Source organism: Medicago sativa, chromosome 1 (genome assembly GCF_051527215.1).
Source record: "Medicago sativa cultivar Bolivia chromosome 1, Bolivia_mono, whole genome shotgun sequence".
In the NCBI taxonomy this organism is placed as follows: domain Eukaryota; kingdom Viridiplantae; phylum Streptophyta; class Magnoliopsida; order Fabales; family Fabaceae; genus Medicago; species Medicago sativa.
Window position 1 is genome coordinate 37603531 of NC_140749.1, and position 72089 is coordinate 37675619.

The window sequence follows — 72089 nt, forward strand, 5'->3', positions numbered from 1 at the left end:
TTGTTCTCTGAGGGTATCGGCCTAACCCCCCCCCCCCCCCCCCCCCCCCAACCTCTTTTGTACATATTTTTCTTCTTTTTTTAATAATATTACGTATTGGGAATGCGGTAGAGGATTGGAGTTTATATTGGGTGCCAACCTAGTTGGGATCCTTCAGTCTCGCCCGAATACCTAACCTTTCTCTTGGCCTATAAAAAAAATATAGTTTTACAGGCGTCAAAATCGATTCAAGAGACAATATATTGGGCCCGTTTGTTTTAGATTTTTAAAAAATGGATTTTCCTGTGTATTTTTAAAAATGGATTTTTTTGAAATTTACTCAAAAATAGTAAAAGTCATTTCAAACTCATTTGATATAAGTTAAAAAAGAGATTTTAACATTCACTAACTTAAATATTCATTGTTCGAGATTTCAACATGATGTCTTTCAAAAATGATTTTTATGAAAAGCTATTTGAAATAGCTTTTTTTAGAGATGTTTTCAAATTTTAGTATCCAAAAAAAAAAAATCATAATCAAATAATGAAATACTTAGAATGACATTTTAAGATAAACTATTCAAACAGTTCGGCTATGCTTGGTTGTTTCTACGTATAATTGATTTTGCCTCTCTATAACTGATTGTATTTAAAATCAGGAATTGAAGTTTTTTTATTCTAAAATTGATTTTAACATTCAAGTTTATTGTTTAACGCGCTTTTACATAAATATATTCAAGCATAAATCATTTACATTCAACTTACTTTTTGTTATAATTAATTTTACATAATTAATTAAGACAAATCAATTTTTGGGAATTTCTAATGATTTTTTTTCCAAGTAGCCTAGTGGTTGGAGCTCACACATTTTAAATGTGGAGAAGTGAGGTGTCAGAAGTTCGAATCTCTGCCCCTGCATAAATTATACATTGTCTCTACCAACTGAGCTACGCTCACAGGAAATTCCTTTTACAAATATTTGCAAATATCGCCGAGAAAAAAAAATTATACAAAAAAATGCATTATTGTAAAATAATTGAAACAAACACAAATTGTTTTAGATTTTTTTTTAAAATCTCTAGATTTTCTAACACAAAATCTATTTTTTTTAAAGCTAAAACAAGGTATTCTATATATTAAAGATAAAATTCTATTTTTTAATAAGATCATATACAAATTCCTAAATGCATTGATTACTCTTTTCGAAATATACCTCTTATTAATAGTACCAATTTTTCGAAATATATATTTAATTAAGGGTAATCTAGTAATAGTCACACACATTTGTGACAACTTTATTACGTCAACAACCTTCCTTAATACACGTGATTTTTGTAAACTACTCCTATAAAAAAATGACGGAGGGAATATGTATTTTGATTGGGTCTTGATAACAAGTGTTTTTACCCCAAAAGCACTTGTTAAGGATTCAACGTAAATAATTGATAACTTCCATGAGAAAAAAATTTGTTTTTTGATGTTTCAATTAAACAAATAAAAAAACATTTATACTTTAAACTTTTTATGTTAGAATTTCCCTTTCATTATATAATGACTTGCTCTTTTCTCTAAAGTCTAAATAACAATGCAACTAAATTAAGATGAGTTGTTGTGTTATACTAATTGGACATTATAATTTTGATGAAGTTCCAGTTTTGGCTAGCCAATTTGCTCATCATAAATGACTACCCATATACTTGCCCCTAAATAGTCGCAATTTTTTCATTACGTGTCTAGCTTGGCTCAATGCATTTTTAGGAAATCTCTGCTATATATTAACTTTTTTAACATACAGTTAAAACTCTATAAATTAATAATGTCAGGACCGGGGAAATTTATTAATTTAGAGAGTTATTAATTTATCGATAAATTAATAATTATTAATTTAAAGAGTTTTTTAAGTAATTATACTGTACATACCAAACAAAAAGACAAATTAGTCTATGCCTCTTAGAATTACGTTGCAGCGAACTTTGAGACTCAACGTAAATTAGTAACTACTGTGTTCATATGCATTGGAAATCAATAATGACTTCCAAACAGACTTGAACTTTAAAGGAAAACAGACAACTATTGAATCATATTTCAATAGAGTGTAATATATTTTTTTTCAGTTTCTATGAATTATTAATTTATGATTTTCTTGGGACCGAAAATTATAAAGGGATCTCCCGAAAAATTATTATCTTATTATTTTATCGAGTTTTTCAATTTTTTACATTGACCCAAGTCGGGACCGGACAAATTTATTATTTTAGAGAGTTTATTAATTTACCGAGTATCAATTTAAAGTGTTTCTACTGTAGTTGGAATTAAGCTCATTTGAATTGTCTACTTCCTCTCCTTTCATGCCAAAGAGATGTGATATTGTGAGTGTTTTCAATAATGTAGTATAGTATGTATGTTAAATGGTAATAGATTCATTCATAATATGTAGTGGAGTGAGAGTAGAGGCATGGCAACGTCATTATATACTCCAAAAGCTAGCTAGCTAGCATCCATCAATTTCCTTTTCATTTCTTGGGAACATTTTCATTGTTCTGTCCCTTACAATCTCCTGTTCCCCCAGCTTCATCATTCTGAATTTGAAGCTTTTTGCATTGATTGACTAATTGGATGGCCAATCATACCGTAATTGTGACCAAAATGAGGCAATTTTTCATAGAGTAATTCAACGTAAAACACGTATCTGTAACGTTCCATCATAACTTCATCAAATATGCGTTTGGAGAGGTCAAGTTCAACAAAAACGTCTGGACCAAACATGCGGTTCTTGGTGGCATTTTCAAGAAGTAGTGTACCGGCGCTTGATGTTATGTCAAATAACATTTTTGGCCTGCAAGGTCAAGAATATGAATCCATATCTATGCATGGGACTGCCTCTGAGTATAAGTGTTGAAATCCAGAGACCACTTGGTTAATCGCAACAACCCTGGTCATATCTTCAAAAGGAAGAAAATGAATCTCAAAGAAACCTTTCCAAAGGGGGAACAAGCTTCATCTTTCCAATGTGTTTCTATATATAGACAGAAGCATTGAATAAAGATTGCGAGAAGTTAGGGGATTTCACTTTTGTTCATGAGTAATCTTCCATGGAGGTTAAACTTGCAGCTTTCAATTTCTTTATCATATTCGTCTTGTGATATCTTGATAGACAGAACATCGCCTTTGGTGTGTGAAGGTGCAGAATGTAGCGCGGTTAATGTTGGGCGGAACTTGCGGAGAAGCTAAAAACGACCATGGCACAATTACTGCCATGGTAGCTTCCTCTTCAAGAAATCAAGAAACAACTATCACCATGAGTGCATCGATTGTTCTCTGACCAAAAATAATTTACCTTCACTATTCAAAGAAAATTGCTAAATGAAAGTAAGAATAAAAACACTAGCACAACATGATGAAAAACTGAATTCAACATTGCACTTATCAATCAACAACCTTTACAGCTGGTTCACACAAACAATTCAAATCAAATTGATGATGGCTGAAAGTTATGTTTAAATTTTTTATTTATTTTGTTACTGGCCACTCCTAGTGGCCAACAAATAATTAAATAAACATATATCGGGAGTGAGAAATATTGGTCACCCAAGTTCAAATTTTTTTATTTATTTTTATATAAAATGTCTTCATAGTCAAATTATTAGATGTAATAACGAGGATATGTCGGAACTTCTACGGTACACTCGCTTATTGAGGTGTACCGGGTACTCCTGTTCCTTTTTTTGCAATAAATAACTATTTGTCAACATTTATTTTTGTAGAAAATATCGTTTCACAATAAAAAAAACATAATTTCATTGTTTATAAGAATAATACTAAATTTTTACATTTTATAGTAAAAAATAATCAATATTCTCTATTATGAGTAATAAAAATTTCAAAAAATTAAATTTTGTTTTGTTGATGTTTTTGGTAAATAATATTTAATTATTATAATTATAAATGATAGAAAATAATATTTTTTTCTTTAAGAAACAACTTATTTAACTATTAATATAAGTATTTGGTGCACCGGTACACACAAATTATTGAGTGTACCATAGAATTTGCCTATTACTAAAAGGTGAATTATGAAGAGTAGCTTTAACAAGTCAATAAGATTAGTTTGACGAAAAATATGGTTTAATGAATTGTTTAACAAGTCAACGAGAATTGTTAGAAAACTGTAAAAACTTTGTACAAAAACTATTTTAACCTTTTTTTCTTTGAGGGAAAAAAGTATTTTTAACCTTTGTTTTGTGGATTATGGTAAGAATTTAAGGATATTTATGAATTTAAGCATAGTTCGGTGAATTATGTTGAGTAGCTTAAATGTATTTATGTTTTTTGCTAATAAAAGAGTAGCTTTAATAAGTCAATGAAAATTGTTTACCACAAATAGATGTAAATTTATTGAATTCTAGTCGTGTGGAAATAAATGGGTTAAGAATGAATTTTATGAAGGAAAGGTTGCTTATCCATATGTGGTATCGAGCCTTGTACCTTGAACAACCTCCCAAAACCATTGAATATTCTGTATTTGCTCTCAAGTCATCCACTGAAATAAAATGCACAACTCGTAAACACAGCAGGCAGAGGGTGAGAAAACAAACAGTAAAGACATCAATAAAAGGAATGGAAAACAATGTAAGTCTTACAATCAATATCAGGAAGCCCACTCATCAATAATTCAAACTCCCTGGGAACCCTTCCAAGAAAGCATTTATTTGAGGTCGAATAGCAGTTGTCAACCGATGCTCAGCAACCAAATCAACATACTGATGCTTGTTCTCTTTCCGTCCACCGGGAATTAACTCATAATCAGTCACCTAGACATGTTCGTCAAGATTAGACTAAAGATGCACTATCCAATATTCGGTAGCCCGGGAATTGTGCAGTCTAGGGCCCGAATTTGGCTGTGTTTTTCAGCCTTTTCTTTACGTGAAAAAAATTTGGTGGCCAAAGTGCAAAAATCGGGGCCTGAATTTTGAAACAGAAAATAAAACAGAATCAAATTTTGGGCTGAGATTTGTTACAGTTTCTTGAGGGAACTTGTATCAGATGAAACCTTGAGAGTTTAGAGAGCTGAAAACAAGGGTTTAGAAGCCAACACAAAAACTAGGGTTTGTAGAGTTTACTCTTGGCAAAAAACACTATGTTGGGGTTGATTCACCTTGGAAAATACTATTAGGATTGAGTCTCTTGATCATAGGAAGATATTGGGACTTTGGGTAGAATTATGTATGTTTGAAGACTTATTATTGTAACCCTTTGATATCTCTTTTGTAAAGTTACTCATCATTATAGTGGAACGGAGGGTTGCTCTATTCCCCAGACTAGGTCAGTATTAGACCGAACTGGGTAAACAAATTTCGTGTGTTCTCTCTTTATTTCTCTCGTTGTTTTCTACTTTTGAATGTGTTTATAACTGCTCCCACGTTAATATTGGTTGCTTGATTATTTTGCTCCACACATCAAGTATTTTATTGGTGTGATTTTTCAACGAATTCACAGCATTAACAATTAACAAAATGTGGTGACAATAATGAAACAAGGGGGTTCTATGTAAATTGTAACTTGAATAAGATAAATGTTTTGTTTGATAAACAGAGTAGGGTTTGGTTGAAATTAACACTGATGCAACATTTTCCGCAAGAAATTAACACTTTAATGAGTCATTTTATTCTAGGACATCATAGCAATTATAGTAATGTATAGTGATGCTAAGAGGCTAAGGAATGAACAAAGTACCAATAACAGCAACAACGCTTCTGTCATGTTTAAGTTTTTTTATCCGCCCCTGAATGCAACTCATAATAAACAATATATAATAAACAAGAATGATTAAAATTGACAAAAGAAACAAAATTAAGTGTGCTAGACAAGAAAAGTGGGTTTATTAAAGTATCATTTACAATTCTGCCAAATTTCAGGGTATAAAAAAAATATTTTTATTTAAGATGGGGTCGCCAAGGCTCCCCCTTGCCACCCCCTAGTTCCGCCATTGTCTTAGAACGCACGCACGTGCGCTAACGCGAGCGTGCGCGCGCGCGCACATATATATCTTTCTATATCAAAGTTGCAAAAAAAAAAAAACATAGCAAGCATTATAGTTTAGTGGAAGATAATCAAGTCAATGTGTTTGGAGTTCACAAGTTTGATTCTCATTAATTTTAATTATTTTTACAAGTAAATTTATTTATGTATGTTGTTTATATTATCATGAAAAAATTATCAAAAAAACGCAAGAGTTAAGAGTTATGTCATGTCATGTTTTGAAATAGAACATATATATTATTACAAACTACAATATTTTGAAGAACTAAAATTACCATTAATATATTTTGAAACAGAACCAATGACCAAACCATAACCATAGAAGAAAGAGAACCATATTATTGCCTAAAATCAAAGGCTAAAGTCTAAACACTTAGGCTCCTGATGAGCCTTGGAGGAGATCCTTGAGCTGCGCTCCTGATGAGTCGTGGAGGGGATCCATGAGCTGCTGTTTCCTCACATTTCTTTTTGAGTTTTTGTTTGTTTTTGAGATAACATTTGGCCAAAAGCCAAATTGTTATCCCAAAAACAAACAAACTCAGGAAGGATAACCATACAAGCACGCCTATAGAGAAACTAGAGTTCCTACGTGCAGAATGAGGGGAAGAAGGAGGAGGAGGAGGATGTGGGAGAGGAGGAGGAGGGGAGGAGGAATTCAGATAGATGAACGGGAATAGAAGTGTGTTTTGAGTGTTGGTTGTGTTTTTAACTCAAAGCTTATCTTTTCAACAACTCCACTAAAGATGAATTCCCTATGGTTAAATAGTAACTCTAGAATCCAATTTAGACTATCTAATTTCAATGGCTTTCAAGCATCCAATTTATTCACTAGTGTACAATATTTTTAGAGGAATGGTATTTTGACATCAATTTTCAACAAATTTTAGGGACAACTCTATTTCATACTCTCATTATACTTTTATTTTCTCTCTTCCTTTTTCTCTCTCTATTGTCATTGTCCAATAAGAATAGAGGAAAAATGTTTTCCCAAAAAGTTGTTGAAAATTGGATGTCAAAATATCATTCCTCATGTTTTTAATGTTTTAGTTGAGCATTAAATTTAGACTATCTAATTTCAATTAAACATGACATAATTAAAATCAGTGAGAATCAAACTTGTGAACTCTAAATACATTGACTTGATTATCTTCCACTAAGCTGTAATGCTTGTTATGTTATTTTTTGACAACTTTGATACATAACGATATATATGTATGTGAGCGCACGCGCGCGCGTTAGCGCACATGCGTGCACTCTAAGATATATAAATATAAAGGAGAAGGATAGAGATGCGCAGCAGTGTCATTCTCTGTTTTCTTTTAGTTGTGTTCTTTAAGCCCAAAAGGCTTCATTACTTTTTCCCCTAATCATGTGGCCTTGTCTTATTATCTTACAGTCTAACAGTAGATATACAGTCTAACAGTAGATATACAGTATAAGCTAAAAATTTGGTAGCTCCAGAGCAATCCCAACTACAGTAAGAGGAAAATTTTCCCACTTGTTGCTCTTTCTTTCTCTCTTTCACAAACTCAATACAAACTCTCCCTACTTCCCTTATTCAAAACGCGTTCAGACTTCAGACCATTATTATCTAATAAATACAAAACCATACTTTAGCCAAAAATGGCAATGCAAATATAAGGAATCATTTTCCTCAAACAGATAGATAAAAGATGATCAAATAAACACTGTAGCAAAGAATAAATATTATTATGAGTCAAGTGTGTGTCTTTTATTTATAATGTGTTTATTAAGCCTAAGTGTCTTCTTTAATTTATTTATTTTTTTTGAAAAGTGTGTTCTCTTTAAATTTTTTTAGGCATAAATATGTTTTTAGTTCCTACATTTTTTTCACTTTTAGTCCCTATATTTGCATATTAATAATTATTTCTTTAACTAGCTTCAACTTTCATTAAAAAAAAAAAATACAAGATGCAGATTTTTTTTAGTTTCTTATCAACTATTTTTTTCTTTCAAGTTTATTATTAACTAATGTGAAGTTTCTTTAACGAATCAATAAAAATGTTTATATCAATCTTTGTGACTTTAGCTTAATTGATAGAGACAATACTTTAGCTTAACAATCCCTATTTTTTCTAGCAAAGAAAGTGGTAAAGTAGAGTAAAGGACCACTAAAAATAGGGATTGTTTTGTTGTAATTTCTTTTTTTTTTTTTTTTTTTAAAAAAATTGTATAAGAACCTTTAAAATTACCATTTCTAGTAAAATAGGGATTTTTTTCTCAATTATGTAATGCAAGTGGCCTAATTAAAGTGTTTTTCAAAGTGGTTTTAATGAAGGCAGGTGAATATGGTCTTCATGCATTCAATGGCCTAGTAGGTATACTACCTTATTTCACACAGTTACCTTTTTCTCCTTACATTTGTATTAATTTTATCCATGCTTTTTCTTAGTGTTTTAATTACGGAAAATGGGATGGGATGCATGCAAATGGTGAGAGGGGAATATAATTTCAAGGAATATCATTTGTATTCATTTTTTTTATATTTTTTCTGAATTAAAGAATTTTTAAAAACATTCATGTGAAACACATGAGTAGGAAGTGAGAAGGGAATATCATTTCAAGAAATATAATTTCAAACCATGAAACAAACACACCTTTCGTTTTAAATAGAACATGTTTTAGACTTTTTTTTTTGTCATGAGTTTTAGACTTACTAATGGTGTTGTTTATGTAATGGGTAGATGGGCTATCAGTGAGCCTAATTCAATTTCGATTAACACCCCTCTTCTGTCATTGTATGTAAGCCATATATTTTAAAATATAATTTCTAAGTGCGTGTTTAATATAGATCTCTTAAGTGTGGCTGAAACCATGAGAGAGAGATCATAGGGATAGAGAGGATAATGTGATAGATGTGATAAATTGTTGATGTGATAAAAATAAAGAGATAGATTGAAAATGAGTTTTTTTTTTTTTTTGACAAGAGATTGAAAATAAGTTGTTGAGTGGTTGGAAATATGAATTATCATTCCTCATGTTTTTAATGTCAAAATGTTTTCCCAAAAGGTTGTTGAAAATTGGATGTCAAAATATCATTCCTCATGTTTTTAATGTTTTAGTTGAGCATTAAATTTAGACTATCTAATTTCAATTAAACATGACATAATTAAAATCAGTGAGAATCAAACTTGTGAACTCTAAATACATTGACTTGATTATCTTCCACTAAGCTGTAATGCTTGTTATGTTATTTTTTGACAACTTTGATACATAACGATATATATGTATGTGAGCGCACGCGCGCGCGTTAGCGCACGTGCGTGCACTCTAAGATATATAAATATAAAGGAGAAGGATAGAGATGCGCAGCAGTGTCATTCTCTGCTTTCTTTTAGTTGTGTTCTTTAAGCCCAAAAGGCTTCATTACTTTTTCCCTAATCATGTGGCCTTGTCTTATTATCTTACAGTCTAACAGTAGATATACAGTATAAGCTAAAAATTTGGTAGCTCCAGAGCAATCCCAACTACAGTAAGAGGAAAATTTTCCCACTTGTTGCTCTTTCTTTCTCTCTTTCACAAACTCAATACAAACTCTCCCTACTTCCCTTATTCAAAACGCGTTCAGACTTCAGACCATTATTATCTAATAAATACAAAACCATACTTTAGCCAAAAATGGCAATGCAAATATAAGGAATCATTTTCCTCAAACAGATAGATAAAAGATGATCAAATAAACACTGTAGCAAAGAATAAATATTATTATGAGTCAAGTGTGTGTCTTTTATTTATAATGTGTTTATTAAGCCTAAGTGTCTTCTTTAATTTATTTATTTTTTTTGAAAAGTGTGTTCTCTTTAAATTTTTTTAGGCATAAATATGTTTTTAGTTCCTACATTTTTTTTCACTTTTAGTCCCTATATTTGCATATTAATAATTATTTCTTTAACTAGCTTCAACTTTCATTAAAAAAAAAAAAATACAAGATGCAGATTTTTTTTAGTTTCTTATCTACTATTTTTTTCTTTCAAGTTTATTATTAACTAATGTGAAGTTTCTTTAACGAATCAATAAAAATGTTTATATCAATCTTTGTGACTTTAGCTTAATTGATAGAGACAATACTTTAGCTTAACAATCCCTATTTTTTCTAGCAAAGAAAGTGGTAAAGTAGAGTAAAGGACCACTAAAAATAGGGATTGTTTTGTTGTAATTTCTTGTTTTTTTTTATTTTTTTAAAAAAATTGTATAAGAACCTTTAAAATTACCATTTCTAGTAAAATAGGGATTTTTTTCTCAATTATGTAATGCAAGTGGCCTAATTAAAGTGTTTTTCAAAGTGGTTTTAATGAAGGCAGGTGAATATGGTCTTCATGCATTCAATGGCCTAGTAGGTATACTACCTTATTTCACACAGTTACCTTTTTCTCCTTACATTTGTATTAATTTTATCCATGCTTTTTCTTAGTGTTTTAATTACGGAAAATGGGATGGGATGCATGCAAATGGTGAGAGGGGAATATCATTTCAAGGAATATCATTTGTATTCATTTTTTTATATTTTTTTTAAATTAAAGAATTTTTAAAAACATTCATGTGAAACACATGAGTAGGAAGTGAGAAGGGAATATCATTTCAAGAAATATAATTTCAAACCATGAAACAAACACACCTTTCGTTTTAAATAGAACATGTTTTAGACTTTTTTTTTGTCATGAGTTTTAGACTTACTAATGGTGTTGTTTATGTAATGGGTAGATGGGCTATCAGTGAGCCTAATTCAATTTCGATTAACACCCCTCTTCTGTCATTGTATGTAAGCCATATATTTTAAAATATAATTTCTAAGTGCGTGTTTAATATAGATCTCTTAAGTGTGGCTGAAACCATGAGAGAGAGATCATAGGGATAGAGAGGATAATGTGATAGATGTGATAAATTGTTGATGTGATAAAAATAAAGAGATAGATTGAAAATGAGTTTTTTTTTTTTTTTTGACAAGAGATTGAAAATAAGTTGTTGAGTGGTTGGAAATATGAATTATCTACATATAAATGCTCTTAAAAAAAAGTATACATAGCTAGAAAGAGATAAAAAAAAAATTATTATGAATATGTGTAAACATAATTAGTTTTGAAAAACTAAACAAATGACTTACGCTTTTAATCCTTTTCCGATAACTCAATAGTATATGAATAAAATTTTACTAAACCTGAAGGTATTGAAGTCAAGGAAAAAGAAAGATTATGTGTGCAAATAAACCCCTTTATGGCTTAAAGCAAACACATAGAAAATGGAATATGAGGTTAGATGATTTCATGGCATGCCTAGCATTTCAAAGAAGTAAGTTTGATCATTGTGTGTATTTCAAATTTGTCCTTAGAAATTCATTTGTAACCCTACCGTTGTATTTTGATGACATTTTGTTAACAAGTAAAGGTTGAGCTTAATAGGGAGTTTGAAATGAAAGATTTAGGGACTACAAAAAGGATTTTAGGAATTGAAATTAAGAGAGACATAAGAAGAAAGTTGTTGTTATTGTCTAAAGAAGTGTATTTCAAAAGAGTCATTGGTAGGTTTAGAATGTCAAATGCAAAAACTTGTGATCACACCTATGTCTTAACAATTTAAGCTTAGTGTTAGTCAGTTTCCTAAGGTAGAAAAGAAAAGGATCTATATGATGAACAACATCCCTTATGCAATTGTTGTTGGATCCTTTATGTACGCAATTGTGCGTACTCGTCTAGACATTACATATGTAGTAAGTTTGGTCAGTAGATTCATGTCAAATCCTGGAAGATCGCATTGGAAGGATTTGAAACGAATTCTAAGATATATCGAAGGATCACTTGGAAGAATTAATGTTGGTTTATGGTGGAGCCAAAGATGAAACACACTGATATGAAGTTGCATTTTGTATGAGAACTCATCGAGAAAGGATCGATTATTGTCAAGAAAGAGCCAACTGATCATAATGCTTCTTATATGATCACAAAAGCTCTCCCTAGTTGCAAATTTTATCATTGTTTGGAGCTGATTAGTTTAAAAAGGGATTAAGCCTTGTTATAACTGCTGTTTTTTTTACATATCTCTCTAAAAGGAATTGTTACTGTACCAAAGCAAAAAAATGTAGAGTTGATTGGTCTAGATAAAAATAAAATTCTCTTAATAGATCTAATGATTTTCACAACTGATGCAGGGGGATCCAATTCTCTTTATTTGAGGATAGGTTTTTTATTTTCAAATTTTGATGGAATATGGGTATTTTCATCAAATCACATGTAATTTCCCGCTGAATTTGTAATAAATTGTCGTATCAATTACATGCTAGAACATAAAATAATTGTTAAAGGGGTTAATTATTTATTGAGAAATGAGACATTAGTCTATGAATATCTCGCTCATTATTCCAATGAACTCGAAGAATTTAATAGTTACGTATTAACAGAGGGTAATTGTGTCTTTTCACTTGAGGGGCATTTTGGTCATTTGGCACTTAAGATTTTTTTAAAAAAGTTGGAGATTTTTCCCACTTAACCTACCTACCTCTTTTACTCTCCAACTCTAGAATTTTCTTGCCTCTTCTCACCCTCACCCTCACCCGCTCAATTTTTCATCAATTTTTTTAAGAAATCATGCAAGAAATTATGTATATGAGTAGTATGATCACCTTTTCATGGAAATTTTTTTTAGTTTAAGCTGTGATGTATGTTGAATGTGTAATTGAAGATGATTATGTGTAGTAAAGGTATTTAGAAACATGTTATGAAGAATGATTATAAGCTAGGAGCATTGGTGTGAGAATTTAGGACTTAAAGTGTGTAAGTTGTTTCTATAAACTATTACAAGTGATTATTGAGCATAGCATGATGGAATTTCGTAGAAATGGGTTGTGAGATACGTATACATGTTTACTTTGATTCTGGAAAATTTGAATAGAAATTGAATTGTTTAGAGGGCATAAGCTGTCAGTTAAGCTGTTTTGAGCAAAATGCCTTAAATGACTAAGTTGTGGTTTAAGCTGCTGTATAAGTGATTTATAGGGCTGATTATTCAAGTTGGAACTGTTGTGTCAAAGTTTGGATCGAAATTATATGATAAAAGTCATAAGTTGCGAGTTAAACCCTTTGGATAATAGCTTAAATTGGAATTTAAGTTGTGTCAGGTATTACCTTGCGATGAACAGTTTAGGAGAGATATGTTGAATTGGTATATGAGCAATGGAAAAAGAATAAGGTGTTCTAATTATGGTAAAGGTGCTTAAATGGTAATTAAGCTATTTTGAAAGTGCTTAAATAGCCAAACGGTGAACTTCGGGTGCAGGGACTGGAATGGAAATGGAAATTTTTGTATATGCTGGTTGATGAAGTAAGAGTGTGTCACAATGAGTTGAGTTGTTTCGGAAAGAGCAAGACCTATAAGCCAAGACATAAGCTATTTTGGAAAATGGATTAGGGAGTTTTGGAGCTAGCAAAAGCTGAAAATTTTGGATAAGCTGCTTGCAATTTCAGGACTAATGCCAAGGTGAGTTCCTTTAGCTTAGAACCCACTTTTGGGGATCGATTATGATTATGTTAGATTATTGAGATAACATGAATTTAAAGAATTTAAAGTGATAAATATGAACTCTTAATTATGTGATTTGTACTGTAGCAAATGGAGGACAGTTTTCACTTGTTTTTTTTGTTGTCCAACAGCAGTTAATATATGGCGCGCAAGTAGACTTTGGAATATTATTGATCCGCTAATTCAGTAACTTAATAGTGTGGAGGATGTTATGTTCGCAGTTATGCAGCAAGCTAATAACAATCAGGCAGCATGCATAACTACTATGATCAGGAGCATATAGAAAAGTAGGAATCTCAGAAATTGGCAGCAGATAACAGAAACAAACAGCAGCATTTTGGAGTGTGCGAATTCACTTGTTGGAGGATTGGCAGGAAGCTTGGGCATCTACTGGTTCAGCAAATAATAATATCATAAACAACATGACAGCAGCACAGCAAGCGCAAGGAATCACAGAGCAACGGTGGCAGAAGCCGGCAAGAGGAAGGTTAGAGTGTAACGTCGATGCTTCACTCTCAAACTCCGTAACAAAGTGGGTATAGGAATATGTATAATTAAATGGATGATTCTATTATGGGAGGATAGTATGCTTTATTGATACGTTTTAGTATCATATTATGGGAGGTTAAAGGTTATTTTTGGATGATTCTATAGTAAATTATGCATAAAGTTGTCATATCAATGTTTTGATTTTTAATGATAGAAAAGAATAACCTGAAAAAAGTTTGCATTCATTGGCCAGGTGGAAGTAAATGGAATTACAAGGATTACAAATTTATTGTTCGCATAATACAAATTTAAAAGTGTTCGACACATACAATAAATTGGCAAATTCGAATGATTTACTTTGCTATCACTAATGTCGTCCACCACTAGTTTGCAATCTAGCTCAATTGACACTCTTGATAGTCCCAGTTCACCAAGCCAAATAATAGCTTCTCTCAAACCAATTGCTTCCTATGAATTTCTGATACACATACCGACACCGAACCGCCTTTGATCGCTGAAAATTGTAGCGTCTACATTGCACTTCACGTAGCCTTCTTCCGATGGTCTCCAATTTGTGTTGCTGTCTGTTGAATGTACATCTGTTTGCATATTCTGTCCACGTGCAGTCAGCCATTCTCTCATAGTGTCTCGCGTGTGGTAGATAGATAACCGTGGATCCTTCACCTCATCGTTCCAGACCTTGTCATTTCTTCTTCGCCATAAACACCAAAGAGTCATGGAGATATCTGCTACAAATGACGCGGACAACCTGCACAAAACAGTAAAGAACATATTTGTAAAACCTGCAGCACCATCAAAAAAGCAACTTATTGTGTTCCATAACCCCGCCTCTGTCCATATTTGCCTCGCTTTTTCGCATCCAATAAAGATATGCCACCGTCTTTTTTTTGTAGTGGTTTTCACAGTGTGGACTGTGATAGGTCCGCAAGTGCACGGAAATATCGGTTTTAGTATAAAAGATGTCGAATCCCACAGAGACCAATGTCAAGTACCGTTTTCTATTGTCACGTTGTTTATCTAAGGCAATGCTAATTAGTTTATATATTAATTAACTATAACATCCCACTACCATTCACATTCATTTGTATTCATTTTTTTTATATATATTTTTTTTTTCAAATTAAACAATTTTTAAAAACATTCCCATGAAACACATGAGTAGGAAGTGAGAAGGGAATATCATTTCAAATAATATAATTTCAAGCCTTGAAACACATGTTTTAGACTTTTTTTTGGTCATGAGTTTTAGACTTACTAAGGGTGTTGTTTATGTAATGGGTAGATGGGCTGTTAGTGAGCCTAATTCAATTCCGATTAACACCTCTCTCCTATCATTGCACGTAAGCCATATATTTTAAAAGATAACTTCTAAGTGCGTGTTTAATATAGATCTGTTAAGTGTGGTTCAAACCACTGATCTAGACCATAAGAGAGATCATAGAGATAGAGAGGATAATGTGATAGATGTGATAAATTGTTGATGTGATAAAAATAGAGATATATTGAAAATGAGTTTTTTTTTTTACAAAAGATTGAAAATGAGTTGAGTGAGTGGTTGGAAATAAGGAAAATGAAGATTATGTGTGCAAATAAACCCCTTTATGGCTTGAAGCAATCACCTAGACAATGGAATATGAGGTTAGATTATTTCATGGCATGCCTAGGATTTCAAAGAAGTAAGTTTGATCATTTGTACATAGAAATTCATTTGTAACTCTACTGTTGTATTTTGATGACATTTTGTTAACAAGTAAAGGTTGAGCTTAATAGGGAGTTTGAAATGAAAGATTTAGGGACTATAAAAAGGATTTTAGGAATTGAAATTAAGAGAGGCAAAAGAAGAAAGTTGTTTTTATTGTCTAAAGAAGTGTATTTCAAAAGAGTCATTGGTAGGTTTAGAATGTCAAATGCAAAACATTAAGCTTAGTGTTAGTCAGTTTCCTAAGGTAGAAAACTAAAGGATATATATGATGAACAACATCCCTTATGCAATTGTTGTTGGATCCTTTATGTACGCAATTGTGTGTACTCGTCTAGACTTTACTTATGCAGTAAGTTTGGTCAGTAGATTCATGTCAAACCCTGGAAGATCACATTCGAAGGATTTGAAACGGATTCTAAGATATATCAAAGGATTACTTGGAAGAATGTTGGTTTATGGTGGAGCCAAGAATGAAACACATTGACATAAAGCTGCATTTTGTATGAGAAGTCATCGAGAAATGATCGATTATTGTCAAGAAAGAGCCAACTGATCATAATGCTTCTTATATGATCACAAAAGCTCTCCCTAGTTGCAAATTTTATCATTGTTTGGAGCTGATTAGTTTAAAAGGGGATTAAGCCTTGTTATAAGTGTTATTTTTTACATAGCTCTCTAAAAGGAATTGTTACTGTACCAAGTCGAAAAATTGTAGACTCGATTGGTCTAGAACTTATCCCTTTATTAAAGCCAGGGCCTATCCAAGATTAAGGCTACTAAAATTGAAAGTTGTGAGCACCTTGCTCAAGCTAAAGTAATTATTACATTTGTGTTTCTTTTTTTTTTTTTCCCCTGTTCCTCAATTTTCTTTCAATCGATCCTCAAGATACAAATTTTGGTGGTATTTTTCCATGAACATTCTTAACAAGGATCTTGGATTGTTATAGGACTAGCCTACTAGGGTGTTTAATTCTTATTTTAGTTATGTGGCTAACCACAAGCAGTTTTTATGCCTATATGTGCAGGCGAGGACTAGGGTTTTGTTGCATCATGGCGTACCTTCAAGTATTTTTCTAGTATATGACATATATATGCTGACCTTGCAACCATGGTAGTTGCATTTGTGTTGGATCCATTTTTTCTTGACAAAATTGAGCTTTTGTTTCTTTTAATAGCTCATTGTCTCATTATTTTTCTTGCATTTGTGACACTAATGGTTATTTTACAAATGAAGCTGATAAAGAAGAAAACTCTCACTAATGATTAGTGATGTAGAAAGGAAAGCAACCAACGATGATGATACACTGGAGTCGACGACTGAATTGAAAAAGAACACAAGGAGATTTGTGGGTTTCATTTAGGACTTGGATCCCCTACAAGTAGAGTTGTCAAAATGGACTAGCTCATATTCTTTTAGGGCATTTTAGCTTAGTCCTAAAAAGTTTGTTATCCATTAGGGCCGGTCCGCTTGGCTCACATACCTTAAAATCATACTAAGATTCATGAAGTCTCACTCACTTTCAAAAACAAAACACTGATTCATTTTGACACATCTACCTACAACAGTTGTGAATGTCATTAGATTTAGATATAAAATAATTCTCTTAATAGATCTAACGATTTTCACAACTGATGCAGGGGATCCAGTTCTCTTTATTTGAGGATAGGTTTTTTATTTACAAATTTTGATGGAATATGGGTATTTTCATCAAATCACATATAGGTGTAGGAAAAAACATTATAGGGTGCAGGTCGCAACTCATTTAATGAATTTGAAACAAACATTGACCACAAAGAATTCTCCCACCAACATGTTGTCAACGCTACCTTGTACGACACAGGACGAGGATGTTCTGTTCAATATTGGAACTCATTGTCATAAAACCCACGTCATCATGTCAAGGTTCTTGTTTTTTTCTTTTCATTTTTCAATTATATTCCTTATATATCAAATATGTTTTCATTTCTCCTATTAATCATTATCATAGTTATAAATTAATCTTTGTAATGCATGCTTTCTTCTATCATATAATTAAATAATCTTAGTAATGTCATTTGTTTATATTGCTTTGATCACTTATATTCAATGTTAATTGGTATAAGCTTCTTGTTTATATTTCAAAATTTTCCATTCAATACTTAGGGTTCTTCAATCCTAGTAGTGCTATGCTTAACTTTGTTTTTGCAATGTTATAGCTTGTAAGGTATACAGTTCTTAGAAACATGTTTGCATGGACCTAAATGGAAAGATTCCAGAGCAACAGAGAAACTTTGTTCCAATTATGGTCAAAACTAATTCAAATTGAAACCTAAACTGTTTATATTTCAAAATTTTCCTTTTAATTTTTAGTTGTTGTTTGTGTGGCTTGCTCTGCCTCTGTTTGGATAAACAACTTAATTATGCTCTTATAGTGTAAGCACTTATCATATAAGTGATTATGTATAGGCTATTTTTATAACTAACGCTAAAATAAATTTAAACTATTTCCATACAAGCTATAAGCTGTTTTCATAATTTATCTCAGAGAGCTTATGGAAATAAGCTGAAACACCGCATGGATATGTCAAAAGCTGTTTCTATTAGCGCTCCAAACAGTATCACAATTGCATATGTCAGGAGCTAAGCTTAAATAAGTCCATTCAAAGATGGCCATATTTGGACTTATCTCACGACAGATTTTTATGCAAGTATTTGAAAGAAAAGAACACAAACGTAGCTTATGAAATGTCCATAACCTGTTTTCAGCTTATTTTAGTGCAATGTTAAACTCGTATGCACACCTATATTTTATCTATACAGTGATTAAATGTTTAGAATGCAAATAATTTGTCAACGTGTACTTTTAAATGTAAATAGATTATTGATTGTTAGCTCTTACGAAATAATCTCTCATTTGATAAGAGCTTCTTGGAAAAACACTTAATTAAGTTATTTGCCACATCCCCTCTTACGATGAATATGTATTTATCCATGAGGTCTCAGCTATTGTATTATTCTAGGATATTTGTATGTTTATTTTGCATCTTAGCTTTGTTTGAGACTTTGAACATATGAAGAGTAAACATCCAATAAAATGTGCAGGCTTCTCGCTAGTGGAAATGTTAGAAGGTTTGTGCATTCTTTTCACCAGAAACAGAACAATGGCAACTTGGAAGGATTTCATCCAATCCGGATCCCTTACTCAACCTACAAATTTTTATCATACTATGCAGTTGTACAGAAAGGACAAACTCCATTTATGTTAAATAAAACAAAGGTTAAGTTGTTTGATGAACGGCAGTGCGAGGAGCTTGTATACCCTCCCCTCAAATAATGCAAAATACCAGCATGGTCAAGTTCTTTGGAACATGATGCGTTTCCATAAAGGGAGTAGGTCAAATTGCCCGTGCTGTGAGTCTAGCTATGGTTAAATCAAATTTTGTTATTCATGTTATGATTGCTGTCATAGTTAGCGCGCCTGGACACAAGGGAAATTAGCAGAAGCGGAAGCATTTCCGACAAGGGATTTATTGTACTTGCACGCACAAGATGGACGTTTATATTCAACCTTGGTTCTCTTGGATGCCCTTGAGATGTTTGCCTTGTTTCTCAGGGATTTGTATTTACTAGTTTTGTTCTCTCCTTGCATAGCTATGGCTCCTTTAGTTCACTATTTTGGTATTCAATTTAGAAAAACATGGATTCATGTTGTTCGTCATACACTTGCAAAGGCCGGCCCGGCATTTGGGCTGCAACCAGACCCGATCTCTTTCCTAGGGATCTTTGTGATGAACTAGCTTCAAACCAAAGCACCATCACATATTGAAACTGTGTTTGGTCGCAAGTTAAATGAAATATTTGAAAAGTTTGAGGAAGAACCAGTAGCTTGCTTCAGGTAGCATCGCCCAAGTTCATTGAGCTACACTAAAGTACAAATACCCTGTTCAGCAAATCAAACCTGTTGTTGTAGCAATGAAAGTTCGACGTCCGGGGGTTACTGCAGCAATTAGAAGGTATTTTTTCATTATAAATCTTGTTTCCAAGATAACGAGTATCATTCCTAATTTGAAGTGGTTGAGATTAGATGAGAGCATACAGCAATTTGTTGTTTTTATGATGTCTCAAGTTGATCTTTCAAGGGAAGCGGCACTTCTTAATCGCTTTATCTACAATTTTCGGAGATTGAAGGATGTTTCATTCCCAATACCTCTGTACCCTCTCGTGCACCCTTCTGTTTTGGTGGAAACTTATGAACAGGGTGGAAGTGTTTTACATTATGTTGATGATCTTGAAGGACATGAGCATATCAAAAGTTCTCTCGCTAATATTGGAACACATGCTCTTTCAAAGATGCTTTTGGTAAAATATTCTGAATTCTCTTGTGATTTGTCTTCTTTTCTTTTCCTTAATAACATGGTTGTAGATTTGTATCTAGCTAGCTCATGAAAGTATTAAACAATGATATGATTTAATTGCATGCATTGCAACATTTAACCTAGTTGATAAAGATTGCATGTGCACATGCACACACAGAGAGTATTTTGTAATAAATGGGAAAAATTCTAGGCTTGTTACTTCAAAAGCATCTTCATTTATCAATTAGTTCAAGACAAGAGTTAAATTTGTAATAATGGTAAATTCTTCAAGGACTTTGTGAGAGAGGATTCATCACCTTCATTATGTTTTTGTTAATATTCCTTAACCTATATGCATGTGATAAAGCATCATAGATGTCCAGAACTATGTTGTCAATAACGGCGGGGTTGCAGAATCGCGGAGCATCCGAGGGGTCGTCTGCGACGCTAAACACTGGTGTATTGCATTTTGCTGGTGCAGCTCTGGCCGCTGGAATCGTGCTCTGTGGCCTATTGCGGCCACAAAAGGGGATAGAGTTTGAAAAGCCCCTTTCACCCCAACGACGACAGATATTTTATTCATGATCTGGTTTTTTACGGCCAGCACAGGAGAAGGAAAAAGGAATAATATAGAAGATAAAAGAAGTAAAGGAGAAGGATAGAGATGCACAGCAGTGTCATTCTCTGCTTTCTTTTAGTTGCGTCCTTTAAGCCCAAAAGGCTTCATTATTATTTCCCCTAATCATGTAGCCTTGTCTTATTATCTTACAGTCTAACAGAATATATACAGTATAAGCTAAAAATTTGTTGAATAAAACACAATATTTTAAATTTTTAGTATATTTTAATTAAAATCTCTCTCTCTCTCTCTCTCTCTCTCTCTCTCTCTCTCTCTCTCTCTCTCTCTCTCTCTCACTCTATATATAAAATATAGATTACTTAATAAATAATTCCATATACCTTATTTTCTTAGTTATTTAATAAAATATTAAAAATGTTAGAATAGTTACTATCCTGTTATGCCTTTTGCTGCCATCCCAGATTTGAGGTTGGCCACTCCAGGCTGCTTTCTAAGATTGACAACATAGATCGATAACGATTCTCTCTTCTCCATTAGTTTCAAGTCGTAATCACTAAGGTGATAACTTGTGGATAATTAGACATTTGAGTGAAATAATTTTATTGCGTAAACTTATATATACATCTCTTCTTCCTGGTGGATAATTTCATTCATGCAGACTTGCATCCTGGAAATATTCTTGTTCGTATGGCAAAAAGGAAATCTTTAAGTCAAAGCCCCATGTTGTTCTCCTTGACGTAGGCATGACTACTGAACTTTCGAAGAGGGAACGAGAATGTTTACTGGAATTCTTTAAGGCTGTTGCACTTCAAGATGGTCGCGGTGTTGCTGAGTGCACACAATGTCAGGATCAATAGTTTTCAACATCATCAGATAGCTTAAGAACTCGTTTGTTGGCTAGACATTTATTTTTGAATAAAACAATCATGTCAGTTGGATGCTCGTAGTCTGTGTCAGAAAGTGAGTCTAAACATTAGTAGTTGTGTACACATTATGTGTTATGTATGCATCATCTTTGACACAGTACGGTGAAAGAGCGATTTTGTTTCTTCAATTTTACTGAAGTTCAAGTCTCCTGCATCTCGATACTGATATACCCTTGACAAAGGAATTATCGATATACCAATGTGCCATAATTGTTTCAGCATCAGCCTATACTTTTTTCCTGAATTATTTAGTACCTTGCTCATACTATAGCCACTCATCATCGTTTTTCCACCAAACCTTATTCGTTCTTTATTTTGGCTTAAACTCTATAAGTCATTCAATGATATCATGTCATTGTCCTTTCCTTCTTTTATGATAATTTTTCCTTTTGAAATACATAATTTTAGTCCAAATATATCATGGTTAATTGGTTATGCAACGTTTTGTTTTTCTTTTTTTTCTTTTCAGATTTCATTCAGCATGACTACGTGGAATAGGAAGGAAAGAAGAAATCATCTTCAATTACCACTCATAAAATGGAGTCAATTTGATCTATATTTAGAGAATGATTTTTTATTTTTCTTTGTACAAGATGCTTCAATAACTTGAAAACATGTCATCCAAATACACTTGATCATACGTGTTTCTCGCTAATCTCTATTTCTAAAATGGAAATATATGGTTGAAAATTATATTTAGTTTGATTTTAAAGAAATTGCATTTTATTGATCTTGGTTGTTTTTTACTCCATCCTCCTTATCTTATGCCACACACCTGTACTATTTTACATACCTTTCTATTAAACTTTGTTGTAGATTTAGTAAATAAATATATTTTTTTTATCAAAATTTGAGATGTTGAGTATTGTTCGAAAGAATGTACGATCAAAACAATAAATGATTAATTAGTTATGCATTCTAAATTTATACTATTTTATTCTGCAAAAGAACTATTCTGTGTTCAGAATGATTTTTATTATAACAAAAGTTTTCAATTCTTCGATGTTGATAATAAGAGAAGGGTGAAAATATATTTTGTCATACAACAATACTGTTTGCATTGTTTTTCATATATTTTAATTTTTATATTCTACTTTTATCTCACTTCACTTATTTTTTAATTGATAGTGTTACACGTATTACTACTACGTTTTTTTTGGGACAAAAATTAATTACAACTAAGTTTCAAGTGGTCTATTTCACTTATTTATTAATTGTTCCCAATTTATTTTACGAGTAATCTACATCAACAACTTGGTAGTGTTATTTTCGAAACAATTATTTATCAAAAAACAACATCAATATATTATGAACAAATCTTTTAACTATAATAGTTATCAAGAATAATTCAACAAAATTTGCCCAAGCGTCGCACTTTTTATTTCCATATCTTTACCGACTTATCATGACTGGCAGAAGCAACCATCCCTGTCACTGGTGATTGTGCTAGGGCTGATATTACACCCTCATGAGCTGGTATGGTCATACATTTGTTTTCGGCCATGTGCCATAGCTCCAATGACTGTAAGTCATCAATGAAACAAATGAAAAACGAGTTAATCGAGTACTATGCTGCAAAAAATGTTCCCAGCATGTTAAGCCAATATCCTAAATAATAACTTTTTTATCTTTAGAAAAACAGCATCCAAATGCAAGCTAATATGTGAAATCATAATTAAACCAGTCTATATTCCTTTACGGCTTTACTTTATTTGATATTGATGATGATAAATAAGCAGTCATTGGCAGGGGACTGGTGTTGATCGGACTACCAGGGGTTAAGCAATGTAATCATTGGAAGACGATAAAATTAATCTTTTAATATCTTAGTAGATATCAGATAACTCATTATAACAGAGACACTAACTGGCATCATCAATAACTCTCATCTACTGAAGAGACTAACTCTACTAACTGTTAAGTAAAGACTAGTTCACAAAAAAACCTGAAAAATATAGTAGTAAACTCGTAGCTTTGATATGTGCAGACATACCTGGTATCCTCCGATAACCAAGAGGTTGGAGTAACTTGGGTGAAAAACACAAGAATGAAACATGTTTCCACTGGAATTAAGTTCATGAATGCAATCACCAGAGGCAAGTGACCAAACTTTGACAGATTCTTGACTCACAGATGCCAAATAATCTCCATTTGTATCCCAGCATACACAATGTACCTCCCCAGAGTGTCCCTAGAAATACATATAATTCTAAATATAAATAGATATGAAAGGATAATATGATAAAAGTCTGAAGAATTGTATTTTAACTTTAGATTTATTGAAATTCGGTGTCCTTGTTTACACCTGTAATGAGTGCATTTGCCTGTCAGTCTCAACATCAAAGAGAGACACAACATTGCCAGATGCTGCGGCCAGAAGGTGTCCACTCCTTGGCTGAAACCTCACCTGTGTAGATCCTCCCTGCTTGATAAATTTAATGAGGTTCAGAAGAGAGAATATGCCATCACATTTATGAGAGCAAAATCAAATAAATTTCGCACATGACCTTAAAAACACGAGTACAAGAATATTGACTAATATTCCAGAAGCGAATCTCATTGTTATCATCACAGGAACAGAAAAGGTCATTTTTCTTAGGGTGGAAATCAAGGGATGCAACATGTGAAGTATGACCGCTATATGCCTGCAAAGAAAGGCTTGGCTGCAAAAGTAATAGCCAAAGGTGAGTGCCAGCTTTAAGCAAACCAAAATTTGAAATAGAAACGTCATACTATTGTCCAAGGCATAAGAGGTATAAGCATTGAACACCTGGTTTCATTATAACACTAATTACCAAAGGACAAATATTAAAAAAGAAAAATCAAGATATTTCTTATAGATATATACATATCCCTTTGATAGAAGTTTTATCCACTGCGATATGAAGTTGTAATTTTAATACGAGGACTGAACATACAACAACCAAACCTTACACCACCAAGTGGTTAATTTCTGTTTACGACTTCGTGTTTGAAATTTTTAAATCTTTGTGAAATTTCTGTGAAATCCACATGTAACCCCACCCAACCCTCCCAATCTGTGCCATCATAACTTTCAAACCTGCAATTATTGAGTTCTTCCTTTCCATTTCTCCGAAGCCCACTGAAGCAAAACCCAACTAACACTTGGAATACAAGTCCACAAATGCAGTAAACACAATATACAGATCATGTGGCACCATTTTAACACCAAACCCATGAACTTTCCTCCCAAAACAATTACACAAATGGAAAGAATAAGCAAAACGTACAACCTCTTTCTGGTTATTCACTTGTTTCAATCTTTCTTGCAGCGCCCTCAACAATGCCATTCACAAACTGTGCTGCTTAAAGGGCGTCATAGGATGTACACACCAAAGGGTTCGCAGAACAACGATACACACACCACATGGGCTTGCAGCAGGGACAACTTACACACCATAGATTGCAGCAACAAAGACGATGTGTGCCCCGGTCAGAATTGTAGTGGGAATGACACGCGTCTAGTATTGGAGACAGAATCAACATGGGGTATCTTGTTTGCAAGCTCACATCACTTTTACTCTATAACTCTCACCTGGGTTTGGGTCAAAGATAGTAAACCTTGTGTGACCTTTACTTTCTGAGCACATGGGCTATCTCAATGTGGGCTAGCCCATAAGGTCTAAAGCGAAACCTACACCATAGTATACCATTGTGTCTAACCTATCTTCAAACTTTGTCAGATATAAAAAATATGCTCCCATGATTAACTGTTCAACCTCAACACACAGGTGGAAACAAGTGAACCAATGGCTGGTGCAGGTAGTTGAGGCAAGGTTGCCTCAAGTGGTCTAGTGTCTAGGGTTCTGATTTGGGTATGGGGCAACTAGACTCTAAGTTATTTCTTTCTCTTCAACCGCTACATGTGGTTTAGCGTCCGACAATTCTAGTGCATATGGTTACTTTGTTAGATTTTTTTTTTTTTTTGAACAAGCTACTTTGTTAGATTGTTAGAGACCGAAACATCAGATGTTTGCCAACCCTTCTTACTTCTCTCTACTTTTGCAAGACCCATATCCAAAGATTTTACCACTATCTGATGGGAATGTATCTCCAGACACCGAAACCCTTTATTTACCATCTGAGTTTTCTTCATTTCTGTTCATCTGACCTAGAGCTTTTACATCAGTTTATGGGTTTTCTTCCCTATTCATCTCACCTGGACCTTATGCATTAGTTTTGTGTTCCTCTATTGTCAATTTATCGTGATGCACTGACGCGGTTATATTCTGTCATTGAATTTTCTGATCACAACTATTGAAAATGATACCCAGTCTGCATTGAGGTCCTCTTGGCACCAAGACTGAAACCAAAGCATGGTATGACCCTCCATGCTCATGAACACCACTACATTTATAATGTGAATAATATCTTGATCTTCAAAAAACCTTTCAGCTCTAGGGATCCACCCAAAGGGATGCATTCCCATAATATCCTGTTGATGCACCTTATTAGCCCACATGTCCTCAATCTTTGATAAGACTGGCTCTCTCTAAGATCCGGCATGTTGGAACAATTGATAGGAACCCAAATCATCGAAGAAAAAATATATTGTTGATTGGAAAACTAGATGTATTACAGAAGGAAATCCCTCGGTAAACCTACAACTATTGCTCATTAAAGAAGATATTATTCTCTCTCTGCCCAACCTAAAAGGTTCAACTGAAAATGATGCAGAATGATTCCCTTACCATTTTCCTCCACTACACTCATTTGCCTACCCCCACCAACTGCCACATAAGCAATTCTTCCTTAAGTTCCCTACTCAACCCCTTTATTGGGATTATGCCCAAACCAGGTATCCTACCTGATTCAGAAACCTTTAAAAAAAACCAACTCAAACTAGCCAAATAAGGGTGAATTGCATGATCATAAAAATATCCTTTTTTTCATGATGTGAAATATAGGTTTTAGTAAATGGAGAATGTTAAAGAGTGCCCCAGGGGCATTGGTTAATCATCCAAAACAAGTAAGTTTTCATAAAAAAGAAAAATATAATGAAGATTGTGTCTCAACTACACCATCAACTATATATAATGAATATCAGTAAATATCAAGATGTAATTTTCCTATATAGTATATACTATATTTACTTAACACTAAATCTTCATTATCAAGATGTAATTTTCCTATATAGTATATACTATATTTACTTAACACTAAACCTAGACACAGCACCTAGACAATACTGGCATTCATTTCTTACAGTGAGTAGGGAGGATATAAGGTTCGTTTGGTGGCTGGGGTGGGAGAGTTAAGGAGTGGAGTGATAAGGAGGTTGAGGGTTTATCCCCACCCACAACATAAGACAGGTATACTGAAAAATGTCACTCCAAAAAAAAAGTGTAACAGTAAGTAAACTTATAATCCCCATGGGGAAGAGAAAATTGAATTCAATTAGAACGAAAGCATGTTATAATCCCGTATACACAGGAAAGACAAGGAAAGGCCAACACTAACAGTTAAAAGAGAATTAAAATAAAAAATTACATCAGCAGCATCCCAAAGCCGCACAGTTGTATCAAACGAAGATGTTGCCAGCTGAGTTGAATTTGGTCTGAAGCGAACGTCAGTAATAATAACAGTGTGTTCCTCTGGCGTGCTTTGCGTTTTCAGTGTCTCCATGTTCCAAAGAACAACCTAATGACAAGGGATAGGATAAGCATCTGTATCTTTTACACAATAAAAATCTGTTTGTTATGAAAGTTAAAAATGAAAGTGACAAATTTACGGATCTGTTTATAAGTTTAAATTGGTATGGAAAACTGACCCATGAATCATTCACTCCAGTTTTTCTCCCCATACCATACGGATACTAGAAGTAAACTTCTGGTGCTACTTTTATTTTCAGATAAACCAGAAAAACATGCCAACATCCGATGAATACAGAATTAAATCGTGTTCTATGCAATTCAACTTAAAAAACAATGACACTTAATTGTTCAAAGAACTAGCCAGCTACCTGTGGAATATATTCTTGATTATTTAAGAGCATTAGGTGTCTTCCTCTGTTTTATAAAAGTTCCACCATGTTACTTTTAAAAGTTTTAACAAAACTAGGGAGTAGTGAGGCCAATATTATTTGATGGTGTTAAATCTCTACTATTCTTTAGTTCATTTGGTGACAGCAGAATATAAGGATCTTTTAGGGCTCTCCCTTCCTTTGAATCTACTTTGGTAAGGGTTTCGTTTTTACCTTGGATTTGGTTTTCTGCTCACTTCCACTTCAAAATAACAGATTGGATTTATCTGAGGTTTAATATTTTTTAGACAGGATTCTTTTGATTTGGATAATTGTTCTTGTTATATATAGAAATCAAAATAACAGATTTGATTTTTTATTGTTGACGTATTGTTAGACAATAGAATAAAGGCCTTTGTAACATAAATAAATGTATTAGTATCTTCAATTGTTAGTATTAAATAACAATAACAAGTTCATATTCATGCAAGAAGACAGCAGACCAAATGGCTGTCCTTCTTTACCATACTTAATGTATCAATATTAACTTACTTGTAGCCCCTTTAAAATTGATTCAATTCTATGACATGGCAAAATAAGGTTTCATCAAGAAACGTTTCTATCAATACTATACTGTATCCATGCTTCAAAAATGGTCATGTCATAACTATGACCTATTTCTGCACAATCCTCATAAACTAAAAGATTTCCTAGAAAACATCCCTCTCATATATAGACAATATACCGGATACCGGTTTTTACTTGTAAAGGCATGTATTGCAAACTTGTCTTAAACATCTATAGATATTAGTCAATCCAAGTAATCGAAGTTGGTAAAGCCCATTTACATGGCAGTTATTTCAGAAGAGAGTGACTTTAGTTGAAGAAAGGAAATTATACGATATTGATTGAAATAGTCATCATCAAAATTCTATCAATCTAGTAAAAAGGAAAGGTTCTTTATCTGCATAAATTATTACTCAAGCCCACAGTACGATAACTTCATGTAATCAATTGGATATATTGTTCCTCTTTTTCCCTTCAAAATCTTCATCATTATGGATTTAGCCTAGGAGAACAAAAGAATCAACAGCAGCAGAAGACCACAAAATGCTTGCAAAAAGATGCATTTTCTTTCCTTCTTGACAATATAGCATCTTATTTAGAGCTTAAAATTCGTATTATATCGAAACTTGAGCAAAAGTTCAGAAAAACACTTGACTTGGTTTTTTTGAAAAAAGACAAATGTCTGAAACTCAGTAATAATAGTCAGCTAACTAATGCAAAGTGTTATAGTACAAAACAACCATCCGTCAACCTTGACCCGGCAACTTAATCTTTCGAGTGAGTTGATTCTTAATATTAACAGAGGCTATATGACTATGTGGTCAAGAATCAGCATGATGAAAAATGTATTGTGTGACAGTATATGGTACCGCCAAAGAAGGATAGACACGAGATACCAGGGTTTTGGTCTTTAGTTCACAACTTAAGTACTCCGTGTTCTACCGTCTTAACTAATTTATGACAGTGCCTTTTCTATGCGTTAAAAACTCAAGTTAAATTTTACCCATGCCTGTTAAGATGGAATCATATACCAAGCAGTACAACCTAATCATATTAAAAACAAATGCCTTCTATAGTGACAGGATAGACACTTATTCTGTCATGCGTTTGGTGCACACTTGTTATTGTCATGAAAAGAAATGTATATTATATTTAAATTACAAAATTATTCTTGTGAAAAAATGCATATTTTTTTATGGAAAAATTATGTTCATATTTGTTCAAACAAATAATCAAAATGATAAATATCTAACAAAAACAAGCATTTTCTGCAATCAACCAAATGATGATAGCAGAACCTGTTACATATTATTTCAATGGAAGAAAATTGAATTTGTTACATAGCAGAACCTCTGCTGCTACATAGCAGAACTTTATGATTATATCTTCCATTGGAAAAAAATTGAATTTGTTCTCCATTGATTGAACAAACATAGGTAATATCAATTCTCGTAACCTAGTTTCAAGATTATATGAGTTGTGTTCAAAAACTATTCAGTAGGTAATATCAATTATCATATCAGGTTGCTAAACCACCAAAAACTAAGGATTAGAAAAACAAAAAGTGAATAGGATAGGATTAGAAATAGGCTTAATTTATCATTTCCTATTGATGCACCAAACACCAGATTGAATAAGGATAGGATGGTGTTATCATATCCTATCTCCTTATCATGTGCACCAATCGGGCCGTAATAGGAGCAGACAATGATAAGACTGATATGGAATCATTGATTGCAGCTGATTAAAGTGCACTGTTACAAACATGTTAAATAATTAATCTTGTAAAGATTTTAATGTGTGTGTGTGTGTGTGAGTAGACAATAATAATAATAATAATAATAATAATAATAATAATAATAATAATAATAATAATAATAATAATAATAATAATAATAATAATAATAATAATAATAATAATAATAATAATAATAATAAAAAGGAAACCAATTTTAGATCTTTGATTTAGAATTCATTGGCAAATACTTTTATTTGTTCTGAAATTGTGTTATAATTGTTGAGATATTGAAAAGTTGTGACTGTTTAGTTTTACCTTCCCTATTTATTGTATTGATTAATCTTCCCTATTAATTGAGGATTAACTAGGAGGCTCCTGCTTATATAAATGTACATTCTCCCCACATAATATAATATAATAAACATATTTTCAGTCTTAGTATAACTATTGGATTACTCTGCAATCTCCTCTAAATCAGTAAATTAAAGAATTAAATTCATTTTACCTTCTTGTCATGTCCAGCACTGGCTAATAATTTCCCATCTGAAGAGAAATGACAGCAAACAACTTTTCCATTGCTTTTGCGTATAGAACTAACTTCACTGAAGGAAAAGCCTGAAATGGACCTATACAGTCAACGTAAATAACAAAAATCTATAGGCACATAAGTACATTAAATTACCTTTTGAAGAATCTGTAGCATGCTCGGCAGGGTTCCGTTTCAACGTCCCAAATAAGTCCTTTCCATCACCATCATCTTGTGAGAGAAATGATTCCACATTATCATCTAAGGAGCCAACATCTCCAAAATGTTCCAAGCCATCCTGCAACTAAAACAAAATGAACTATGAAGTACTATTTATACTCTATAACATAAAAACCATAAGATTCGGCTAAAAATATAGGGAAACAATACATAAACTCTAAGAGTATAGTGCAAAGATTTTCAAGTCTCAAATCCTTTGCAAATCAAGAATATTATTGACACATTATCAAACTCTGTAATATATTTAATTTAATGACCCATGCAGAGTAAAAACAATTAAATAGCATTAATATTATATAATGATTAAATTATCATTTACATCAGCAGTGAAGCATTATCATGTTTTCCTAACATTATAGATACGAGCAGGAATCTTTTCGGTAATAAATCATTTGCCAAAAATGAAAGGCATTGGGTAGCCCCATACTCCTACTTTAATATACAGGGTGGTGTACCATAACATTTCTTACATCAAATGTTTCATTTGGAAGCAACATACAACAACAGCCAAGCCTTATCCCACTAAGTGAGGTCGGCTATTTGTAAGCAACATATGTAGGAAAAATACATTAATAATTCTCCCCGGGTAATGCAAGTTACAAAATATACAAGTTGATTTACCAGCTGGTTTGTGGAAGATGCAAGACCGCCTGCTCCTTCAGTACCATAAATCATCAAACCCTTGGATACACCAGCAACATTCTGCAAGTTGCCCGCCATAGCAACTCCATCACCAGGAGTATGAATAGATGGAGTTGACGGTTGAGAATTAGAAGGGCCAAGTGTATTTCCTGTACCAGTACTATTGGCAGCTCCTGAAGATGTAGGCCCTTTCCTTTTTCGGTTATTCTATAATATGCATGTAAACAGTCATATATAATGTGTAAGAAAATCACGCAAATGGAAACTTCTAGCTTAAATATTATTTTATTTAGAAAATGCAAAAATAAAAAGGTATCTCTATGACTGATACAATTGTGAAGAGAAATGATATTTTGACACGAATTTGACAGCTAAACTGACAACAATTTGGATGGTTAACGCCGTTCAAATATGTGGTAAATTACGTTTAGTGGATGACTGGATGGTTAACGAATATAACAAGGCGTCACGACTCAGTAACCATCCCCACTGAACATAATTAACCACGACTTTGAATGTCCTTAAGCACGATTTTCAGGTGTTAAAATCTACATGATATTAATTATAACCATCCAAATCATGTTCAAATATACATGATGCTGAGGTTATCAAATATACATGAAACGTATTAACCACAACTTTTGTTCAAATATACACCTGAGAATTGTAGTTAATTGTGTTAAGTGGGCGGTTAATGAGTTGTAACACCTTGTTATATTCGTTAATCATCTACTAAATGTAATTAACCATGTATTTGAATTGCATTAACCATCTGAATTGTAGTCGAATTTTATTGTTCCATTTTGTGTCAAAACGACACAGCTCAATATAGAAAACAAGAAAAAACACCTGAACCAGTTGCTGTGAATGCAAAGGATCATGTTGTTGCTGGGAGATGGATTGTTGCATCTGTGGCATGTTGATCTGCTTAAAAGATATTAGAAACAAAAAATATCAACAAATAGAAGATATACAGTGTTTGTTATAAGTAAAATGTATTATCAATACCAACTCTAAAGTGTTTGTTATAAGTAAAATGGATTATCAATACAAACTCCGTACCACTAGCCTAGTACACTGAATAATATACTGAATCTGCACCAAAACCCAGAACAATTTACCCAAATATCTTACTACTTTACATAATGTCAGAGCCTTCTCATTCTTTTTTCATTCTTTTACCTAAAAATGATAAAAGAAAGCTAAAAAAAAAAACACGCACACACACAGAACACAGCATGACCAATCCTGGTCTAATGCCAAGAGGAGGGCAGACGGCTGGAGCAGTGTTTGACAATGAGGGTAGGCCACAAAAGAAAAATTACCAAAGTATGTTTCGACATTGTAGGGACCATTTGGTGGCGCGGACACTAATATATTTAATATTAAAATACTATACCGTTGAAAAAAATACTAAAATACCTTAAACATTACTCAAAGTTCACGAAGTATTCCTAATTTAAAATAAAAGTCACAAGTCTTAAGCAAAACATAAAACATACTTGCAAAAAATACTAATAAAATTCAAGGAAACCAACACTTTAAGCCTCTAAAGCTTAAAGTAACAAAAGTACTAAACATTAACAATTAACAAGTTCATCCTCCCAATTAACAAATTAACAAATTCTGCAATCAAGAGATGAAGAGAGGAGAACAAAGATGGGTTCTGCAATCAGGAGATGATGAGATGAGAAGAGGAGATGGATTTTTTTTGTTTGTACGATGAAGAAGTTGTGTTTGCGGCTGTGTATTTGGTTCTGATGGAGAAGATTAAGAATTTGGAAAATTACAAAAATGACCCTTCAAACGGTTTTAAGTGAAGGGCAATCCCGTATTTTACACATGGGAGTAAAATGTGCCCACTTAATACCCGCTTCGCTCCACCAATCGCGCCCGCTTCAGCCGCTTTCTCCAAACTCTTCGCCTTGGAGTGTTGCGTCGTGTCTTACTGTTTTTGGCCGCTCCGCGCCACGATAGCGCCTGTAGTGGCCGTTATTGAGACCAGAGCTGTCAACATCTGTTTACTTTTTGGTGCAAATTTTGATGATTAACTCTCTTCATATCACTGGTCTTCTACCTCTCAGATAGCCCTTTTGTTAGTTAGTTAGTTGGTCTTAAAATTTGGGTTGGACCTAGCTCAACTTTATAAAATCGGCTTGTAAAGTGAAGGTTGACCAAGCTTTATAAACATTACACAGACCATATCTCTAGGCAATGTGGGACTAGTCCACCCCTTCACACCTAACACAATGAAGGTGTTCGAGGTTGCAACGATGGCAACCCAAATGCCGCAATTAGGCAGCTAGGGGCGGACCACAATTAAGGCAGAATCTCCACCACACCTCCTCAAGCTCAGGCCAATAAGCCTGAAGCGTGGACGATGCGAGAAGCCCTACAACAGATCTAGGATAGCCATCTTATAATTTGGGTTCGACCTAAGTCAACCTTACAAAACCGGCTTGTAAGGTGAGGGTTGCCCAAGTTATATAAACACTACACATGCCATGTCTCTAGGCAATCTGAGACTAAATCCACACCTTCACACCCAACACAATGAAGGAGTTGGAGGATGCAATGAAGGCAACCCAAATGCCGCAATTAGGCGGCTAGGGGAAGACCGCAATGAGGATTGAATTTCCAACAGTTGGTTAGTTAGTTAGATGGTTAGGAGTCAAGAATGTTAGGGATGTGATGCAATAAGCAAGGAGGAATAAATAGAAGGGGTAGAAGTTAAGATTAGTGGGAGAGATTGGGCTCTCTCAAATTATCCCTAGAGTGTGTATTACATCTTCTGTCTCTGTATTCTAATCATATTGACTAACTTATTATCTGAAGGCATGTTGAGAGGCACTAAATATTATGAAGTGAAAATCTAAATAGAACGTAGTCGGGTGAAAGAATAGTCAAGTAGGGGAAGATAACAGTTTCTGTGAAAATATAACCCATGGATCATCCACAAAATCATTCAATGCTCGGGACAGCAAAAGCATAAAGTACACTCATCAATTTAAATCATGAAAAAATTTCCATCAGAGTATTATCAAGTTCATGCACCATGAGGCCAGACAAGGTGCACTGACTAAATGATACCTTAGATGAAGTAGATTGCATTGGAGAACCTATTGACCCATCGTTTGCAATTGGTTGACTGTCTTTCACATTCAAACCTCCTCTAGCTAATCCTCTTAATCGCTGAGGATCCATATCTCCATACACTTGTGAATTGCCAATATTTCCTTGTGCATGTACCTGAGCAAGGAGCTGCTGTTGTTGTTGTTGTGGCAAAAGCTGAAACTGATTTGCACTCTGAAGGAGAGGCTTTTGAACTTGAGCTCCAAAACCTGGGCGAATTTGTTCTATGCCCTAATATGATTATTGATTTAAACCAGATCAGATATATTGATGGTTATCTAAAAGTGAACGCAATGCTCAGAACAAAACTCACAGTTAAAGGCCATCCTTTCAATGTGAGACCACCAACTCCCTGATTTAATCCTGATATAGGAGAAGAGAATTATTGAAACCTAGAAAGATGATTATTTGATGAAATTTTGTGGAAATTTTGGTATAATCATAGATGATGAAATTAAAAAACAATCTTCAAGAACCTTATGAAAAATGAACATGCAGATACCCAAAACAGTAAAAGAAAAATAAATAAATTATCACATTTTGTTGCCTGTTTTACATAATATAAAGTGGGGGTAAATCCAAATTCATTCAAACTTTCAGATATTGATTAAATTCCTTTTCCCCAGTAGTTCTAACCTGCATTTGTGATTCCAGACTTTGACTGCAATCCTCCCTGCCCATAAATTGAAGGATCCACAGGTAAGGATCTCTGCATGTTTCCCATGTTGCCTTCGCTTTTGACATCCTGCCGAGGAGGAAAATTTAGAGATGAACGAACACCTTAAAATATAGTGTACGGAGAAAGGAAGGAAAGAAGTGAATGCAGATAAAGAGCAAGCACAGAAACACATACAGGGGTTTGTTGAGTTCGAGCCTGCATTTGCTGCAAAGCTGCTGTCACACTTACTGAATTTCCTTGAACCATCTGACTGTTTAGGCAAAAGGCCGAAAAATGGTAAAAGATTATATATATTTGAAGTTGAATATATTTGGCCAATAGTATAGTATATTACCCAGGATGATTTGTTGATTTCAAAAGGGCCATTCTAGCATCTAAAAGTGGTTGGGATGATGTCTCTGTATCCATAGGGTTAGAGTTTTTCATCCGATCCTCATACATTTTTGCAGCCAAAGCAGTGGCAGTAGATTGCCCTAGCATTCCTTCTGTAGTGATAGCATTTAGAGGAGGAGTTCCAACGGGAGGATGATTAGGATCCCTTCTTTGCATCTGAGCTTGGCGCATTAATTGCAACTGTTGCATTTGCAATTGTTGTTCTTTCGCTTTAAGCTGTTGAGCCTTCAGTTCACAAAAAAGATATAAAATTTTGTATCCAGCAGCTGCATTAAAGCGAAACAAAGAGTAGGGAAGTACCTCTAAATATGCTGCGGCATTATCAGAATGTTTCTCATTTGTCCTCGCGATAAAAATGTCCCAGAAAACAGACCACCACTCGAAAAGAAAACCACCAGGAGCATCAATTGCTGCATTTTATTATGATATTAAAAAAATTACGCAAAAGAGAAGTAATCGTAAACTAGCGTTTTAACGAACCAAATGTCATTCACTCACTCACTCACTCACCTACTGGATCAGGAGAAACCTTCCCTTCTGTCATAAATGACTTAGCAGTATTGTGCAACTTTTTCTTAACCAAATAATCATATATGTAAACATCAAGCCTAGCAAAAAACAAGAATCAATATTATTGTATAACTAAACGGATCAATTAACCAAACATAAGAATAGTAATAATAAGGGAATAATACAGTTCTTACATCTTATCTGCTTCCCAATTACTCTGCGCCATAGTTTCGTTTTCAGTTCAAAATTAACTACAGAAAAGTCTGAAATGAGCTCAATTGAATTGAATTGAATTGAGCTGAATTGAATTGAATTGGAAGAACAGAATCCACAACTAACCTCAAAACAGATGGATCAAAACACTGCATTGGGATGGATCATGGATGGATGGATTAATGCAGCAACGATCACAAAATACAATTCCCGATCAGGAAGAAAAACCTTTACACTTTACAAGGAATTAGGGTTCGAGACTGAGTTTGAATTGCTTCGATCAACTTTCAAACACTGTCATGTGAGGAGGAGATCAACAAAGGCCTGTTCGTACTCTCAGTTAACAGAGGCCTGTTCTAAAACACTTTTTTTTTAGATTTCTTTTCTTTTTTTACTTCAACAAAGATTTTTTTTTTTTGGTAGATCAACAAAGATATTTATATTCGTGATTTTTTTTTTGTTAAGATTTATATTCGTGAATAAAATATATTGATTGAGTCACAAATTAAAAATTAGTGTTAAATAAGTTTTTTGTCCATATAAATATAAATTTGTCAATGTTTTAATCCCTCTAAAAAAAATATTTTTGATCCTAAAAGTTTTTCATTTTCACTTTTGATCCTTCCATTTAAGTAAACTCATATGTATATTTCATATTTTTTATATTTTTGGCGGTTTAAATTTCATATTTAATTCATTTATTGTTAAAAAAAATTATTTTATTTTTTTGAAATTTTTACAATATTTTACACATTTGTGCACAATTTCATTAAAAAAAATACATGATTTGACTTAAAAATAAAGATCAAAAGTGGTGATTAAAAATTTTATATGGACTAAAAGTCGATGAAAATTTTAGAGGAATTAAAATGAAAATTTAATATATTTATAGAGATCAAAAACATAGATTTAACCCTAAAAATTATTAAGATAAAAAAAGGATGAATATAATAACAAACTTGAGTCGATGAAAATTTTAGAGGAATTAAAATGAAAATTTAATATATTTATAGAGATCAAAAACATATATTTAACCCTAAAAATTATTAAGATAAAAAAAAAGGATGCATCTAATAACAAACTGATTACAGATTAATAGTATTCATCACCAAAATGTCTATAAATATGATGAAATTAAATTATTTGAATACTCATGCCTCCGGATGATTGCATAAATTTACCAAAACATAGGGTTGACAACAAAGTGTATAAAAGATAAAATGTTAAAAGTAAAGTGTTAGAAAACAAATGTGCAATTAAAATTAAGTGCACAAATGTAATTGATCATAAATATTAAAGTTCAAGAAAGATAAATAATAAATATTAAATGGTTGTTTTTAATGAATAAAAAAAATGAAATGATTTGAAATTTAAACAAATAAAAAAAAGTGGCATGCATAATCATATACTTATCGATGATTGTTTATGTGTTAGATGTGATTTATGAATTCATTAAGTAGTTCATATAAAGAGTGCTCCAAGACCTCTGTGAAAATATATGGTAACTTCAATAGTCATGCATGACTGCCACATGTCTTAGGCTAGTAACCGATGACACTTTGTATGGATCGTTTGACTATACCTCAAAGTCTATAGAGGGAGTGAATAGATACAAAATTGATTTTTATGTTTTAAAAAAGATTGTAGAGTGAATAGATACAATATTGAAGATCAATACAAAACATAAATTGTCAAGTAAACAAAATCCAAATAAAAAACTCAACTTAAATAATCCTTAAAAAAAACTCAACTTAAATGATAGAGACCATCACATATACGATTTTTTTTGTATTTCTAAATAAATTTATTTGGAAAATTACTAAACTATATTATAAGTTATTTTAAACTCATTTGTTATAAGTTAAAAGAGAAATTTTGGTATTCACAGACTTAAATATCCTTTGTTAAAGATTTTAAATAATAAAAATCACATATATTTTCGAAAAGAATTTTCTCAAAAAAGATTTTTATGAAAAGTTATTTGAAATATCTTCTAATTTATAGATATTTTGAAAAATATTTATCCAAAAAAATCATAGAAAAAGGATTCTAAGATAAGCTGTTTAAACCAATTTTTCATTTGAATCTTTTTAAAAAAATTTCAAAAATATAATAACAAAAAAATGAAACATTATAAATAAAAATTTTAAAAAAAAGTTATAACAAAGATATTTTTTAACAAAACAAATGTGCAATTAAATGATTTTTTTAATGAAAAACAAATTGGTTTTAACAAAACAAATGTGCAATTAAATGATTGTTTTTTAACAAAATATAATAACAAATGTAAATGATCAATAACAAATGTAAATGATCATAAAGACTAAAGTTCAAGAAAGATAAATAATAAATAGTAAATGATTGTTTTTAATGAATAAAAAAATGAAATGATTTGAAATTTAAACAAATAAAAAAAATGGCATGCATAATCATATATTATTGATGATTGTTTATGTGTTAGACGTGATTTATGAATTCATTAAGTAGTCCCTGTAAAGAGTGCTCCAAGTCCTCTGTGAAAAAATATGGTAACTTCAATAGTCATGCATGTCTGCCACATGTCCTAAGCTAACAGTCATGCATGTTTGCCACATGTCTTAGGCTAGTAACCGATGACATTTTGTATGGATCGTTTATACCTCAAAGTCTAAAGAGGGAGTGAATAGACACAAAACTAATTTTTATGTTTTTAAAAACATTGTAGAGTGGATAAGCAATTACTTTTTATCATGCTTATTCGAATGTTCAAACAAAAAGTTAACCAATATTGAAGATCAATAAAAGCTCGTTGTGATTGGCTACACATAAGCTATCTTTAAAACATGTTATGATGATTTTAGATCGCAATCTACATATGTCTTTTGCTTAAATGGCGGTGTTGTGAGTTTGAAGAGTTCAAAGCAGGAAGCAGGTGCTGATTTTACAGCAGAGGTCGAGTATATTGCAGCATCCAGTGCCACAAAAGAAGTTGTTTGGATCAAGAAATTCTTCTCTGACCTAGTTCCAAGTATTGTGGATCCCATTGAAATACTATATGATAACAATGGAGCAATAGCACATGCTAAATAACTAGATCATGTAATACCCTAATTTTCCATTTCTAATTAATTCAATGGTGTTTAATAGGTGAAGTTTTGGTTAATATTATTATTGATGCTTCTTGTGCTTGAGTGTTAATTTGTTGTTTAGAAAATAGAATATTGATGATGATTGAGAAGTAGTATGAGAATTTAAACAAAATGAAGGGAGTAAACAAAATAAAATAATAGAGTCAGGGCTGTAGAATATAAGTTTTAAATAAGTGGGGAAGGGGAAGAGTAAAAGAATAGTGAGTGAGGAGAGGAAAATTGTAACAAGTAACTGACCCAAATATAAATAGAAACATTAGGAGCCAGAAGGGTCGCTTTTGCTGAACGTGGAAAAGAGGGAAGAAAAGAGAAGGAGAAACCTTAGTTGCAACGAAGTCAAGCCAAAGCCATAATTTCCGAAGGAATCGAGGTAAGGGGGAGAATCTTTTCACTTTAGGGTATCTTATTCTTTGATTTAGGGGGGGGGGGGGGGGTTGTTGCGAATCTTAATATGTTGTTATTGTTATGATGTGAATTTGGATGAGGGGATAATGATGAACGAATTAAAAAAATGAAGTTGACCTTAGGGTGATGATTAGGGACGATTTTGGTGAGTTTATGGTCGAAAAACGGGGCCGAGAAGGCTCCCATGGTGGAAAATTGCAAGAAACTACGATTTTCTGTATAGTCTGACGTTGTCAAAATCACGCAGCGATTTTACAAATCCCGTAGCGATTTTGACAGTAGTAGCAAAACAATATTCTGGGCATAAAATCATGCCACGATTTGCAGAATCATGACATGATGCTGTAAAACCATTTTTTTTCTTCATGTTTAGTTGTTCTTAACACCCCTTGACCATCTAAAATTGTTGTAGGCTTGATATAAACATCAAATTAAGTTATGTAACTACAATAATTAGGCAAGGGAAGTATGATTAATTGTTGTTTAGAAGTGATACCTTTAGAGCAATGGTGAGTTTAAGATAGTTCATGATAACTAACGATGACAAAGGTGGGTCTAAGATAATTGTGAGATAGAAGAATATAAGATTAAAATAAAGGAAGAATATGATCCCTAGGTGGGGTGGGGGTATGTCTAGGTGTTGAGGGCAGTTCCCTTAGAGTGAAGGTGAGTTAAGATGAAGACTAACTAGAAAGATGTAGTAGTAGAGAGAACAAATGACGAGAGTAGATTCTTTTTTTTTTTTTTTGAAAGAGACGAGAGTAGATTATAAAATGTAGTATTGATTATCGAAGGAATGAAATATGTATATAAGCTCGTATAAGATGTTAATTAATGATGAGAAGTTAATGTCGTATGAGGATGATTTATGCCGAGATAATAATTGATGAATGATGCTTGTGAATGACGAGTAAAGACGATCCATCATCCACAATATTCTATCGTTTTGAACTTTCGCAAACAATGGTGTGTCGAGAATAGCTTGCACAATATCATCAGAAAACAAAGATTCAATCTTATCAATGTCCCAAACTCGTTCCTCGCCAGCTATCAAATCAGACAAACGCAAAATATGCACACCTTTGATTTGTGGGGATTGAATCCAACTACCATGAACACCTCGAACCCATGGATCATTCATCACACAGACCTGCTACCCATGTCCAATTATCCACCTACAACCATATAAAAGTAACTGACGCGAATTCCAAATACTCCGCCAAACAAAGCTCGAGTTGTAACCGAGTTCAACACCCAAAAATGAAGATCGGGGAAAGTACTTCGAATTAAAAACTCTAGCAATCAGAGATTCAGGTTTAGATAGAAGACTCCATCCTTGCTTAGCTACCATAACGAGATTAAAAGTTTTGAAATTCCGAAGCCCCATTCCACCAAACTCTTTAGGGCATGCCACACGTTCCCAAACCATTCCATATATTAATACTATGTCGTTGCCTTATAATGAAAAAGTTGAAGAAGTTAAATCTCCACCGTAAATTAGATCGAATGATTCTATTTTATTCAATTGTATTACTGCATTATTTTCATGACTACAATGGATCTCAACCCAGCAGTTACATATCTAAATTTGAACGGTTTAAGATCTCAACCCAACAGTTACATATCTAAATTTGAACGGTTTAATTGTGCTTAGGGATATGATCAGTGATATTTAAATTGTGTTAACCAATTAATTAATTTTTGTTGTAAAATTAAATAAGTCATAGTTTTATTTATTTATTTATTTATTTATTTATTTATTTATCTTTGTTTCCGAAGTCCCTCCTCCCATAGTTACACACACCTTCACTAATCACTATCACTATCACCACTCAACTAACTTCCAAGCTTAGAGATGTTGAGACCTCTCCTTCTGAAACGTTCCCTATATCTCCACCATCATCATCACCACTACCACTCTTTAACTCCTTCACATTCCCACCCTCTCCGAACCCTCACACCTCCAAACCCCTTCCTCCGCCGATTCTCCTCTTTACCACAAGAACCCAACACCGATGCAGAAACCCGCAAATACTTGGGCTACGCCGCCCTCCTTCTATTCTGCGGCGCTGCCACGTACTACTCCTTCCCCTTACCGGAAAACGCAAAGCACAAGAAGGCTCAGATCTTCCGCTACGCTCCATTGCCGGAGGATCTCCACACTATTTCCAACTGGAGTGGCACCCATGAGGTCCAGACACGTAATTTTCATCAGCCCGAGAGCCTTGACCAGTTAGAGCGTGTTGTTGACGAGGCCCACCGGAGTAAGACGCGAATCAGACCCGTTGGCTCGGGTCTTTCCCCGAATGGGATTGGGCTTTCGAGAATTGGGATGGTGAATTTGAGCTTGATGGATTCGATATTGGAAGTTGATAAGGAGAAGAAGATTGTGAGAGTGCAGGCTGGGATTAGAGTGCAGCAGCTTGTCGATGGGATTAAGGAACATGGACTTACTCTTCAGAATTTTGCTTCCATTAGGGAACAACAAATTGGTGGCATCATTCAGGTTGGTTCAATTATCAAGCATCTATCATTTCTTAACTTGTTTTTTCAGTTAAATTAGCCACTAAACAAAAGATACTTACCCTTGCTATGCATAGCCGCCCGAGTAAAATTAGAGGGTTGTGTTAGGTCTCGACAGCCAATGCAAAACTTTGTCGAATCTATGACACGAACCAGATACATAATAATGTGAATTATAGGTCCTTGTTCAGAAGTAACACGCTACAGTGTCAAATGAGCAGGGACCGCGGCACTACCACCTGGATATGTAGTGAAAAATGAACCAAATATGGTTTATGATAGAACATTATGAATTTATGACATAATATGATCCATTAGCCGATACCACTTAGTGGGAAAGGCTTGGTTGTTGTTGTTGTTGTATTTTTATATTGTTGTTACTTGTTAGTGTTTGAAAAATTGAGATCATACTAGAAGTTCTAAAATGGCATTTTATCTGTGTCAAGCTAGTTTATATATTTGTATTCAATTGGTCAAATTAGTCTCAAAATCTGTGATGATAATAAAACTAACTTGACTAAGAATTTCAGTAAGTTTTGATGATTAAGGTATTAGTATGACAAATGCATTATCTTGGTCTAATTTGAAGCATTTGTTTTAGTATAGAATGTAGCTGAGGAGTGTGCGAACGTTATTTTAGAAGGAAATCAGAAAATTGTGGTTGCTTTTTATTTATTTTTAAATAGTGTAACGACCTCTATGGTTTAGTGAATGTAATTCTATCCCTTGCTACAGTTGTTCATGTAAACTGTGCTTCTTTGCATTCATGTGCATTAGGTTGGTGCACATGGCACTGGTGCACGTTTGCCTCCTATTGATGAACAAGTCATTGCTATGAAACTGGTCACCCCTGCCAAGGGGACAATAGAAGTCTCCAAAGAGAAAGATCCGGAGCTGTTTTATCTTGCTCGTTGTGGTCTTGGAGGACTTGGAGTTGTGGCTGAAGTCACCCTACAGTGTGTTGATCGACAGGAGCTTGTGGAGCACACAGTTGTCTCAACCATGGATGAGATAAAGAAAAATCACAAGTAATTGCTTAGTTTCATTTTTTTTTTTTTTTTTGAGTTTATCAATCAATTACCAGCTTGCCAAGTTTCATTCCTGCTACATTATTTTCAGTCTGTTTGGAACATCAAACTAAGATCAAGAACTCGCTAAGGGTCCGTTTGTATAAACATTGAAATTGTAAAACAGAAGCTATTTTTCATGTTACAATTATAAAATCATTTTTTTATAGCTACTTATTACGATAAAAAAATCATTTTTTTTCTTTCAAAACCTTAAACAAGCACTAACAATTTTAAAATGTTTTATTTTTTATTTTTATGAAAAGTGAAATAAACGGGCTCTAAGTTTACTCCCAGCTGCTATAATAATATTTGTATGAAGAGCATGAACAAGAGGAAACTCCTCAAATGATCTTGACTGTGATGTCATCGTATTACAATTTACAATAGTCCTCAACAGATTTTCGTACATAAATTAGCCACTTGAAATTATTTGTCACCAATCTATTTTCTATTTTTGAGGAATTAATTTGGTGACTAGATCTGGTTTAATGATTTATTATAATAATAATAATAGTAACAGAGTGACTCAATGCCCAAGGCACCATTGTCAGGTTTGGGTAGGTCGGTCCATGCAATGATAACTTCTTATTCCATAAATGGAGATGCTATTTCTCTGATTAAAACCATAGACCTCCAAGTTCCACCTGATGTTGTAAGCCAATAAGTTATGACTTTGATAACGGTGCTTTGAATTCAGAGCAACTGTTTAATTAATTCTTTGAGGGGTATGCAACATTACATTGTTTTTCTATTTAAAAAATTCCCAAATTGTTCGATTAAAGTTGTACGTAACATCAAATTCGTCCCCAAAATGATCCTAAAGTTGTCTGAGAACGACAACAGCGATATCGATATTTATCATTCAATGGCCAATTTGATGTCATTGATAAATGGTGCTTGAACATGACGTCACATGTATCTTGAGAGGGCCAAAATATTTGTTAGCTTTGTGTACTTCACTAATTTATTTATGCTGCATGAATGTGCTTGTGTATTCCATTTTAGTTGTCTTTGGTCTAGTTGATTGCGGATCTGCCTTCACTAATTTATTTGTTAGTTCTGACTTAATCTTCTTAGTAACATTTTACTTGTGTGATTGTGTATACTTCACTAATTTATTTATGCTGCATGAATGTATATTCCATTTTTGTTGCCTTTGGTCTAGTTGATTGCTGACCTACCTCGAAATCAAAGGTTTAAATTATCTATTTTTTTATCTTTTGTAGGAAATTGCTATCTGAGAATAAGCATGTCAAGTACCTTTATATTCCTTATACTGAGTCTGCCGTGGTTGTGAGATGCAACCCTGTTTCAAAGTGGAAAGGTCCTCCCAAGTTCAAGCCAAAATATACTAAAGATGAAGCCATACAGCATGTCCGCGACCTTTATAGGGAGTCCATCCAGAAATATAGGTACAGTTTCACCTAGTTATTGATTATGTCTGATTTATAAATCTATTTTAACTTGGAAGTACTAATGTAGGTATTAGGGGATACTATTTTTATAAGTACTTTTTACTAATTTAAGGCTAGTACTAGCAGAAGCCGTTTTTTCTCTGCTTGGAATTTCGTTTTTTTGATTTAAACTTGCATTCAGAAGCAGAACCAGAGGCTAAATGAATTAATCAATGTTCTATTGCTTTTGTCGTTCACCCTTTTGTATGTGGTGAAAAGGCATGGAGGGGTAAATGTTAAGCATTTTTATATTGATTAGATAGTTGGTAGAAACGTTAGTTGATAATCTGAATGTGCTTTAATCTCACGCTTATATACTTTTGCATTTACCATGGGTTTCATTGAATTTTTTATCAGCAACTTTCTGCCATGTGGCAAATGGCAATGACTTTGTCTGAACTGGAAAATAATAGAATGAAAAATAGGGGGAAAAGAATGTGATGTTCAGCAGACTTGCCTCTGATCAAGTTATCCAGAGGTAGATGATGACAAATGAGAAAAACTGGTCCTCAGGGGATTTGAGAGGCTGTTACCCTCTCCAGATCTGTCTTTTGAACTGTAAACCTTTCCTAATCTGGGATGTGATCCCCTACGGCGTACCATCTGTCTATTTTTCGTACTATCTCCATTTTTTATTAACGACCTTGTATCAATACTCTTGCCCCATTGTTTTCACCTTGTCTTCAAGATGAAACGTGGAAATATTCTGCTGGGTTTCTCGAAAGTGCTACCAAGAATTCTCACCTGGGATGTTCTTCCCTATCTACAAGCAATTGAGCTTTTCGATGAGCTTTTTCATTCGACTGACATGAAACTAAGGATGAACTGTTCGACACGGTGTGAAGGCAGTTGTAGCTTATAAATAAGCTCTAGTATTTTGGATGACTTGATAGGGTTCAGAGGATCTTGATCTGAGTTTCTCACATCCAATCTCCCATCTGCAGATACAACCAATCTCCCACCTGCAAGATCTGTTCTGTTCTTTTCTTACTGGTCTGAAGCTTCATTCTCTTCTGTGTTTGGTTTAAATTATGCTTCAGTTCATCGAAAATTACGTCCTTTCAGCTGAGAGTAGGTTTGCTTATAAAAAAAAAAAAGGTTTGCTGCTGCCTCTTTGGTGGGAAATGCATCTCCTTCAGAAAGTCTTTCAAAAAATCTTTAACAAGGGTATTTTTTTGGAACTATTATAGTTGACGTTGAACTGAAATGCATCCAAAAAAGTCTTTCGAAAAAGCTTTAACAGGCTCTGAACATTCACTCGGACCTTAGTCCGCTGACCTATTTGTGTATGATATGCAGAACTGTAAATTGAGTTTAGTGTCTGCATGTTTTAATATTATGACCATTAGCAACATGAACATTTGATCTCTAATAATCAAAGTAGGCAGTGTGTGGAGCTCCACTATTTCAAAGATGTAGCTTAAGTTTCATCCCATGTTTATATTCTGTTTTTCATACTTTTAATTGTTTTCTTTGTTGGCAGTTTACTGCCAGTAATTTCAGTTGAATTGGACCAGGAATAGAATGAAAAGTAGGAAGAAAACAGTTTGTCATGTTTTATAATGTACACTTCACTGTGATCAAGCCATCTTGAGGTAGAAGATGATATACGAGACATACCACCCTTCATGCTATTCAGGAGACCCTAACCCTCGCCCAATATGCTCAAGCTGGTTTCTCGCCTTTTTTTTTGGGTATATGATAACAAATTCTAACTTACTAAGGGTATTAAAATCAGTTAGGTGGGGTGTTTTCTCCGTTTGTACTGTGACCAGATTCAGCAAACCCTCTTTTGTACTGTGATCTGGGACTTAAGATCGAGTTTGGCTTATACAATTCCGTTTCCGTTTGTCGCGGAGCACGTGTACGGATGCAGTTTTGAGCTACTGTTCTCCAAAAAAACAGGGAATAAAGGAAAGGAGAGAATCTGCATCTAATATCAAGGTGAAAAGAGGGGAATTGACCCTATTGCCATAGAGTGAAAGAGGAAAAAGGTGAGATAAAGGGGAGAAGTGATAGCCCTTGCTAAGAAATACAAATAATGAGGACCTTCTAAAAATATATTCAACTATTGAAATTAGTGTTGAGAAATGGCACCTTTAGGTTATCAATTTATCTGTATGTGGAAAAAAAACTGACATGAATAACGTGATAAGTATTATTAAACATCCTGCTATTAGACTTTCTGTCTCTTTTATTTCTGTAGTTAATTGTGTTGTTATTTTCCTGTCACCATGTTGTGAATTTTTCTGAAAGTCACACCGGTTTCTACTTGCGTTTACAGAGTGGAAGGATCTAGGAACAAATCACCAGATGATGATGAACAAAATATAGATGAGCTTTCTTTTACTGAATTAAGAGATAGGCTAATTGCCCTAGACCCACTTAATAAAAATCACATTGTCAAGGTCAATCAAGCTGAGGCGGAGTTCTGGAAGAAGTCAGAAGGATACAGGGTTGGATGGAGTGATGAAATATTGGGCTTTGATTGTGGAGGCCAACAGTGGGTATCAGAGACATGCTTCCCTGCAGGTAAGCTTGCAACACCAAGCATGAAAGATCTTGAATACATTGAAGAGCTGAAGAAACTTATAGAGAAAGAAGAGATACCTGCTCCTGCTCCAATTGAGCAGCGCTGGACAGCTAGCACCAGGAGTCCCATGAGTCCTGCCTCAAGCCCCTCACAAGATGATATATTTTCTTGGGTAATATAATTCTATCCTGGATGAAAAATATATATATAGTTCTAAATTCTGGTCCATGCCCATATGAATAAACTGATGTGATTGTGGTTGCAGTATCAGAGCTTAGCTTTATGTTTTCTTGATGTTTGTACTGTTTAGTTAACAAAATTTTAAAAGCGGAAGGTTCTAGTTACTTTTCAAATAAAGTATGTTTGCTCAAAAAATGTTTTTCATTTCTAGACGTGGCGATCTTTTGATCTAGCCTAAATAAATGTTTAGATGAGTTTCATTTTATGTATAGAAGTTTAATCTTTTGGGCGTGCAGGTGTCATTTAAAAATTTAAGCTTCTTTTGGAAAAAGATTAAACGACTTTTTGTTGAAAGCTTACACTCCAGTTACTCCACACTTGCATTTTTGTGGGGAACAAATATAACTTATTTGATTGAAAAATCCAATTTGTATTAAATCCAGTACTTGTCTTTATTTTTGCTCAACTCTGTTCATCAATGAAAATATAATTCTTGTCTTCTTCCACAAATTTTAACATTATAACGTTGTTTGGAAGGTTTTGCTGACTAATTATGTCTCTTATTTTGTTTCAGGTTGGTATAATAATGTACCTCCCTACCATGGATGCTCGCCAGAGAAAAGATATAACTGAAGAATTCTTTCATTATAGGCATCTGACTCAGGCAAAATTATGGGATAATTACTCTGCTTATGAACACTGGGCAAAGATTGAGGTAATGATCAAAGCTTTATAAACCCTAAAAAATGATCGAACATAGCAATAATCTGATATACCAATTATTGTCATAATTTAAATCCATTGATGTTTCTCAAATTTCTTCATATATAATTACCAATTTTATTTTCTCTGCATAATATCTTGTACCATCGTTCCTAGAACTAGAATGTAAAGTTCTCTCTCTCATCCACATACAATGAGTGCATACTGCACATGGTCATGTTGGACATCTTATGCTTCAAAGCTAAAGATATAAATAAACTCAGGCGTTAAAGGTTCACATCGCTGATATAACCAAAGATTTCAATTGAAAAAATGAATATAAAGTATTTGAACTATAGTTAATCTCTGTGCATATTACCTGCTCTGTAGGTTCCAAAGAACAAGGATGAACTTGTAGCTCTCCAAGCAAGGCTGAGAAAGCGGTTTCCGGTGGATGCATACAATAAGGCAAGAAATGAATTGGATCCCAATAAGATTCTTTCGAACAACAAGTTGGAAAAGCTCTTCCCACAATCAGAAACCATATGAAATTATGGGTCGGTTATTGTCTAAACTTTTCCTTTTTTGTACATCTTGGACTGGGGTGACATCTTTGGAACTTCAGGATGCATAATGTTAGTCAAACAAACACAATCAGGATTATTATACATAAATATGAGGCCCAATCGTTACAAATTATAAATGATTTTGATACCCGATAATTTATAGATTTTTGAAAAAAGTAATTATATTCTTTTTTAAAAATATAGTTATACAAGTGAATTTCTGAAGAAGCTACTAAAAATGACTTCTTGTTTGAAGCAGTTTATAGATTTATTTTTTAGATTCTTAATTTTTCTTTTAATTTTTGTAATAAATAGATGAAAACTTCTAAAAAAAAAAAAATGTAACAAACGGAATTATACTTTATTTGTTTGAATGAAGTGTTTTTTCTCCAAAAAAGAAAGATGTAACGAAGGGCTTATACATTCTTTCAGTTTATTGCTTGCGTGGAAAGATGCCTTGAAGTCAAAAGAAGCTTTAAGAGCTGCGATGTAATGTATTAATAAAAGTTGGGTTAATTTTTACGTTGTTCTTAATCATTCCATTGGAAAGTGGCAGCAAGAAGAGGTAAAACTGGAGAGAAAAAAAGTCTGTTGGTGGTATATTTTGTAAGAATTGCTCCTCTTTTGGCATGAAATATGTCTGTCCATAATAATCTTTAGTACATGTGCATCTAATTATTTAGGAACCTTTGCACTCCCCTCTTGTTTTTCTAAGGCGTGCTATGATAGAATCTACCCTTGGAGGTTTTGGATGGATCTTATATGGGTGTTAAGACCGCAAGATCCCAATGTTGATTATCTTGTTTGTAAGAGTTGCCCTTGTAAACAGATTAATGTTTATCCAAATTGATTGAATGCATGATTATGAACAAGTTGTTGTGAATGTCTTCTGCAAGTGGAAGCTTCTCTTTATCTACTGTTTGTAACTTGTTAGTTATTGTGTTTTCAAATGAAATAGTTTGTGTTTGTGTTTGTGCTTGTTTTGTCTGTAGTATGTACATGCGAATCTGGTTTCTACGAGTTTTTCTGGCTTAGTATGGTGTGTCTGCTGGTTAATATTAATTAATATTAATTCTTAAAAATAATTATGTCAAACAAACCAATCAATTTTGTTTAATTTATCTGGCCAATCAGTCAAGAGAATATTTTTCTTTTAAGAAATACTAGTATGGATACCCGTGCCAAGCACGGGCTAGAATTCAACCATACTTAAGTGAAAAAAATGTTGTATGTATCAAATGTAAGTTACATTTCAACATTGAATAAAAGAGTGGAGGTTGGACAACATATACGTTGGAAGATTCGTATACTTAATGTCTTAAATATTTGGTGAAAATGTAATATCATTCTCACTTGGATGATTGCTCTAGGTCCAATGGGTCAATCCACACCAACGTGAGTTCCCCCAAAAATTCCAACGGTCGTAACAAAACCCGGTTCGGCTTTGTAGCGGAAGCGCGAGTGGGAGAGTTGTTATTGTGTCAAATATGAGTAAAAGTTTAACATTGAAAGCAAGAGTAGACGTTGAGCAACATAATATACCTAATGTCTTAAGATTTAGGGTGAAGATGTGGTGTCAATATCACTTATGTAGTTTCTTTTAGTCTAAAATGATAATTAAACTAAATGTATAATCCCGGGTAGTAAGAAAATTATGATGAACTATTTTTTTTTTTAGTTTTTAGATGACATTTGTTTAATTGTTTGATCTTTAAATTTAGTTTTTTATTGTCATTATGTTTTTTGAGAATTTTTTCATTCAACCTCTATTATTTTAAATTCCTTCACTTTTAGTCTTTGATGGCAATATACAATTAAAAATTGTGGATGTGTTATGTTGAATTGACAAAATACATGTTTATTAGACATTTTAAAGTATGACATTTTTTTAATTCACTCTAATTTTTGGGAAAATGGTTATCCAAAAATCTCCTAACTACTTCAAAAAAACCATAAAATTACCAACAACTTAAACTATTCCCTATATTCTCACGGATAAAACACATAATACTTATTGTTTTCCCTTATCTTCTCTCATGTTCAAATTCATTTTTCACTTGCTTTATTTTTTCTAATTTTCTTTCTCTCATAAAATAAAGGAACATAAATCTCCCTCCATGAAACCACCACGAACCAACCTTTTATAACATGTTGTGCCTCCACTTTATGTTATTTGACTATGTCACATAATTGCAGACGCGGAGATGCAAACACTTGGTTAAGATATGTCAATGTGTTAAGTGTTATTTAAAGTTTTATATTTGATGGAAGAGTAGATTTTAAACAAAATTTAAGTGACATGATCCATATATCTAATGTCTTAAGATTTTGGGTGAAGATTGGGTGTCAACCTCACTTGTCTGGTTCTCTTAGTCAAATTTGATCATCAAACTTAGTGTATGAAAATGATAAAAGGAAGCATGAGAGAGTGACTTTTGCTCATAGTTCTATTATTGTTCGTAAAATAAAGGAGCAATAATAGACTCATGTCATCTTATTTAAACGTTTTTGGGTTAATGATGATTTATTTTATATATATCATAAAATATATAAAATTTACTACCTTTTTTACTTCTTTATTACAAATTTTGTACTATTGTATATTTACATATCAAAATTTAACTTATTAAATGTTAATTATGAATTTATTTCTAATATAAATTAGCTTTAATTTAATTAGTATATTAATTCTTGATTCATTATTTCAAACATTAACTTTAAATGAAACATGAGTTAAATTTGTATGAATAAAAGCTCTCGTCAATTTGAGATTTTGAATGAGTCGCTTATACACATTACTCATTTATTTTTTAATAATAATACTTAATAAGAATGTAATTTCTTCAACAAATGAGTTCCACAAATAACTATATTGTTATATTCCAAAACACTCATTTATTTTACAATAATTTATTTAATTAGATCTGTATAAAAGTGAAGAGAGTCGTTTCATAAACATTATTCTCTATTAGGCCCACCACTGTTTATTATGGTGTTAACCCTATGGTTTTAAAGGTAAAGGGGTCCTAGTAATCTTAAGTTAAGTCGGGAGGTTAATAAAGAATCAAACTCATGTTCTCCATAATAATTCATTGTTGATGGAGTTAATTAACCACTTGAACAAAATTTCTTGTTTTATTTATTTATTTTTTAAATTAACATCGTCGTAATTTTGTTTGAATATACAGCAATTACTAATCAACATTTATTTATCCTCTAAAAAAATTAACATTTATTTATTCAATATTGTTATTAGCATTTTCTTTCTATTTTCATGAACTCCTAAAACATACAACACTCATGACATTCATATTTAAAAATGGTTTTTATAATATATCATTTCCATTTATATAAATTAGAGGAATTAGAGAAATATAATCATGAGATATTTTGTATTTTTTCTCTCAAGTACTCTTGCGGTTAAATTCACACAATGAGGGGTATAAGTTTGAACATTGACACCTGCATATCAATGTCAATGGAGCTTCCAACCGGGTTGCAATTACTGGACTGTAAAATTCATTTGAGCATTAATATAATTTATGAAATTATAATTATTTGAAATATTTTTACTAAAAAGCATTGATTGTAATGTGATTGAACTCAAGTGGTTAGTAAGTTCCAATTCCAAATTAATCAAGAAATTCGAGTTTGATTTTTTGGTAGAACAATCTTTCCATCAAACTCCGGTAGACAAAGAGTCCTTTACAACAAAAATATTTTTTTTTCTACAAAGAAAAAAAATTCTTATTTTGAGAGGTAAAAAATTAATTACTTCACAAATATTTATAATTTAAATTAATTTCAATTGAATACCACTATTAATCATATTTATGTCATTAAAGGTCATTGCATGAAATATATTAACAATATAAATATAAAGTCCATATTAATAAAAATGGCAATACACTCTTGGGTTAATTTCAAAGTAACTTTTTAAGGTTTAATTTCAAAGTAACTTTTTAAAAATTAGTAAGAAATTTGCTTAAATTTTTTTTTACACCCATTCTCATGGTCCAAGACAAAAAAATTGTAAATTATAATTAGTGACGATGGTGCTATGAATAAGAAACTTCTATAATAAGCTGAAAAATTTTAATGTATATAGTATAGTATTTAAGTCCTTAGTAAAATAATTAAGGCATTTTTTTTTTTACAGAAGTTTAAGGCATGGTTGTATACTTAGAAATATTTTATCGCAAATTAATTTTAGCATATTTGGTCATATCAATGAACAAAGTTCATTTGATTAAATGCCATAATATTTTCAAATGAAATTCAAGATGATAAAAACAACGATTGGGACAAAGACTATCAATGAAATGAATAGAAAAGAGCGTGTTGGCTCTTTTTTTGGATTCAATTTATGTCCCCAATTTTTTATCGGGTTAGATTTACATCCCCTACTTCTTTTTTTCCATAAATTTTTATCTTAAAATTTTTTGTTAGCGTGGATCCTTAAAATGTCAATTATTTTCTATTTTTAATTTGCAAAATGTCTTTTTTTTGACGGAATTTGCAAAATGTTTTGAATACTATTTAAAATGAGAGACATAAGGTTTTATTGATTATCATAGTTTAAAAGTTATATATTTAATTAAGAAAAAAATATCCTATAAAACAAAGGCTTTTTTTAATATCAAATGTTAGTAATTAGTTTTTTTTTGAAGGAAAATGTTAGTAATTAGTTGTTAGATTATATTTTTCTTTCCCGAAACAAAATCAATTGTTTTCTTCTTCATCCAATTTTGTACCAAGAACCTATAACATCATAGAAAAAATACAATCAAAGGAAACCAATAAATACATTTAATTAGGCAATTGATATATCATTAAATGGTTACATGATTTTGCATCTTTTGTAGAAAAATAAAAGAAAAAAAATGTCTTGTCAACATGCTATGTTATGGTTGAAAGTTGAGCGGAAAAACATACATTTTGCTTGTTATAGGAATTATATTTGTTGAACAAAAAAAAAAATTATATTTAGCTTATTGTTAAGAAATACGTGTATGATTGAAACCTTTGATGATTTAGTTAAATCTAATTGGTCAAAAATTAAGACAAAGGGTGCATGAATCCATTTGATTGGTTGAGAAATCAAACAATGATAATAATTTGATGGTTGTCATTGAAACATGTTTTTTTTTTTGAGGGGGCAAAGTGTCATTGAAACATGATTAATAAGTAATTGAAAATTCATTTAATTTTGTTATTATAAGACTTTTACAACTTTCCGTTTATAAATAAGGTAATTAATAAAAATATTAATGCAGTTTTAAAGCATATGTGATTATTAATTTTAATAATAGAATGGATGATGGATACAAAAATATGACGTTGAATAAAACATTAATATTTGTTCAATAAAAAACATAATAATTTAATAATCTTTAATTAGGATATTAATTTTAATAATAGTATAAACTCATTTAAATATTTAATTAGGATGAAGGAAATAAAATATAAATGATTGTAAGGTTTATTATTTTTTTGAAACTGCACTTAAAATTTTAGGGTAGCACCTTGCTCCCTTTTAGCTAAAGAAAAAGGAACTTTTTGACTCAAAAAACAAAAACCAAAGGTGCCATAAAATCGATTTTCTATTATGTATTTCTTATCTTTTTCACTCCAAAGTTATAAATTCAATCAATTTTGTGAAAATAGGATGTTGTTCTTCTTGTCTATCGACTGGTTTCCATCTCAAGCATAAAGTAGCAAAAAACAAAAAAATCAAAAACCAAAATAAAATATAAAAGAGCAAGATATTAAAAGTAAAATAACAACATAAGAAACTTAAGAAAAATTAAACAAAAAAGAATAGATAGATAGAAAAAGTTGTGACTATTGAGGGATTAAAATAAAACAAAAGGGGGATGAAAGTGATTATATTTGAATGTGGTAATAAAAATCCTTCATATATATTCTAATTTATATGTAATGCATTTCTTCTTTTCTCTTGATTGACTTCCATGTCCAAAATAAAGATCCGAACAAAAACAAAGAACATCACCAAAAGAAAATTGAAAAGAGAATATGAATAAGAAACATCAACCTAAGAAATCACATAAAAATGAACATAACAATAAGAAATGTTAAATAAACAACAAAACAATAAAAAATAAACAAATAAAAGAAAAGAGAATGAGGTTGAAAGCAGTGATTTTTTTTTTATGGGAGGAAGAGATAGATGAAAATAATAAAAAATCAAATTGTCTATATATAGGGAAAAAATCATATCATGATCAATTTTGATTGGTTGGTGAAAAATAAGTGAGCCATGATCAATTTTGATTGGCTAATAGAAAATGAATGAGTCAAGATACATTTTAATTGGCTGATGGAAAAACATTAAATGAAATGAGGAGTATGAAGATGCCATGTGTACTATTGCTTTTAGATGTATGCTTTTGTATTATATAAAGATTACACAAAATAGAGGCATCAACTACACTAACAATATGTGAAATTTATAATGAAAGCTTATATTTAAGGGTGGAAGGAATGATAATTATTAATTAATGTTAAAAAATTTGCACCCTTTACTTGGGTTCTGGCTATGTCACTGATGTCAATGTTTCGACCTCAAGCCACAAGATATTGTATACTTTTGGAGTATTAGGTTTCATCCCTCACAATTTTTTTCATTTGTAAAAAGTGAATCAATGGTTAGGAGAATGGGAGTTATTTATAACATACTGTTAGTGTTAATTTTGAAATAAATGAAAATAAGTCGTAGACTGACCTCGATTGGGATTTCCCAATTTCAACCATCAACTTGTTAGTTAGAGAACAAGGATCATACTAACAAGCTACTTAAGAGCCGTGTTTAAGCAATAAATTAAAGGAAAATTTGTCTTAAAAATACAATTCAAAGACATAATTACATTAATTTTTATGCAAAAATTATCTCTTTTGGTTTTTTATATAATGCTCATAAGACAAGAGTCCATGCTAACAAACATTCTAAAGACATTTATTAGAGTAGTGATATATAGACATCTCATCCGGCAAACATCCATATTACACCCTTTCATGTGACATTTTTTGTTAATTATAATGAGGGCAATTTCATCGATTGACAAAAATTGAGGGGCAATTTTCTCACCTTCATCCTTCACTCTCTCTTCTTTCTTTTCCATTACCCTCTCTTCCTACTTTTTCTCCCTCTCCGACCACAACCATCGATCACACTCACCCACCACCGTCGCCCCACTGTTCTCAACCTCAAACCTCACCACCACTGTCACCCTCATATCTAATCACCACAATCACCATCTCTCAGGCTCTCATCTCGCCGTCATCACCAATGTCGCTGTCGCCCTCACCCTCATATCTCACCACCACCGTTGTCGTCCTCACCCTCAAATCTTACCACCACAACCACTGTCGCTCTGAGATCTAACCACCGCCATTGCCATCTCTCTGATCCAACTGTTGTTGTACATATTCAGTCAATTTCATTTCATATTATTCTTTGTTTGCCCCTCTCTTGTCCTACTACTTTAGTGCTTTTGCTTCATCTTTTTCCCTCCTTTCTCGTTAGTGATTGAATGTGAGCAGATTAGTGGTGAAAAACAATTCAAGGAGTTCAAAATGACAAAATCATAGGATGGTATATGCAAAAAAAATTAAGTTCAGGGTGTGCAGCTGCACACCCTCAACTATGAGTGGCTTCGTCCCTACCTCCATCAACCCTTCGTTCCACCACCCTTCGTAAACTATTGTCTTCATCGTCAGGGAATAAAGAGATAGGGAGAGAGAAAGATAAATCAAACTAGGGAGATAAAGAAAAGAGAACAAAGAGATAAGAGTTTAAGGAGACAGAGAAAAAAGTCTAAAACAAAACGTCACATGGAGGTGTCTATTAGGGGTACGAGAAAAAAAAGTGCCTAGGAAAAATTACTCTATTTGTCAAGAAATAAATAAAAACGACTGGCAAAATTACGCAAATAGTCCCTTAATTAACTTAATTTTAGGTAACATTTTAGTCCTTTATCTTTTTAAATAGTTTCAATGTTACCCTTCAGTTAAAAAATATGATTTAGACTATCCTTTTATTTTAATAGTTTCTTTTGCTAATTACCCTTTCCTTTCTTCACTCAAAATAAGCAACTATTTATGAAAACCCATAAGAAGAATAGAAAAGCGCACACTGAAGAAGAAAAAGAGAAAAGCGCATGCACAAACCCATAACCAGATGCCACCCAATACAATTTGAGACTAAGAATTTGCATTGTAACAATGTATTTGTGCATTTGTTTCTAAAGTTTGGATTCTCTCTATATTTTTAATGTTTTGATTATGTACGCGATCCTTTCTATGTTTCACATCCTGCAAAAACATTCACATGGTAGACTGGAAAAGAATGAACCAAAAAAATAACTGTGTGTGAACCTTGTGTGCGTGTGGGTGCCATGTATTTCAAGATTTGATTTTTAGGGTTTATGTTGGAGCTGCATCATAATTACCATTGGAGAAGAAGGCTTGTTAAAAAAAATGTTGGAGAAGAAGAAGATAACCTGAGAAATTATTTAAAAATATAAAGGACGAAAACGAAAAAATAAAAAGATAAAGGATTAAAATGTTACCTAAAATTAAATTAAGGGGCTATTTGCATAATTTTGCCAAAGACAAATTATGGGTTGAAAATAACTAACTCCTTTTCAACCTTTGAAAAGTTTAATACACAATCTATAAAATAATATTTATTTTTTGATTTCTTAATAAGTGACCAAACATTTTCCATTTATCAATACCGTATGTGTGTATACACGTATATAACAGTTCACACTATTAAGCTACTAGTCAATTTTTCACTTTTACTAATCACAATTTTGCAAAGCCAAGCCACGCGTGTGCTTCACTTCACTGACAGAAAGAGATGCTCACCCTGAATTGTCACAGGAAATATAAACACACTATATATGCATGCTTCTCTCACTATCGGTCTTTTATATGAATTCAATAAGTATTTTGGTGCAGCATGCCTCATTAACTATATATATATATCAGTCTATATATGAGGTTGCTATCACAAAAGAAATATAATATATTTCTCTTTAGTATATATTTTTTTGTGCTAAGGTATATTATATTAAAAGGCTTACACCACTAAGCTAAAATAAAGTTTCAATCAAGTGAAGTGTAGTCAAGCCCTTCATATTATTCTACAAAAACATGAAATTGCTATTTCAATCACCTCTTGTTAATCTTTTCTCTCTTACTACAATCTTTATCTCTCTACATTGTGGTAATGCTGTGAATCTACCAAACAATGAAACAGTTCCAGCACTCATTGTGTTTGGTGACTCTATAGTTGACTCAGGTAATAACAACTACATTAACACTTATGTCAAGTGCAACTTTCTACCTTATGGTAGAGACTTTGGTGGTGGAAATCAACCAACAGGAAGATTTAGCAATGGTGTAGTCCCTTCAGACATCATTGGTACAAAAAGACTACTTGTTTGTTCATTATATATGTTATACAACGGTTTTAAATTGTGGTTACAGTTACGGTTATATTGAAACCTTCATAGGAAAATGCAACTGATTCAATCGAAGTTGAGGTTGTGAATGTGAATGTGATGCCGTTGTGGATACCTCAAATTTCTTAATATGCGTCCCCGCAATTGCAATTGTGAACCACAATTTAAAACATAATAGATTATATGAATTGTGTTTCAGAATAGGCCGCAATTTTCCTTTAAGAAAAAAGAATAGGCTACAATTGCGGTTGCAGACCACAATTTATATGTAGGGAAGAAAAACAAATTGAACATATTTTTGTTTAAGTTTCTTAACAATTTTTTTTTTGTTCAGCTTCAAAATTTGGAGTCAAGAAGCTTTTGCCAGCTTATCTTGATCCAAATTTGCAACTTCAAGATCTTCTAACAGGTGTAAGCTTTGCCTCTGGTGGTGCAGGATATGATCCTCTAACTTCTCAATTAGCAGTAAATTAAATAACTATGTCTAATACTGAGTTTGAATGTTTGATTAATGCATGCATATGTTAAAACTTACTAACTATAATTTACTTTTTTGTTTTTCTTTGTTGTTTTAAGTTAGTGTTATCATTACCAGAACAATTGAACATGTTCAAGGAGTACAAGAATAAGATAAAGGAAGCAGTTGGAGAAATGAGAATGGAAATGATAATATCAAAGACTGTATACATTATTTGCATAGGGGCTGATGACATTGCCAATACCTATTCTCAAACACCATTTAGGAAACTACAATATGATATTCCAGCATACACTAACTTATTGATTTCATATGCCTTAGAATTCATGCAGGTATTAGAGTTTTGAATTAGAATGTTGTTTCTTATAACTTCATTTTCTTTGTCTATTGATATTAGTTATATTACTTAAAATAATGCAGGATCTTTATGGTTTAGGAGCTAGAAGAATTGGAGTAATTGGCATGCCATATATAGGGTGTGTTCCCTCACAGAGAACAATTGGAGGAGGAATGTATAGACACTGTTCAGGTTTAGAAAACGAAGCTGCAATAGTCTTCAACTCCAAACTAGTATCTCAAATGGATGCCTTAGAGAATAAATTTCCAGAGGCTAAGCTTGTCTACCTTGATATTTACAACCCATTCATGCATATGATTCAAAACCCTGATAAATATGGTAACAATCTGATACAACACAAGCATTGTCCTTTTCACCTTTTATAGGTAGCTTAGCTTAATATATTTATATAATAACAAAGTTCTCCATTTAAACGAGAAATGTAGAAATCTCTACTTTGATTGGTGTTTTTCCTTATGTCTGATTAATTTCTCATTGTATTTGGTTGCATGGTTTAGGCTTTGAAGTAGTAGACGAAGGATGTTGTGGAACAGGAGAAATGGAAGCAGGCATATTGTGTAACAGTTACAGCTTAAACTTATGTTCAAACCCTTCAAGCTATATATTATGGGACAGTTACCATCCTACACAAGAGGCTTATAATTTGCTTTGTACTATATGGTCCTTGATGACAAAATCAAGGACTTCTTCTAGAAAAATTTTAGTGACATAATCCCAAATAAGGATCTACGTCCAAGCCATTGTAGGGTCCACAATTGACACATTGTATTGTTGCATGAGACACACCTATCCTTGTTGCATGAGCTATGCACTTGGGTTATTGCATGTGTTTATTTTAACATTGACTTGTTGCATGTAATTCTCTTAGATTTCCTTCATCCATAAATAAGGTTCATCTACTTGATTATCAAGAATGAGAAATCAAGGTGTATGTTCTTATATTCTTCAAAAAAAAGGTGTATGGTCTTGTAAAGGAGTATCTCCATTTTCTTTTTTCGGTTTTGATCCACATTGACATCACTACTCAAGTTTAGTGAACTGAGAAAGAAAGAGTGTCTAAAATTAATCTTAGATTAGAGAAGCTTTTGAGTGAGAAAGAGCCAGATCTCGAAACCTCCATATTTAGTTTGAATTCAGCAAAACAAACATTGTCATCATATCTAGGAGGTCCAAAAACCATCAAAATATGAAATTTTGCGGTCAGATCCTGCCACACACGTCTCGGCTGCAGTTCTAAATGGGAAGAAGACGAGCCATGTCAGCCCAATCAATGCCAAATCATCCAATCACAACATGCCACATGTCATTACGACCACGCCACCACACCACCTCAACTTACACCTGACACTGCCACCTCATTCGCCATGTGAGTACTCTAGCTAACTACCTTTTTGTCATATGTCATTTTTGTCACGTCAACTCCAAAATTACAAACAAATCCCCTACACTTTTATATATTTACATGTTAGCCCCCTGTGTATAAAAAATACAGTTTAACCCCTAAAGTTTTGGAAATTGTAAATTGACCCCTTTAATTTTAAAATTTCAAATTAACCTCTGAACTTTCTAAAGATTGTATTTTCTCTGACTTCTTGAAAATTGCAGTTTTGGTCTCTAGATCTTAGTAAAACTACCATTTAACCCTTGACTATTGTTTTGTTAAAAAAAATCATCGTAAATCCAATTTTATCCTTAAAAATGTCTCCATGACGTCAACCTTGATATGAAATTGAAATGGAAGCATTAGGAGACAAATTCAAAAGTTGCAAAAAAAAAACGTCAATACTCACCAAGTTTTATTGGATGAATACGAGCAAAAATCAAGTTGATGTATCCGGTAACGGGTGTGATAGATGGGGTGAAAATAGAGACCTCGCAAATAAAGGACTAGAATCTTGCATCAACATTTTTTTTTTAAAAGACAAGAGTCAAAGGCAAAGCTATGATGTTTATTCATAGCTACTCAAAAAATATGTTTTATAATTAGCTACATCAATGATATATATTTAACTACCACAAATGAGTTTGTTTGTCAAAAGATATTAGAAATAGGAAAATCAAAAATATTCACTTATTTAATAGATATATTTCGTCTTATTTGACACTTTTATTCTCTTAAGCAACTACGAAGAAGACTTTATTAATAATAAAAATTGTCAACAACACTCAAAATATGTTTTATTTTTTATTTTTTTTATATTTATTTTAGACCCTCTTAAAAATATGTCTAACTTCGGGATAAAGTTGTTACCCCTACCCATTGTTCAGACACTCTCACCCACTTTTTCTTTATAAAATTTTAGTGCTTGAAATATTTACTTGTACTAAATATTCGCAAATTGATTTCCTTCCCTTCGTTTGTTTAAGCACTTCCACCCCTCCCTTTGTAAGAGCCCTTAAATGACCACCATAATTTGGTTAGGGATACCATATACTTCACTCAACAGCAAAATTTTATGTCAACATATTTTTCCTTAAACTTCTACTCTAGATATTATAGCATCATCTTTTATGTTTGGAGACTTTTCAACATTCGTAGCATAATGTTAAAGTGCTAAGTATTTCTGGACGTGTAAAGTTTAAATATAATGTTAAAGTACTAAGTATTTCGATGTATTTAGTATTCATCGAAATGGTATGTGTATACTAAGTTTAAACTCATACAGAGTTGTGGATCATTTTACAGTAGATCCCAAAATTGAATTGATCTCAATACAAGGGTTCACATAATTCATAATGCAAACGATGCGGGGATGCCAAATGGTTTGGTTTTAGTTGCCAAATAACATGTATAAATTCGTCCAACACGGTCATTGATTGCTCTAAACAAGACATGACGGGGGACAATAATGAGAAGCAAGTGATTTTGAATTATGTTTTAAAAGTTTACTTTCTTGTGTCCTTTTTGTTTCCTACTTGCTCTACTTCATGCAAAAAATACCGTACTGAAAGATAAAGAAATAATGAGAGAAAAATTATGATAAAATGAGTTGTTAAGAAATATCATTGTGTTTTTTTTTGTTTACAAGGGATCATTGTTTTCTTTTTCTTTCCTTTTTTTATATAGAAAAATGTCATGTGATTTGGGCTTCATGACTTACCATGGTCAGGGCTTATTCTTTTTCTTCTTCTTTTTATTGTATCTAATTATTAGAGAAAAAAAGTGTATGTATTAAATTGTATTATATTTTATCACCATTTTATATTAATCTTTTTAATATAATCAATATTTATGTGGCCTTTAAAAACAAAAATTTATATGGCTTAAATATTATTGGATGCATATTTTATAAATAAGTATTTACCATTTTCATCAATCTTATGAAAAACTTCAATAGCCCTTATATCTTTTTTTTATGTGAAATTATACACTATCCTTCTTTGGGAAGTAAAAATCTAGAGTAAATTATGTGTTCCTTCCCCAAGAGATCTTCAAATTACACTTCATAAAAGTTAAATTCGTGTCACACTTTAATCCATTATGATCATAAAAAAAATGTGGGTATCTTGGCTCCCTCATATTCTTTGTGACCTTATAGACCGAACAACTCGGAACTTCTAATGGAAAATCTCTAATAACACGGGTCTTAACTTGGTGAGTTGGGAAAAAATTGTTAGACCCAAAATTTGGGGTGGTCTAGGAATTCACATGACATAGATGATAAGACTTCTCTTGTGGGAAAGCATGTTTGGGACATGCTTCAAGGAACTGGCAAATTGTGGGTGAAAATTTTGTCGCATAAGCACACCTTCGACGCTCACAGTCTCTCTCATGCCAACACCAAAACTTTGGGTTTTATCATTAAAGCCAAAAACATCCGTAAAGATGGCTTCACTCGGTAAGGAAGCTCTAGAAACTCTTCCTTCTGGTATAGTTACCTGACTTCCTTCGGCCCCTTATGTATTAATGTTCCTTTTGTGCACATCAACGACCTTGCTTTGATAGATTTAGAAAAGCTATCAAAATGATTCCTTTTAAAATGGTTCTGCTAAATGCTAACAATACATTAATTTTGTTAACAGTTATTGAAATACTCCCTCCGGTCCTATTTATAAGAAAAAGTTAACTTTTTAGATTCATTGAGTAATTGATGTATCTTGTCTAGAATATGGCCCAAATACATCATTTATGAAATGAATCAAAAAAGTCAAATATTTCTTATAAATAGGACCGGAGGGAGTACCTCAAGACATCATTGATGAAAACAACAATCCTAATCTCCACTTTAACCCCGACACTGAAGATATATACTTTCATTTGGTCTGAAACACACAAATGGTTGCTAAACTACCAGGGTTGGTTTCTTATGGATTTTGAAGCATAGAAGTGCACGTTTAACACCTTTAACATGGTCTTTAATATGACGCCTCCATCTTCCAAAAAAGATCAAGTTCCTTATTTCGTTTTCTTGCAATAATTTTGTCCCCACCATGTTATTGTTTCACCCCGCAACTTGGCTCTTAATGGTCTCTGTCCCCGATGTAATAAGCATAATGAGTCATTCCTTTATTGTAATAGAGACTGACAGCTTCTAGAAATATTTGGCATGCTCTTGGTTTATCCAATGTTGACTTCCTTTCCGACTTAGACATAATTAGTTGGCTCAAAGCGGGTCTATCTTCGATCAACTACACTTTTGCCGCAACTATATGGTGGACTTGGCTTAATCACAATTATTTTTGCTTTTCCAACTCATTTATCCTTCTATATCGTTTCACTGTGTAAGCCCGTGATATGACTTCCAATGAATTGATTGCACATATTTTCATAAATTACTTATTTTAGAATGCTTATATGGTGAAATATAATTAGATTTATATGTAATTAATTTAAATCATCGATGCATACAAATTAATTTTTCAACCTCAGTTTGATTCGTTGATGGATCCGTTGTGACTTTTGGATTGGTATGATGGTGTTGACCTAAGGCATATCAAAGTATCGAGTTCGATTCTCTCTAGTGCCAATTTAAATGGACTAATTTAACTTCTTAAAAAAAATGACATTAATAGCCACCACTATTTTTTATAGTAGCTTTAAGTATAACTGATCGTAGTCTTCAAAATTGACTTCTAAAAAAAACGTCAAACATAGTTTTATAAAGTTAAATTTGCTTGTGAGTCTTGAAGAGCACTTCTAAACATGAAATCAAAAACCCTTGTAGTAAGATTTTAGTAAAAGAAAAAGAGTCTTGTTAACGAGTGTCCCCTAAACACTCTTTAAGCATTCTAAAATAAGTAATTTATTGTTTAAAAACGTCAATATTTCGATTTCCAATGAATTGATTGCACATATTTTCATAAATATTTACTATTTATGGTCCTTAAGACACTCGTTAACATTTAACAACCCCTGATCTCAATTATAAACAACTTTTTACTTTTTAAATTTATTGAATAAATAATGTATAAACTTTAAAAAGTAAAAAGTTGCTTATAATTGAGACTTGGGCCATATGTTAACTTGTGCCCTTAGGACACATGTTAAGCAATCTAAAAAGAGCAATTTTACATTGAAAAACACAATATGACAACTTTAAAGAAGTTGAATGCATGCATTTTGATCCGTTACTATCAACTAAAAAACAAAATTAACTCAAGCAAGACATTGCTTATGGATAGATAACGAGGATCCATCTTTACAAGGGAAAATACTTGGGTGACATAATGTCACCGTGACATTATGTCTGGGCCACACAAAGGTGTTGTGTTGTGTGGCCCAGATGTGTTGTGTGGCTCAGATGTTGTGTGACAATGTGTGTTGTGTGGCTCAGATTTAATGTCACGGTGACATTATGTCACCCAAGTGCTTCCCCTTTACAAATTAGTACATTCGCACACGAATTGGGATTTCCTATTGCTACATTAGGACGTTGTAACATAACAAGATCAGACCAACAATTGAGATAATTTAATCTTGTTAAACTAATGAATGTGTAATTTGAACCGTCTCTTCTAATATCAATAACTAGGCTTTATTACTCTGTAAAACTATATACATTCCGCACACGCATTGCTTTCTCACTATGTATGACAAAAGCTAACTTCTCAATCCATTTCTAACAGTACATCCGGTGACCGGTGACGCATTGGTCGGTCTTTAGTTACTTCTAAGTCGGACCCAAAATTTTGATGAAAGAAATTTACTATGTGTAAAGTCCCCTTAACTTAAGTACAGTATGGAATTCCACTCCAGATGTCGCAGTGTTAAAAAAACACTTGTACTCAGCTTCTGGAACTGTAAAAGGTCAACACACTGTCTACTCTGTCCGTATTCACACTCACTCCGTGAAGCAAAGTAATGGCAGTATAGTAATAACGTAACGAAAAGAAGGGCAATTCCGTACTTACAACCAAACACGACACTGTACAGAACAGCACCGAACCGAAACTGTGAACGAACGATATGAAAAAGAGAGAGAGTGAGTAAACAAACACAGAGTAGAGTAGTGATTCGCAACAACAATAAACTGCACCTGGGTCCCGCAAAGCAATGTCTGTCATGTCATCACCTGAATTCTATTCTCTTTCACGTTCCTTTCTTCAATTTCCTTCAAGTAATAACTTTCACTACTTCACAAAACAACTACTCCCTCCGTCCCGGTTTAAGTGACCTACTTTGGTTTTTCACACAGATTAAGAAAAGTGTATAAATGAAAGAGAGAGAAAATATTTGTACCAAATTACCCTTATAAAAGCAATGATTTGTTTCTCTTGTTTCAATAACCTCAACGAGACAAAACCTACTGTTGCATTTAATTGAAGTCCAATTGCCTAGATAAATATACCATCATTAATGCTATACCATCATTAATGCTATGCATGTGTACAATATTGTCTTGGGCCATTTTTTCCTTAGCCAAATTTGTTATGCATTTACGGCTCCTGTTGGGTGCCCCTAGGAAAAGTTTGCATGGGGAGCAACAAATCTAAATTTTTCTTTCCATGTAATGATTGAGTTAAAAGCATTTATAAGGGTTAAAATTGGAAAAATAGTGTTGAAAAGTAAAATGGGTCAGTTATTTTGGGACACTTTTTTTTAGGAAATGGGTCAATTAAACCGGGACGGAGGGAGTACTAAATTAGTAATCTGCATTTTGCATATTGGATGCTAAATTGTTTAATCATGCTCTCTATTCACTTACTGTGTTTTTCTTCTCCTTCTTTTTAATTATTTTCTTTATTTCAAAAAATGTTGTTTCAATTTCTCTAGTTTAATGCTATTTCTGGAAAATATTTTTCAGATTAATGCTTGATCCAGCTTCAAATCTTCCATTCTTAACATTTTTTCTGCATACTGTTGTTATTTGCTTAATCAAAGGTAAAATGAATTTTATTTTATTGTCAAGTTTAAATTATAAATAATTTTCATGCATGTTTTTTTTAGGGGATACATTATTTTTGTTATTGCTGTTGTTGATGATGTTTAATAATGAAATTAAGGATTATAAATGCAATTTTTGAAACGGATGATCTGAGTTTATACAGCTTGATTTTATTTGCAAAGTTTATAGATAACTTTCGCCTCTTTCTTCTCAAACCAGCCAAGAAACAAAAAGGGGTGGGACCCATGGCTTTTTAATCTGTCTCCCCTGTTTCTCTGCTGCACCAAACACACTGTAAATCAAGCCCAAAAAACTGGTAACCCTTTTCAACAAAACAACCAAAAAAAACATAAACAAAACAATCATAAAACGAGGGCTTTGTTTGACTTTGGTTTCCATCACCATGGTAGGCACACACCTCCTCTCTCACTCTTGTTCCATTCCCAAAACCTTCAATCACTCATTCACCAAAAACCCATTACCCCAAAACCTCCTCATTCTCCCTCTCAAAACCAAATCCACCATCAAACCTTTTGTTCTCAGAGCAGTTCTATCCAAAACCCCACCAGAAACCACAAAAAGAACTAATTTTGACCATTGTTTCAACAAATCCGAAGATGGGTATCTACACTGTGAAGGTCGCAAGGTGGATGAGATTATGGACAAAGTTGAAAAACGACCTTTTTATCTATACAGTAAGCCACAGATTACTAGAAACGTTGAAGCATATAAAGATGCATTGGAAGGGTTAACATCTATTATTGGTTATGCTATTAAGGCTAATAATAATTACAAGATTTTGGAGCATTTGAGAAGCTTGGGTTGTGGTGCTGTTCTTGTTAGTGGAAATGAGCTTAAACTCGCTCTTCGTGCTGGATTTGATCCCACAAGGTTGGTTCAGCTTGCTTTGTCACATGTTTATTTTGTTTGAATTTACTTGATTATATCAAACTGGTTGGATGTGTGTTTGTGTTAGTTTTTCAATGGAATTGGTTTGTTTAATTGATTGGAGTTTGGAATGAATTGAATGAATTGATTTATTTATGAGATTCTTGGTGTATTTTTCGGTCACTATATTAATGGATAGGTGTATCTTTAATGGAAATGGGAAAATCTTGGAGGATTTGGTCTTGGCTGCCGAAGCAGGCGTGTTTGTCAACATTGACAGTGAGTTTGATTTGGAAAACATTGTGGCAGCTGCAAGAATTGCTGGAAAGAGGGTGAATGTTTTGCTTCGGATTAATCCTGATGTTGATCCGCAGGTATATTGATTCTTAGTTTATTTACTGAGTTGCAGAGTTTGATGCATACATCTTGTGGTTCACTCAGAGCTTTTAGCAATTTTTTGAAGAAAAGATGCTATCTTCTTATCATTCATTGCTAAATAAATAAGCAAACGCCGTTTAGACAGACACGAAGAAGTTTCCATAGGACAAATAAATGTTTAATTTTTTAACAAATATTCCATATTTTAGCTACTAGGATTGATGAGGCTGTAATAAGTTTTGAGCCTAGAAGAAATTGAAGATTTTTTGTGACCATGATATTCATCTAAGCTATGTTTCACATATTTCTCTTGGTTATTGTTGGAAAATTGGCTCCGGAAATTCCATTAGTGCTTGGAGGGATCCCTCCATGGATCCGCACTAAGCCTCAACTTTCACCATCCTCTTCGGTACCTTCAAAATGGAGCATCTTATGGTCTCTCATCTTTTTGACCTGATTTTGAAGACTTGGCGCAATAATCTTATGAGAAGCCTCTTCAACCACAGTGATGCAGATTTTATTACAGATATTCCACTTCAAGCGTTGGGTAGGGAGCAGGTCCACTTCGAGTCTGACAGCAAAAGTGTTAGAGAGGCTCTTATAAACCCTTGCACTATGATTTCTGAATTTGGATCAATTATCAGAAAGTGTCATACTATTTTATCATCCCCCACTTCTTTTGAGATAAATTTTGTACGTAGGCAAGCAAATATGGTCGCTCCTACTTGGGTTGAACTTTTAATTACCGAAGAAATGCAATAACGTTTCCTTGCCTAAAAAATAATTCACAAGCAATGATCTTATTTATTCCTATGGTATTTATTCTGCAGAGTGGGAAAAGAATTAATTTAATAAAATCCTCAATTTCATCAATTACATTGGGTTTCTTTCCCTCTTCTCGTTTTTGCCTTCATCAAAAACTTTTTCTCTGTCTGTGATTGATTGCTTTGAGATGTATGGATTTCTAACTCTCATTGCCATGGTTTATGTTTTGGTTTATTAATTTATTGTTATAATCTAAAAGTTTTTATCTTTGTCATCCTTAGGTCCATCCTTATGTTGCCACAGGGAATAAGAACTCTAAATTTGGAATTAGAAATGAGAAGCTGCAGTGGTTTTTAGATGCTGTCAAGGAGCACCCTGTTGAGCTAAAGCTTGTAGGGGCCCACTGTCATCTTGGATCAACCATTACCAAGGTTATCCTTAAAAGTCTTTACTTTTCTGCTTCATCTTGTGCGTTATCACTTTGGGATGTGCTTTTCTGCATTCTATATTTTCTTTTTTATTGTGCATTTATTACTTTAGGATATACTTTTGTTCTATTTATTTTTCTTCTTTTATGATCCATTTATATGCTGATAGGGTCTATTTGCTCGGTTGTATGCTGATTCTTAATCTTTATCATAATATAAGTGCTGAAATGGTTGCCCCTCTTTCCAGGTAGATATTTTCAGGGATGCGGCCACTATTATGGTCAACTATATTGACGAAATTCGAGCTCAGGGTTTTGAAGTTGATTATTTGAATATCGGTGGTGGACTTGGGATCGATTATTATCATGCCGGTGCTGTCCTTCCTAAACCCAGAGATCTAATTGATACTGTGAGGACTCTCATTTAACTCACTTTATCTTTGCATTTTATATGTGATTAAGTTTGTAATTCTGGTACAAGAATAAGGAATACCACTGATAAATGGGAATTCTTAGCATTTTCATTTTATATATCCATTTTGTAACTGTGACATGCAGGGACATGAGGTAAATAATCCCTTCAGAACAATTAAATTTGTAAAAGCATTAAATAACCGCTTCTTTCTATCTGCTTGTGAATGTCACATGGTTAGAGTAGACATGTTCAGATTTAATTGTACCTTTCACAGTATCCCTGCTAATTGATTATTTTTTTACGGTTGGAGTAGGTACGGGAGCTTGTTCTTTCCCGTGGTCTTAAACTCATCATTGAACCAGGGAGATCACTTATAGCAAACACCTGTTGCTTAGTTAGCCGGGTGACAGGTGTCAAAACCAATGGTTCTAAAAACTTCATTGTGATTGATGGAAGTATGGCCGAACTTATCCGCCCAAGTCTCTATGATGCTTATCAGGTATTTGTTCAAGTACCTCTTAGTCTCTTTTGTCTTGTCATTTTAAAGTGTGTATAAGGATTATGATGGATTCCTATGAAGGATTCTAGACACTTTAAGTGCTTCTGCTTTCAACGAATACATGATGCACTATCAAAACTCACTCAATGTTTTAATATTTTATGGTTTCGTTGGGAATGCTGTTACGAACCAGAAACTCACACCAGAGAAAAAAGAATAAAACAGTGCAAAGATGATAAAGAGCTTTATTGATGATTTATGATTGAGGAAAATTACAGAGTTAGGGGAAATGGGAATCCCTAGATCTGACCAGAGCTAAGCTCCTATAGGCTAGCTTAGAGCTGCCTACTCATTCTTACAATTAACAAACTCCAAGATACCCTTCTCAACCCCATTCACACCCCTTAAATAGTGCAAGTGTAAATTAGCTCTCTACTTACTCTCCAAGCTACTTGACTACGTCACTGTCTCCCATGTACCTTTTTACCCCTTCTAGAATAAACCTGCCACACTTTGGGCCCCACAGCCTTATGATGGATCAATGATTGCTCTGGCCCATCATTGTTAGTACCAGTCCTAACAAATGCTGATAACGAATCCAGTTAAAGTTAGCACAGCAGTAAAGCTTTTGTCTAAAGAATTGCGTTGTAAAGAAGTTGTTGGAAGTTGATAAGGCTTAAGATCATTTTAGTTACTTGATGCTAATGCAGCTTTGTTTGTGTCAGTTTTATTTTCAATGAATTTTTAACGTCTTCTCTTTTTCAATGAATATTTTATGGTTTGGTTGGGAAAGCCAATTAAAGTGAACCCAGTTAATGTTAACACAACATCAAAGCTTTTGTCTAAAGAATTAAATTGCATTGTAAGAAGTTGTTGGACGTTGATAGAGCATAAGACCATTTTAGTTACTTGATTCTAATGCTACCCTAATGCTGCTTTGTTTGTGTCAGTTTTATTTTCAATGAATTTTTAACGTCGTCTCTTTTTTATGCAGCATATAGAACTGGTTTCTCCAGCCCCAGCAAATGCTGAGATTACAACTTTTGATGTAGTCGGCCCTGTTTGTGAGTCTGCAGATTTCTTGGGAAAAGGAAGAGAACTTCCAACTCCTGCCAAGGTACTATGATGTATTGATATTATATTTAAATAGTTGCACAAATAATATAGGCTAAATTACTAGCATAACTATGATAATGATGTCAGTGTTGTTAAATAGCGGTTATAGCACTACAGCGTAGCGAAATTTGAACAAATTGCTAGTGTTTCACAATACGCTATTTAGCACGAAGTTTGTCAAATAGCAACTCTAATGGCGTTACAACACTGCAACTGAACAAAATTTGAACAAACTGCTATTTTTTGCGATCTGCAATTGACAACATTGGATGATAATTCAACGTTGTCAAATAGCGGCTATAGCATAGCGAAAGTTAAACAAATCACTATAGTTTCGCAATACACTATTCAGTACAAGGCGTTGTCAAACAGTGACCTCAACAGTACTATAGCATTGTAGCATAGAGGAATTCAAATACAGCACTATTTTTAGCGATCTGCAATTCTCAACATTGGATAATGATGGCAACATCACAAACTTGTTTAAGGTTTGAATATCTAATTTGAGTTTCATTTGCAGGGTACTGGTCTGGTTGTTCATGATGCCGGTGCTTATTGTATGAGTATGGCATCTACTTACAATCTAAAGATGCGACCTCCAGAGTATTGGGTATGTACCAGCTTCTCTATAGTACGAGAAAGCGGTTTTGAGAGAATAAAACATATTTCAATAACTGTTAACAAAATTAATGTATTGTTAGCATTTAGCAGAACCATTTTAAAAGGAATCATTTTGATAGCTTTTCTAAATCTCTTCTTAGGTAAAAAGAATTTAAAATTTGATGCGTATGTTGAAAAAATTAACAAAATATATTGCTTGTTACACTTCATAGATGGAAATTATAATATTGATTAGCTTTTTTGTTTGCAATGGTATGATGTGAACTACACCTTTGCTTGAAAAAACATTATTTCAATTCCATCTATATTTGTCTTTTCTTTTTTGACTAGTCCATCAATATTTGCCGTCTTAAAGAATGATTTCTTGTATAATATTTCAGGTTGAAGATGATGGATCACTGAGCAAAATCAGACACGGGGAGACATTCGAAGACCACATGCGGTTGTTTGATGGCCTTTGAACTGATAACTTATCTGAGGCTTGAGATTTGTTGTATTTTGGGTTTGGACCTTTCCTTGCTCAAGAATGTGATATTTTGGTTTT

General features: G+C 33.0%; 3 protein-coding genes, 1 long non-coding RNA gene and 1 pseudogene across 18 annotated transcripts in view; 4 read left to right on the forward strand and 1 right to left on the reverse strand.

Moving 5' to 3' along the window:
• Nucleotides 1–12516: 12516 nt before the first annotated feature.
• LOC146954752 (uncharacterized) lies at nt 12517–14281 on the forward strand. 2 transcript variants are annotated; one of them, XR_015014882.1, is made up of 2 exons: nt 12517–13505; nt 13679–14281. It is a non-coding gene; the product is annotated as an uncharacterized LOC146954752 (long non-coding RNA). The 2 variants fall into 2 exon arrangements; XR_015014880.1 differs by having other exon boundaries at nt 12522–13505; nt 13682–14281.
• A 4552-nt stretch (nt 14282–18833) lies between these two features.
• Nucleotides 18834–20813, forward strand: LOC146954753 (ABC1 family protein C21C3.03, mitochondrial-like; annotated as a pseudogene). Its single transcript, XR_015014873.1, has 2 exons — nt 18834–20098; nt 20509–20813. The product of XR_015014873.1 is annotated as an ABC1 family protein C21C3.03, mitochondrial-like (transcript).
• A 1955-nt stretch (nt 20814–22768) lies between these two features.
• LOC146954754 (transcriptional corepressor LEUNIG_HOMOLOG-like) lies at nt 22769–36586 on the reverse strand. Of its 12 annotated transcripts, none has more exons than XM_085718246.1 (18): nt 36350–36586; nt 36205–36261; nt 36011–36108; nt 35801–35910; nt 35442–35725; nt 35282–35357; nt 35065–35173; nt 34742–34791; nt 34387–34659; nt 32146–32220; nt 31276–31503; nt 30571–30712; nt 30394–30503; nt 27112–27261; nt 24108–24263; nt 23906–24022; nt 23594–23791; nt 22769–23122 (listed from the first exon to the last, which is right to left on the reverse strand). In XM_085718246.1, the coding sequence occupies exons 2-18, from the start codon at nt 36234–36236 to the stop codon at nt 22979–22981; spliced, it is 2352 nt and encodes a 783-aa protein (XP_085574372.1). In that variant the 5' UTR covers nt 36237–36261; nt 36350–36586; the 3' UTR covers nt 22769–22978. The 12 variants fall into 12 exon arrangements, with proteins under 12 accessions (XP_085574372.1, XP_085574350.1, XP_085574365.1 ...); XM_085718224.1 differs by having other exon boundaries at nt 30571–30718; XM_085718239.1 differs by having other exon boundaries at nt 32146–32223.
• Nucleotides 36587–41546: 4960 nt separating this feature from the next.
• On the forward strand, nt 41547–49667 carry GLDH (L-galactono-1,4-lactone dehydrogenase). The gene is made up of 7 exons (XM_085718302.1): nt 41547–42262; nt 43057–43307; nt 44576–44761; nt 47088–47508; nt 48091–48231; nt 48609–48775; nt 49217–49667. The coding sequence occupies exons 1-6, from the start codon at nt 41612–41614 to the stop codon at nt 48765–48767; spliced, it is 1809 nt and encodes a 602-aa protein (XP_085574428.1). The 5' UTR covers nt 41547–41611; the 3' UTR covers nt 48768–48775; nt 49217–49667.
• A 17054-nt stretch (nt 49668–66721) lies between these two features.
• Nucleotides 66722–72089, forward strand: part of LOC146954756 (diaminopimelate decarboxylase 1, chloroplastic-like) — a 5574-nt gene continuing 206 nt past the window's right edge. Inside the window, exons 1-8 of one of the 2 annotated variants that reach the window (XM_085718310.1) lie at nt 66722–67327; nt 67524–67698; nt 68749–68898; nt 69143–69304; nt 69623–69808; nt 70803–70925; nt 71445–71534; nt 71926–72089. The exon at nt 71926–72089 is cut by the window's right edge and continues 206 nt beyond it. In XM_085718310.1, the coding sequence (XP_085574436.1) occupies nt 66840–67327; nt 67524–67698; nt 68749–68898; nt 69143–69304; nt 69623–69808; nt 70803–70925; nt 71445–71534; nt 71926–72006 (1455 nt within the window). In that variant the 5' untranslated portion in view covers nt 66722–66839 and the 3' untranslated portion in view covers nt 72007–72089. The remainder of the gene's footprint in view (nt 67328–67523; nt 67699–68748; nt 68899–69142; nt 69305–69622; nt 69809–70802; nt 70926–71444; nt 71535–71925) is intronic. The other variant, XM_085718316.1, reaches the window with a different exon arrangement.

What these genes read in the sequence shown, in the direction of transcription:
- LOC146954754 (XM_085718212.1), bottom strand. Translation starts at nt 36,236, where the DNA reads ATGGCGCAGAGTAATTGGGAAGCAGATAAGAT. An exon ending in CTCGAACTCAACAAACCCCT is followed by an intron (nt 35,174 to 35,281) that starts GTATGTGTTTCT and finishes CCTCCTCGGCAG; the next exon opens with GATGTCAAAAGCGAAGGCAA. An exon ending in GGCAAATGCACTCATTACAG is followed by an intron (nt 23,792 to 23,905) that starts GTGTAAACAAGG and finishes ATGTATTTCTAG; the next exon opens with GGACACTCTGGGGAGGTACA.
- GLDH (XM_085718302.1), top strand. Translation starts at nt 41,612, where the DNA reads ATGTTGAGACCTCTCCTTCTGAAACGTTCCCTATATCTCCACCATCAT. An exon ending in AAATTGGTGGCATCATTCAG is followed by an intron (nt 42,263 to 43,056) that starts GTTGGTTCAATT and finishes CATGTGCATTAG; the next exon opens with GTTGGTGCACATGGCACTGG. An exon ending in AAGATGATATATTTTCTTGG is followed by an intron (nt 47,509 to 48,090) that starts GTAATATAATTC and finishes ATTTTGTTTCAG; the next exon opens with GTTGGTATAATAATGTACCT.